Source organism: Uloborus diversus, chromosome 3 (assembly GCF_026930045.1).
Source record: "Uloborus diversus isolate 005 chromosome 3, Udiv.v.3.1, whole genome shotgun sequence".
Lineage (NCBI taxonomy): Eukaryota > Metazoa > Arthropoda > Arachnida > Araneae > Uloboridae > Uloborus > Uloborus diversus.
Window position 1 is genome coordinate 25,639,248 of NC_072733.1, and position 72,089 is coordinate 25,711,336.

The 72,089-nt window shown below is 33.0% G+C and overlaps 1 protein-coding gene across 1 annotated transcript; it reads left to right on the top strand.

Annotated features, from left to right (window-relative positions):
- Positions 1-1,498: 1,498 nt before the first annotated feature.
- LOC129218047 (mitochondrial sodium/calcium exchanger protein-like) lies at positions 1,499-38,797 on the top strand. The gene is made up of 16 exons (XM_054852227.1): positions 1,499-1,967; positions 4,782-4,934; positions 11,400-11,452; positions 11,658-11,715; positions 16,775-16,877; positions 18,504-18,671; positions 20,054-20,146; positions 21,359-21,448; positions 21,975-22,094; positions 23,911-24,116; positions 28,355-28,487; positions 32,855-33,054; positions 34,994-35,069; positions 35,171-35,251; positions 36,984-37,051; positions 38,222-38,797. Exons 1-16 carry the CDS (start codon positions 1,842-1,844, stop codon positions 38,399-38,401), a joined length of 1,908 nt encoding a protein of 635 aa, XP_054708202.1. The 5' UTR covers positions 1,499-1,841; the 3' UTR covers positions 38,402-38,797.
- The last annotated feature ends 33,292 nt before the right edge of the window (positions 38,798-72,089 follow it).

Below are 72,089 nucleotides of genomic sequence, written 5' to 3' on the forward strand. Positions count from 1 at the left end.
CTCCTCTTTTTTTTTTTTTGACCTCGCGATATTCTCATTGCTTTAATTCTCATCAATAAAAGTTGGAGACAATAAGATTTTAATGACCTGTGCTCCTCCTGAAAACCAAATCCTGCATTCGCCACTGCTAAAAAGCAATAATTTTGAAAGTGTTGAAATGCATGTTTAACATTATAGTGACCATCTTTTTACTATTTCTACAATCATTGTATGTTACCTCCATTACGCAAAAATAAAATATTTCAATCACATTGAGTTATTATGTAAAATATGCGCATACGCACATATATATCAAGGGGACACATAAGGGGTCGCTGGTTGTTTATTTTGTGAAAAAGGGGTCGCAACGTGAAAAAGGTTGGGAACCACTGAATCTAAGTATTACAGTAAAAATGAATACTTCATGACAAATTTTAACTTTTACTTTGATTGAAATAAAAATCTAAGCTGTACTGTTGAAATGCAAAACTCATAATATGCTTGTTAAAAGTTGATTTTTTATTAGAGTTAAAAACCTGAGAATCACTGTCAAAATGAGAAATCCCTGTTTCCGGATGACTGTTAAATCAAGTATAGAGCAAAAAAAAAAAAAAAAAAAAAATCGAGTCATTAAAAACAAAATTCAAAAATTGACGCATTTTCTTAATTTTGCGTTTTAGTTTCAGAATAATAAGATTGTAAACATGACTTTCAAAATAAAATTCATAATTTGCCTAATATTTGACATTTAGTTGAAATGAAAGAACCGAAGCGTAAGGAAAAAATTTGCTTAATTTTGGTTTTTAGTTTTGGTGGAATAAAAATACATTTAGTAATGCCAAATTGAAAAACTCATACGTTTTTTGATTTCGTATTTTGATTCGAAGAATATGAGAAAAAGATCAAGATCACTCGCCATTAAAAAAACGAAAAAAAAAGTGACAGTTAAAGATATGAGGCCACCATAGATAGATCGCCACCCGATCGCCGCTTTTCCCAATTCCACCTATACTATTCAAATTCCACCTATACTATCAAACGTTTGTGTCATTTATATTAACCTTGATTTAAAATGCCATTTTTTATGTTTTAGAAGCAATTTAAAAGGTGTTTTGCTTAGTTAGATTTTCAGTTTACAAAAAAGTGGTGACTAGAAAAAAAAGTGACAACTAATATTTTTACTTCTACTCAGCACTGGCGATTAGAAAAATTTCCCACTCTTGATCTTCAATATTTAAACCCTAGCAATCTTGTCAAAGTGAGAAATTAAAAGAAGTGAGAGAAAGATAACCTGTAGAGATATCAAAATGTAAAAATAAAATAAATTCGCGATGCTTCTTCAAACTTCGGCACCTTGGGCTGCCTTTTTGCATGATAATCGCTATTTGTCAAGCTCATGAACGAATAAAATTGCGTCAGATCATTTCGAGCGCATGGTGACGATAAGACGTAGAAACTTTCGTAGAAGAATAGGTGGGAGGGGCATAATATATGGTGAGATATATAAGTTCGAATCGCACAGCACTCTGCCATACCACAAATCTATCCTCATGTGATGCATTCATCCAACGCGTGTTGGACAACCCCTACGAAGAACAAGCACTTAGTACGCAGGTATAGACGACGGTCGAACTTGAGACATAGGGAAACTCCTTTAGGATCTAAAAGCTTTTTTTTATTTCTAAGGCAAAGAATACGATCTCAATTTAGTTACAACAAAATATCGTCTCTCGATCGGAGAACTGATAGATTCCTGAAGACGTTTGATACTGAACATTTTCGCTGAAAAGAGAACTTCTCTCGATTAGAGAATTGATAGATTTTTTGAAAACGTTTGATAGTGAACATTTTCGCTGAAAAGAATGGATGGTCTGTGGATATTTGGAGATTCATTTACTTCGTACAGTAATACGGAAACTGCGAACGAATGTACTCTTGATGGAACAGCCTGGCTTGATACGAACAACACGTATTTTAATGCAACAGAGGTAATGATTGTTTTCAATGTTTTTTTGGTAGGACTTAAGATAAGTTCACCTCCAGTGGATATGCACCAGAAGGGGATAACTTCTTCGAAAAATAAAATTAATAATAAGACATTTTGCTAGCTAAGGTGCCCCCCCTCTCTAAAAAAATAAGGAGTTAATTATTAGGGGGCCACTTAGCTATGGAGGAAGTCCTGTTATCCCTTAGTTTTTGAAGACGTTATCCGCTTCTGTCGTAGTATCCACTATAGGTGCACTTACTATGATTCAAATTTCTTAAACAGTCCAAGCTGCGATGAAAATGAAATCGTATTAAAAGTATGTGCCATTACGTATTTCATAAATTTGATAATGAGCAGATATTAAAATAATAAAATGAGGATCATATTGGAAGATAAATTTCCACTTTGCCTTATTTAGCAAAGAAAATGTAGGATATTTTATTAAAACGTAGATGACAGTTCAGTGCAGAAAGCGAAAAAAATTACAAAATCTTAGGCGCCAGATAAATTATTTCTGAGAGTTAACAGAAACGTAAATACCACATAAATTCTGAATGATACTTGTTCGGAAAGCATTAGTCACCGAGGCCATCTTTTTGTCACTCGGGTGACCTAGCATCCTTGGTTTATCGGACCCTGATTATAAACATCAAAGCGTAATAGCATACTGTTATTTATTTGACAAAATATATGTTATCAATTATCGTGAAATTGCGTACTTTTGGCTTTTTGGCTTTTGGCTTACTTGGCTTTTGGCTTACTTTTGACTTTTTGGCTTTTGGTTTACTTGGCTTTTGGCTTACTTTTGGCTTTTTGGCTTACTTGGCTTTTTGTAAAGTCCTGAAGAGTATGTGAGGTAAAATGATTTCAGAATGAAAAAAATATAGATTTAATTTGCACTTTTCGTAAAATAGCATACCTTGAACAATCCCCCCCCCCTTTGATTTAGAACCAGATTAATATTTATAACTTGACTTCTAGACTTAGTAAAAACTTGCTGTTACTTAAGTATGTTTTGAATAGTTTTTTAAAGTGCTTTAATCAATAAAAAAACTTGGAAAATTTTTGACGGTACAGATTGTCCATTAAGGTATTTTTTTATTTTTACGTATTTATAATTATTTTCAACTGTTTTTCAATCATATGTTCAGAAATTAATTTAGGTGCAAGGGTTCAAACATAACTAACTTATATCGATGAAGTACAATGTGTTAAACTGAAAACTTTTGCCTATGCACCAACTCTACCCATTAATCAACGTCATTAGGCTCAAATTTGTAGATAAAATGCTTTTATGCAATTCAGAGATATTGTTTCAGAAATTTTGCTAGCACAGCTCTTTCTCTTATGCTATAAAAAGCCTCTTTGTATGCAAGTTCGACATCGAATCTGTCGATAAAAACAATGAGTTTGTTTCTATGAGTAACTAATTTCGGGAGTTTGGAAATATGTTATAAATAATTAAAAGTTTGGCGCGCGTTCGTAGGATTTTCGGAAATAATAATATTTTTTGGAAACCTTTTGCGCTCTCTTACTTTATACTATCCTCATGTGACTAGATATTTCCTTAGTCTTAGTACACGTCTGCGAAGGAAAGCTGTTCCTCCCGTTGGCGTTGGTGCCAAAAATTGACGCCAAAGGATAAAAATAGCCAAACCCCCAATCATCAAAATGTTCTCCATACATTCAACTTGCAATGAAAATTTTTGATTTTATAAGTTCTCATCAATATGCTGTCAAATATTAGATTTATGCAAGATAATGTAATTGTTGCCACCCAAAGCAATTTTCTACACTAGATAACCTAATTTGAAACGTTTCATAAGTTTTTTGATTTTAAAAACCGTTTTTTCCTTTATACTTAAAAAATTATGAAGATCCAGTTTAGATGTTTAATTTTGATTCGCTTATGTTTTTCATGATTTTCTTAAGAATAGTAAAGCATCAACTAAAATTTTCAATCAATGTAACGTTATGAAAGCTTACCTCTTATTGTTTCATCATGTGTATAAGCTTAATCAAAATTTTTATATCATTAACTACAGTTATTTACATTTCACACTAATCAATAAAAATGTTAATTTAATAATCTATAATAACTAAAACTAAAGATCAGCAATATTGCTTAAATTAACTTTTTACTACACCCAATCAAATAAGGGTTTTATTTTAATCATTATGGTGTTTTGAAACGCTAAGTTCAAGTACTAAAACTTTTCTTTTGCGTGGATAATGAGGTCGAGAGGAGGACTTATCGCATTGATAAAAGTCTTCTTGTAACCTATAGTTACAAGGAGTAAGTAAAAAGTTAGATACTAGAAGAAAGTATAGTTTGAAATTTAGAGTCACAACGTTGAACTCCGAAATTAAAAAATTAAAGGGTTTCTTTTTAAAAAAATTTACTTGTATTCGCTGTAACTTGCGATCCGCTATCTACTTACTTGCAGAATAAAAAACAAGTTAAAAAAAGTTCATTTACAATATAAAACAAAATGAAGTATAAGCAGCGTTTCTCTGTTTATTTGTAGACAGAACAAATGAATAATCGAATAAATAAGAAAAAAAATCATCAACCACATCCAACCATAAGAAGCTTGTAAACGTTTGATACTCGGAGGCATTTATTATTACGAGGAAGGAAGGTTCTAATTGGGGTTTCATATGTTCAAAAAGATTCATTACTTTGCAAGAGTTTACAGTCAAAAATAAAAAATAGTCATTGCATCCCAAATAAAGTTACTCATACATAACTTACAAAATATATTTTTTCTTAACCATTTCTAAACTGATGTTTTTCTTCATCATTTCTTTTCAGTGTTTGGATGTAAACAAGGTTGCGACAGAATGTCGCTGCAATTTCGTGACGAATGTAAGCGACTGCAACCCCACTATGGGTTACATAGATTACACACAGCACATGTACTGTCTTTATGGCCCAGATGGAGTAACAGCAGTTGTAGGAATGAGCGTAAGTTTTATTTTAAAACAAATATTTCTTCTTTTTGTTCAGACCATATAAGGAGAGTCTTCTTAAATTTTTCGAAATCGTTTTGATGGAAACATATTGAAGAAAATTGCAGACTCTGGTAGGCTGGATCTCGAGTAGTACCAGTAAAATGGGATTGGTTCTGAGCTATTTGCACTAATTTCAGCCAGAATAACTTAAGAATGCAATTTAGAAGACTTAAAAAATGTTTTGCACTTGTTTTACGACATGGTAATGCAATTTAGAAGACTCATTATTATTATTATTTTTTTTTCCACTTGTTTTACGATATGGGGCAACCTTTTTCAAATGTTTCTAAATCGTTGCGGTGGAAACATACACTAAAAGAAAAATTGCAAATTCTTCTCAGCCCGCGCCGAGTGTTAGTGAAATATATTTAGCTCACTACGGTTCGGAACTATTTACACCTATTTGAGTCCGACTGCTTACTGAACAGTTTGTAAGAATCATTAATATTATTTAATATTCCATCAATTTTCACGTGATTTATTTATTTTGTGATTGTTTTAGTAAAAAATATTTTAGAGTTTCGAATTCGTAACACCACTGTTGTATGTCTGAATAAACTAGAAATTATTACAGTTAGACATGCATTATAAACCCAAAAGTGTCCAGTCAATATCAAAAATTCACATTTTTTTCGAATTTTTCGAGAAATAATGGACCTAATGTTCTGTACCTTTTGTCATATAAAGGATATAATTCGAGTCGTACTTTCCAGTAAAAATTAAATCACGCATGAGTTTTGGGGTCAAACAACAAATTGAAGAATTAAATTTTTTTTATCCGCCTTCATCGTAAAAGGCTGCGAATAAACGGTTATTTCTCCAAAGTAGTTTCATTACAATGTACAACCGGTTTACGAGTTTTTATAAAAATGTTCAATACATTCACGAAGATATCAGCATTTCCTTCAAAAATACGAATTTCTTTTCCCATAACATGTAGAGTTTTCCGTCAAATTTTACGAAACTTTTAGAAACTTTACAGCATACAAAAGAAACATTGTACTGAAATTTCGAATAAAGATATTGAAAATTTTTAAAAATCTGTGCGTTGAAAGAAATTAATTTTTGACTACGCACTCGCAAAAGATTGCAATTTTTAACTTTTAGGATTTCCTAGCCAAGTATGTGTGGTAACTTACAAAAACACCAGTTGAATATCATAAAACTTAAAACGATACTAGGATCTAATGAGCTGTATTTCAATAATTCTTGGATAGGCTATGAATCTTAATGGATTGTTCGCAAATTGGCAATACTTGCTCGCTATCTTTCTGTGTCACTACGTTGTGATTATTGATAAAACCAAATTATTTGTGTACTACTTCATATGGTTCAACGCATATCTGAGAACCATTAAAGTACAGTTCACCGATATCTTTCTAAATTTTTAACTAAATTGCTTTCTAAGCTATCTCGTACACCTAGTTGCGAAATATTGAAAGTTATGATTTGCCATCGCATGAGCAGTAAAACACTAATTGCTTTAAATACTCATATTTTACCAAAATTTCAATTTTTTCAGTATAATGTTTCTCACGTATTCTGTCAAGTTTTCTAACAGTTTGTTTAAGCTTTGTTTGTTAAGTGGGAAAACTCTGCCTCTTATAAGTAAAAAAAAGCTTCGAAGAAATTTGGTATTTTTAAAAGAAATGCCTATACCATCATAGATATAAGTGACACTTAAACAAAATTTCCAATACTTGAGCACAGGAAGAAAATAAATTTGTAAAGATCTCTCCTCATTTTCAGTTTTTTACGAAGCAGGATAATCAACACACCTTTCTACCGTTTTCAGTTTTCTGTTGGTCCTCTTAATGTATGCATTATTGAATGTTTACTGTGAACTGAGGCAAACCTTTTATGCGACACAAGTTAAAGAGCATGGGTCAGATTTTTTGGAAATCTAAAATTTTTCAAGAAATTAGAACAAATACATTTTCAGAAGTGTGAGGATACTTTTGGGCACACAGCGTGTAAATGTTTAACCTGCAGGACCTCTATTTTCGCAATCATTTGACCTATCAAGACGTTTACTCCCCCCCACAAGGTATCGCTTAACACGTCACATCAATAGTTCACTACCAACGTTCCGCTTGAGCGATGCAACGTTTCCATCCTCAGGCCTTGGTTTCCTAGGAGCGAACACGCCAATCGTCGGCGTTGCTCCTCGGCCGAGGCGAAAACTTGATTCTTCTGCGCAGGCACGCCCGAGCTAAATCGACGTCGTGAAGAACACGCCGGAATGCACTTGACTTTGATTTTAGCGTCACGGCGAGGAGCGACGTCAAAGATCGGCGATTTGCTTCTAGGAAACCAAGGCTTCATTGGCCAAGCGTCACTTAAAGCGCTCCGATTAATATGGTAGCCCCAGTGTTGTGTATTCATAATTTAAAAACGGAACAATCTAGTTCAACTTTAAGTGTATAATTTTCACAATATTCGAAGCATGGCATTTGACCTTCGTGTACAGGCGTCAACTGCTGTTTTGTGTTCTTGGATTGGACAGATTTATTGATGTAAACAAAGTGGGAATCATGGTTCTGTGCATGACAATTCAAATGATACCGTCGTTCTTTTTTATTTATTGATCTGCTTTTTTCATTAGGAGTAATGGAAAGGGAAAGAGAATAATACCTTGCTGGATAATACATGAGAGGGTAGGGTAAAATATTTCTGAGTGTACTATTTCGTAGGGGTCTGGTGTTTTCCGTATCGTTAAAAGTGAAATATGATTAATGGTCGTATTCACCACCCAATTCAAACATCTTTTATACATCCGATCCAACCTTCAATGCCGTTTTCTAAATCATAAAGCTTCGTTTGGTGGGACTATTACCTGATGGAGGTTTGAACCGGCTGGTGAATACGATTATTAAAGGGATATAGAGCTTCATGATGATTTCGTTATAGGACAAAATCTGACTTAGGTTAACCTACTTTCATCGAGTATTCTAAAAAGTTATAAATATAGATAAAAATATTACATGCCTGTGATGACCTAGTGTTGCCTAGGCAAAAGTGATCCAATCATAGTTGTCACGATTTGAAGTTTTAATAATTGAGTAATTCTGTAGGTATATTTCAACTAAAGAAGAAATTTTGAAGCTAACTTTCTACTGATTTCTTGCAGAATTTTGTAAAGGCATCACATATTTTTTTTTCTGCGAAAATGTCAGAGTTTTGAGCCGAATTAGCATCATTTGCGGGAAATATAAGTCTACTTCTAATTTAAACAATCTGTAGAAAGTTAGCTAATTCCTGCAAATTTTCCAGATACCCGTAGAAAAGCTGCAAAATCACTCCATTATTGAAACCTCAAATCTTGACATCCCTATGTTTGGACCACTTTTGTTTGGACAACCCTATACTGTTGTATTTGTACTAGGCTAATCTACCTTTTGATCTTATAACTTATTGGGAAACTCGATGGACATCTTATGTCGTTCATTGACCATTTCCTTTCAAGTTTAGTTTTCGTTTGGAGAATTTGCTGCATTCCAGATGGCTATTGTAGGGGTGTGAAATATTTCAGGAGGCGTTTTGCAGTTTTGAGACCTGTGGTGGGATATATTAGATTAATTTCGTTAGCCGAATATTTGTATGGAAATTCTATTATGTACAGATTGTTATTACTTTATTTTGTTCCCTTTAAAACTACATCTGCATGGGATTAGTTCCTTTGTTTTCGTCAGCAAAGCATTTACTTTTTTGTGCATAGTTAAAATTTAGTGTTTTGCATACACAGTTGGCTCTCTATTTAACGACTTTCAAAGGACCACAAAATATCGTCCTTAAGTAGAAAGTGTCCTTAAATAGAATGTTTCTAAAACTACAGTGGAGCATCTGGGACCGTGAAAAGTCGTCTTTAAATAGAGAAAATAATTAGTGTCGATAAACAGAGAGCCTACTGTATTTCATTCGTTCCAATTAATGTACTTTAATAAAAGTTAGTTAGCTGTTCCTCATTTGCGCAACTTATGAAAATGTGGAAAGATGGGAATAATAATTTTATGTGAATTTATTTTGTAAAATTTGGCTGAAATGCTGGAAATGCGTGGGTCGATGGTCAAATGGCCACTCTCCATTTTCGTGCGTTCAATCCCATGCCTGCTTCGCTCTGGGCGAAAAGAGTTACGTGCTTATTTTAAACCGTTTTGGGAGTTTTGGTGACACATTCATATTATTTTTTTATTTATCAGTTAAAATATGCCTTTACAATGCGAATGTAATATGTATATACAAGGAAGTCATGTTGCGCCAACATCGGATTTTGCTTTCACTTTTTGATTTAGAAAACGTGTTGTGAAAATGTACGAGTAAAAATACTAATAATTAACGTTTTTGAAACAAAATTGTGACATAAGTATCCCGAGTTTAGGACTTGATCCAAATTGTCAGGTAAGAAGACCAAGTGGTTAAAGTTTAAGTTATTGGAAAATGTCAAACGTTTGGTATCTGTTGTTTTGGAGCTTCTTGTTCTTTCTATTTGTCTTTTTCTCTCAGTTGATTTCAGTCAGTCTTTTTTTATATGCGAAGTAAGTTGTCAGCGATGAAGATCTAGATTTTCCCGCCTCTATTAGATTTCTGCTTTTTTTCGAGATGATATTTTGTGGGACACTTGGAAGCACAATTCGGATGTTACCCAGATACCCAGGATATACCCAGTTTTCCATAATACCCGACAGTGAGAAAATGAACCTTTAAATTTATGGAAAAGTATTGTGAGCTGAAAAATGACATCAGTATAACAAACTGCAATGCCTTTGGTGTATTATATAATGTTAAATATCAATATCACAGGTTAATTCACATGGGTACTAGTAGGTTAAAGTGCTTGGACACTTACCTGCAGGAATTTTTCAAAACTGCAAAACATTCTTTGACCTCGACTGACAGCAGCAAGCGGTCAACTCTCACTGCATTGTGTCATTGACTCTTTTATTCGTAGTTTGTGCTATTCCCACGTGACAGTAGCACCAAATTGAGTTAGAACATTGGTATTTCATATTTCCCGATTGTCCCACATTACCCTCCTTTCCGCTATATAAAACAGAAATTTAATGCAGTCGCACTGAATGGAAGAAATATTTCATTAATTTACAGTGCAAAAGAAAAATTTTTCTCAGTCCTGATAAATGTTTCTTTGATTTTTTCCTAGTTTTTCTCAAGAAAACTTTAAAAATATACAGCGTAGATACTGCCCATGATTTTCCATCGCCAAGTTTTACGTGTCAGTGAACTTTGTAACACAGTAATTACCTTGTGGTGAAGAATTTAGGGTAAAGATATAAAATATCTTTAAAAATTATCAGAGTTTTATCTTGAAAGGCTTGGTGAATTCAGCTTTATTACACTCCTTTTTATGTATGATAAGGTCTAGATTCCTCTTCCATAAAAACAAGAATTTGATTTTGAGTTATAATTGAGCTTACTTCCTAGTGTATTAACGTCATTTTTGCACAACGTTATCATTTTTCTTCTAATTTAAAAAATCAAACGTTATTCTTTTTTTGTTTATTAATTTGATAGAAAATTATTTCATAAATGGAAAGGGTGGAGGGGGAGGGGATAACATGAATATAAATGAAAAATTAAATTCCTTTCAGTAAATAATAATTTCTCATCAAGAGAAATTATACATTCCATAACCAAAAATATCTTTAAACAAATGATTTTAAAAAACTTTTATTTTGTTCACAAACTAAGAACACTATTATCAATTTAGCACTGGACATAAATTGAGACAGTCCGATGCGTTTTCTAAATTATATTTCGGTGGCCAATGTTTGACCTATTTCGCAGGTACCTTCTTTTTTTCTAATTTGACTTTATTGCAGTAAAAATGAACTTCTATAGCGCAATGCTACGATTATGGATTAAACATTAATATTTAAGCGTGTTTTAATGACAAAAAAAAAAAAAAAAAGGCTCACATAATGGGAGAAAACCCTTTACAAATTGTAATTGAGTTCACGGAAAATGACCCCTTTTTTTTCTCTTTTTGAATTGAACTTAGTTTAAACTGTGTACATTTTAAAGCTTTTGTTTTTGAACTTGACTTTTAAACTTGATTCTGCAATGCCTTTTCTAGCGTTGTCCCGTCTGGTGGTGGAAGGAGGAGGGGGTTTAAGAAGTGGGGTTTCTTTAATTTATGTAAGATTTTTATTTAAGAATAGGTATGCTTTTTTTTTTTTGAGATTTCAGGTGCATTAATTTTTAAATTTAAACTAAGCATAACTTAATCTTTAAATAAACTACCTAATTTAAATTAAAAATTAATAAAAAGTTGAATTTATTATTGTTATTTTTTCCGTTTTCACACAAAACCACAATGTTTAGATTTTTCATACATAAATGATAGTGATAATATTGAAGATTTCGTTCAAAAATTTTTATGCCGAAATATTTTGTTTAACAGGTGGTGTGGCTTCTTTTACTCTTTGTCGGTTTAGGAATCACAGCAAATGATTTGTAAGTACTTAAAATATTTATTATTTTTTAATGCATTTAATATGTTTTCAGACATAACTTGATTGACTTTATGTTTTCAGACATAACTTGATTGACTTTGTATTTTAAAAATCATTGAATTGCATTATACAACTAAACGTGACTTTCATTGCCCATTTTGTCTGAAGTTATATTTTTTTCATTTATATATTTCTTTATTTTGCAGTTTATGTCCATCACTGTTCATTATATCTAAGACTCTAAGAATGTCTCAAAATGTTGCTGTATCCTTTGATACTTATTGATCATTTATATCTATTATTTTTTACCAAAACATATTTAGATCGCTTTTATAAATTTTTACCTATACCCTCTTTACTGCAAAAGAAACTATCGATTTGGTTTTTCCTTTTAGAGAAAATGCCGGCATTCCATGTTAATTTGAAAAATAAACTTTTATTGAATGAAAAATGTATAGATATGTATGCATGCTTGCGAAAGATAAACATTATTATTTGAATTTGAAGCATCGATTGTTTCTTTTTCTTTAGTTAGTGTCAGTATTCTATAAGGATTTAAACAATATTTGATGCTATCTATTTGACGGAATGAAAAGTTTTTACATTTAATGTTGGACAGATGAAATGTTTTTCTCGAATCTTGTGCATGGATCTTTGTCTTCTAGGAAAAACGCCAGCATTCGGTGGGAATTAGGAATTTTTTTGATGCCATTAATGGATTGAAGGACAAGTTTAATGTTCCTGATAACGGAACATTATTACTCAATCTTAAATATGTTTTTGACGTTGATTTACCTAAAATCAATCCGCTAACATTTGGAACAAAATATTTGCAAACATCACGAAAGATTTGGCAGTCACCACCTTGCATAATACAAATTATTTAATAAATAAATAAGTAGATTGATAAATAAATAAAAAAAAAGAAAAAAAAAGAAAAAATGATAATAAATAAACAAACAAATAATAATAAAATAAATAAAATAAAGTATATATTGTGCAAAGCATTTATTTATGTTTAGCATTTATTACTCACTTTATTACATTATTTACAGAATTATTGTCTGATTAAATCAATAGTCATTCATAGGAGAAAAAAATATCGGAAATATTAATTTTAATAAAGAGGTAAGTAATAACAATCTCATTGAATTTTATTAAGACAATTTCACAAGGGGGCTTACAAAGCCTACGAATTGGAGGAACTTGAAACAAAGGTAAGATGTTTTCATCAGCAAATAATTAAAAAAGGAACAAAATTCTACCTTCAAACTTTAATAAAAAAAATCTGGTATTTTAACCATGCTGATTTAATGCTAATCTTGCTTAGGTAATTTTCTAATAATAGTTGTAACAAAAACCGTTAGGGTTCAACTGAAATATTAGTTTTTGTCTCAATGGTACTTTTTTAATTCCTTATTTCAGAAATTCATTATTTTAATCATTAAATATTTAATGAAAATCCCTGAATATATTTTACTTTATGTAAACAGGGAAATGAAATAATGTTTCGAATTTTTCTTTAACCCTTTACTTTAAAACAGGGGCTATCATCCTTCCGGGAACTCCTTTAAGTGGTTAAATGCTCATTTAAACACGTAAGTTTCTTTTGGAATGCAGAAATAGCGCTTTGAGCACATGCATTTATTTTTTGTAGTGCAAAAATTTTCAAGTAATCGACACGAAAGTACTTGTTTTCACTTTCGTCGCGTGTCAAATCAGGCGTTTAGTATCAAAAGTAGCTGAATCCGTTAACATATTTTTTGATTTCATAATTTAATACTATTCGTGGATAAGCTACAAAGCGGTATGGAATATATCCGGATCAATCAGGTGATTCCAAGTTTACGCGCGGAACGATTTAGACGAAATTTTCCATAAAATTTCATGTACGGGTCATTCTCCAGAAAATGTAACTTTTGAGAGAAATTTTTTTTTAACTTCAAAACCTTTTGTTTTCTTTTCTTTTCATCCTTACATGACAGTGTTACCTACTAGAAGAACCATAAACCATGGTCCAGCTAAATTCCAATTATTTTACTCATAATTAAAAAAAAAATAAAAATAATGACTTGTTCACGAAAGTAAAAAAAAAAAAAAAAAAAAAAAAAAAACTTTAACTGTTTGAAAATCGAGGCCAATTTAATATCAAAGTAGTAATTTTGTTAATTGGTGCAAACAATGAGCTATTTTAATGATTAGTGTGAATCAAATATTAAGCTCTCTAAATTAAAGCACCGCTTAATTTTTAGTCATCGTTTTAGTTCAAATGTGTGTTAAAAAATAGTATAATATAAATGTATTTCCAAATTAGTAAATTTGAGAATATACTGGCAATTTATAATTTTGGTGAACTGCCTAAAATTGATGTATTCCACCTCCATTATTTATTTTCACCTCAGAAGTAATGACTTTGATTTGGTTTGTCACGGAGGTGAGGAATTTTCCATTAATATAAGCCTAAGATATATTTTTCAGGGAAATATTATTTTTTCTTCGTTGCTACAATTTGCACATGTTAGGCATAGGAAAACATGTTTCTTTCTTTTTTTACATTAATTTACATCCGTGAAATTCAAGTTAAGTTCACGGAGGTGAGAATTTACAATAACCACTCTTTGTTTTTAAAACAAAATCTATCTTCTTGTTTTTCAACAAAAATCTCACAACTTCTTTAAGGCGGAAAATAAACATGTGGGCTCCCTTGTGTCACGGAAAATAAAGTGTGATCTTATTACTGCCATCTGTTAATGAGAAATGACATTTTGTGTTAATGTAACGGAGGCGAGAATTTATTGTGTGACATAATTCCTTATTCTACTAAACCGAACTAAAACACAGTATTAAAAAAATAATAATACTTACACAATTAGTATTTGAGACGCTTGTGAAAGAAACTATCAATAAATAAATATATACTTTTAATTAAGCAAGTTATTAAGAAACATAAATAGTCACACTAGGTGTGTGACAGGCCACGGAGGTGAGAATTCGCATGTTGTGAACCAAAAAATATTAAAATTAAAATTATTATTAAAAACTTGTTGGCAGGTTTACATAGATATATTTTTGATGACATTAAAAAGCATTGTTAAACGAATTGTTTCTTAACGTTTTACTGTAAAAGGCATGTGACAGAAAAATGTTTGAACTTTTTGAAGAATGATTCCATACATACAAGGGTTGAAAGTTAAAATTTTTTTGACGTCGTTAAAGTACTTGATTCGTGTAATTTGTTAAGCAACACTTTTTTTTGTCAAACTTCTTTTTTAATTGTTTTTTTTAATGAAATTTACTTGTCACGTGTGGGGTACTCTTTTGTACATCAGCTTTAGCGGGCTTAATTCTCACAATATATCTTTCGAATATGTTGCTGCAAATTTGTTAAATATATACTTTGCTTTCCCACTAATTATATTTTATTGTAAGTTTCAAAAGGAAGCAAACAGTGAACCATTCAGCAGAAAATCAGACATTTTATCTCACACGTGACACCTTCATATTTCCCGGCAAAAGTAATATTTAAAAAATGTTAGAAACGAAGATCCCCTCCCCCCCACCATGAAACCACACAATCACGTATGATGATTTCTAAGGCAAAATAAATAAATAAATAAATAAATAAATAATAATAAATAAAAAGAAAATAAAAAAAATAAATATAAAAATAAATAAAAATAAAAATACAAAATAAATAAAATAAAAATAAAAAATACAAAATAAATAAAATGAAAAAATAAATAAAATAAAAAATGTCTATTACACGTTTTGAAATTAAATGTAGATGTCACGTGCGGGACTAATTGTCTGTTTTATTTTGTAGAATGGTCCTTACTCGAAAATGAGTTTTTTTTTTTTTTTTTTGAAGAAAGAAAAAAAAGCGCAATTCGTTAATGTTTTTTTTTTTTTTTTTTTTTTTTTTGTCTCCTGTAAAATTAAAAAAAAAAAAAAGAAAAAAGGATTGACATTCTTTTGATACTAAACATCTCAAATATTGTTTTTCCAAGTACAGATGGGGGACAAAATAATTGAACACCTGTGAAATAAGGAAAAATCTTTATTAATAGGGGGTTGGACCCCCCCTTTGATTGAAGAACAGATTGAATGCGACGGGGGATAGATGCATAAAGGTCATGGTCAACATTTAAAGGAATATTATGCCATTCCTCCTGCAGAATGGTCTAATTCCGAAAGTCCGGATGGAGGTGGAAATCGGGAGCGAAGTTTGGACTCTAAATATCCCCATAAATGTTCAATAATATTTAAGTCCGGAGACTGAGGGGGCAAGGCGAGATGTTCAACTTCACTGTCATGCTCTTCGAACCATTCTTGGATACATCTGGCAGTGTGTATGGGGGCGTTGTGGTCTTGAAAAAGCTCTCCAGGGAACACAGTATGGACACACGGATGGACATGATCCTCTAGAATGCTCAGATAGTGTTTAGATTTGACACGCCCATGCAGAATAACAAGTGGCCCAAGACCACGCCAAGATATCGCACCCCATACAATAATTGAGCCACCCCCATGCTTCACAGTCGGCAAGAGGCATTCAGGATTAAAGGCTTCTGAGGGCGTTCGCCAGGCATAAACGCGCCCGGTAGTCTGAAATAGGGTAAATGATGATTCATCTGACCATATTACCTGTTGCCACATCTGTGGGGACCAAACTTTGTGGTCTCTGCATCATTGGCGTTGCTTGAAAGCATTAGTTGCTGTCACCAAGGGTTTTCGAATTGCCACTCTGCTATAAATGTTCGCAGCATGAAGTTCCCTTTTGACAGTTTTTGTTGAAACGGGGTCCTGGAGATGGCTGTTCATTTCAGATGTTATTTCGAATAAGGATTGCTTGCGCTTTCGGGCTACTATGCGCTTCAAAGCTCTTCTATCCCTATCAGCAAGCTTTGACTTTCGGCCACTGTGGTGCTTTGAAGACGTCGTCTTACCTTCTTTCGTGTATGCTGTCATGACCTCTGACACCGTAAAAGCTTTGCTGTTTCCGTAACCGATGCTCCACTTAAACGCGCCCCAACAATCATTCCTCTTTGGAACTCTGTAAGGTCTGACATCTCAACTTATTACAGAAATTTAGAACCAAGCACGCAGCATGTGTGACTACTGTTGAGACACTGATAGGTTCCTCTTCACGCTCACCAGGTGGCAGACTTCTGTTGCAGGTGGCGTGGCTCTACTATAGGTGTGAAATACGGCATACTTTTTCATAGGTGTTCATATTATTTTGCCCCCATCTGTATTTGTTTTCATATATTGTTTTATTACAACTCATTTGTGCATAAAATATATTTACTTAACAAAAAATCAGGGTGTGACATTACTAGCTTTCGGTAACGGTTCTCCAGATATTTTCTCTGCAATAGCTGGTATCAACCAAGGCAAAACGGAAATGGTCATTGGAGGCCTGATTGGTAAGTTCATTTCTGACTGCATTGATATTAACTACTAAGTTAAAGTAATTAGAAGATTTGACATTTGTTAGAACATAGATTCGCTTAATGAGAGTGAACAAGACAGTTAAGTAAGGTGACCAGATTCGAAGCTCAAATTTCGGGATACACACTCAATCCACTAACAGATAAAGAGTAAATCAAAAAGAAGTATCTTCAGCATAAAACAAAAATAATAATTTGAAACCCTTTTCAATTACTTTGACGAAGAAGTCGAAGATTTATCTAAATCATGAATATTTTTTAGATCATCTTTTCCTTTTTTATCTTTAAAAAGACAGATTAACTTTCATCAAAATTTCGTTTCGTGATTAACGCATCCTTTAAAATATCCAGTTTAGTGTATAATAAGTAATCTAAAAACTTTTCTTAATGCTAAATATTCGCTCAGTTGCAACATTAGTATCAGTAGTTAGTAGCACTAATGTTTTTAAGGACAGATCAAGATAAATACCCGGAATTCGAGACCAAAAATCAAGTTGTAAAAATCCGAAACAGGGACTGAAAATTCATGACTGCTCCGATAAATTCGGGACGTGGTCTGGTCCCCTTACTTTAAGAAAAGTCTCTTAAAGGGTACAGTTTGATTAATTTTGTCGAACTGAAACTGATAGATTTCTTTTGTAATATTTGTCGTAGATGCATCCTAAATTATATATTAAAGCCAATACTTGCTAAAATAAGTTATTTTGAAGTGGATCATCGCCTATGGATTACTTTTATCTTTGTGCATATATGCACTAGCGCATGCTCCTATAAATAAAAGATTAGATACAAACTTAGTTATGTACTTAATCTTTGCGCGGTGTTTAATTTTAAGTAAATATAATTAGAACATCACAGTACAAAAATACTAAAAGGAAATAATGCTCGCATAGTGCGAATCAAGTATCTTTTAAATTTGTTGTTTTATAGGGTAGCGGCACCAGTAACAGACAAGGGTCCAGTTATAGACAATCGTAAGTTTGGTTTTAAATAATAAGAACTTTAGGCGAGCAAAACTGATTTTACTGTTGCTCATGAATACGGTGCAAGCATCTAGTGTTCTAATAGTGATTTTTATAAGCCAGATATTTAAGGGGCAGTGATGGAAGGTTATAAACAGCTACCAAAAAAAAAAAGAACTTTTGTACATTTTGTAGAGAAAAGGGGAATTCTGTCCATTACTCATCCTTTCCTCATCCCATCTGTTACTGGGTATCATCAGAATTGTCGGTGTCTGTTACTGGGGTTCGGACTTTTTTTCGAAATTGAGCAAGTAAAAGTTAAATTAACTCATTCAGAGGATCCAGAAGCAGCCAAACGTTAGATAAGATGTCTTAGCATGAGAGAAAAATAGTTTAAAAAGTCTAAATACATTAAAAGGCTCAGAAAATTGAGTTATCTTGAGAGCGATGTCTTAAGCATGTCTGTTACTCGTGCCGTCACCCTATGTGCTTTATTCATTTAGTACTTTCTAAAATTATTGTATGAATTGTTAAAGATCATAAATTTATCAAAAATGAAGAAACATTATAAAAATTTTCTTAAAAGAAATCGTTATTTCCCATATATTTCAATTTCGTTTTCTTTGTATTTTCTTAATAGGCGGAGGAATATTTGTTACAACTGTTGTCGCTGGATCAATCTTTTTAACCCAAAACTTTAAAATGATGAAACGTCCTTTCTTGAGAGATGTCATATTTTACATGGCAGCTGCTTCCATTGCATTTTATTTGTTTTTCAATGGGCGCATTACTCTGATATTTGCCATAAGTGAGTAATTTTTCATTGTAATTATTACATATTTACTTTTTTTAAAAGAAGATTTCAAACTATTGTTTGCACAATAATAAATTATCAGTTATTTTTTCTCTATAAATTACTTTAATATTATTGGCACGAGCAAAAAGCTTTTATGCGAAACTATGTTTAAAATGTAAAGCTCAGTAACTTAGCACTTTAAGAATGAACGATTCGGAAAATAAAATAAATCTTGGCTAGAAGCTCTTGAACTGGAAGGAGAAATATCTGTTAAAAAGTTTAAAACGGTTCGGCATCAAAAAAAAAAAAAAAAAAAAAAAAAAAACTTATATAGGTTCAGGAAAAGAAAAAAAAAACTTATATAGGTTTTAAACTTATATAGGTTAACTCAGTCAAATTAGAATTGTTTTTTATCTTTAGCAAATGTGTGTGTTCCCGACTCAAAAATACTTTTCATTCAGACTTTTTTCCTTTTGATTAATTTTGGGGCTTCTGAGTGGTTTTTGAAAAACTTTTTGGAGGCTGTGTTCTTTTTGTTTCAATAACTGACCTCAATTATAACTGAAAAAATAACCAGTTTAACAAAACCCTGTCAAACAGTAAACTTTTGAATCAAATCATTTTTACTTGAAATATTTACAACTGTACATTCGAAAAAATTGCAGCTTTTATTAATTATGAGTTTTAGAGTTGTTTTTAGGAAACTCAACTTTATACATATTAAGGATGCCTAAAGTGCCTGCATCGTTGCACATTTACATTCATTGTTATAATATTTTCGGCTATCGTCGCAGTAATGGAAAAGACTGATTAAATCTAGCTAAGTTTAGTGATTTCCCTACTGCATATAAAAACTTTGTTTGAAATTCTCCAACTGTTCTCCATTAGTAGAATTTCTTGAACTGGAACTACATAAAATGTTTTATTAAAAGTTACAGGAAAAACGCCATTGTTTTAAAATTTTCTAAATGCCAAGTTAATTCTGACCTGACGTCACAAGTTATTAAAGATATGATGTGTTAATACTTCTTAGAAGACCAGTATTTTTGAATTAGCTATCAGTAACCCTTGATGAAATCATCCGGAAAGCTATCTTAAAGCTACAAATACTCAAAGAAGGTTATTAGGTTGAAAGTTTTGTACGTTAAGGAGTTTGTATTCATCTCACTTTTTAATCAGAAATTGATCATATTTTCTTTAATGACATTACTCATGATTTGATTGCACTCGTTAAGAAGTGACGTCAGTATACTTCATTGATCTGTATTGTTTTCCGGTTAAGAAAAACCATCATCAGCACTGTTTTCCGTATTATGAATGTCTGTGTAAGCTTTTTGAAAATAATTACATTTTTAATATTGTTAATACTGTGTTTTTCTATTTTCATATTTTAGTCTGTGTTCTCTTATATGTTATGTACATTGTGGTGGTCATCGTCAGCAGATTGATTCATCAGAAACACCTTCAATACAACGAAAAAGCCGCAGGTATTTCATACATTACATTTTATTACCATTGAGTCATCCACTAACTAATCATTGTTGAAATATAATTTTTTCCATCAAAATGTAGAAATATTTTTTTATGTTTTCAAATATAAATGTAAAAATATTTAAATATCTGGTGAGATCTGCATCTAAACCATGATATATGTGCATTTCATTTTACAAATAGCAACTTCTTTAGCGTCTTCAATATATTTCTTATAGGGTGTATGTACAAACTTGAAATTGACAAAAATGTTGGGATTTTTTTATATTTAAAATGTTTTATTATCCTTTTGTTTTCAAACAGCACTAATATTTTAATATAAAAAAGGCTGTTGTTATGGTGCTACTGTATGGTATTATCTGTTTCCAAGATTTTAAACTCAATTTCATAAGTATTATGATTTTTGCAATATGTTGATTTGTTCCAAACATGGTAACCCAACAGCGATTTAACATATCATCATTATTTTGATACTATTATAAGCTGTGTAGTACAGCAAACGTTTTATGTCTCAATTAAAACTACTAACTGTAAAAAAAAGTTAAATAAAATTTTCAACTTTAAAAATTCACAGAGAATCTTTATCTTAAAGAAAGACCCTCTGTAACATTTTTATTGAAGCAGACAACGGGAAGTATGATGGTATGATGAATAATTTTCAACCAAAACCGTGTATGGTAGGCAACTTAGTTATTATGCTATCGTGTTTCAAACCCACTGTCTAATACCTCACTAGAGCTTAATTTGATTGTTATGATTATTAATTACTGAATTATGATTTTTTCGCTGAAATATTTTTAAACTTACATCAGTGGTTTTATACAAAACATAGAATATTTAAAATGCAAAAGAGACAGAAAAAAAAGGTGTGTATAGATATACTTTAACCGTTTTATAGAATTTTCTGGAATTAAATACATATCTAGATTTAAAAGTGTAATGTGCTGTTTTTCTTGCTATTAAAAGAGCCAGCCGTTTAGATTATATTCCTTTCCTATACACAAAGCAAACCCTTGTAGATTCACGCAGTGGCGAGCTTTGTGTGCTTGTCTTTGGGAATACCAACAGGATTGCACGATTTCAAGAATAAGCAGGTAAAACTGAAAAAAGTGGTCATTTGCAAAAATATTCTCTTTTTGGAAAAATTTATTAATTATATTAAATAAAATTCTTTCAGCGTTAAAAAAAATCTTTATATTCCTCTTTAGAAGCGGCAAATGTTGAAAAAGGGCTGAAAATCAAAGGGACAAATGCAGGAAACTACGATAATCCTGAAGCATACGGAGTTGTTTTAACTGGTAAGTGCACGAATGGTTTCATAATATTCTCGTCTTATCTACTTTTTCAAAACAAATATACTTATGATAATATTTGAAATTTCTAGTTTGAAGTTTGAATTTGAATTTAAAAATTTATTCTTACATTCGTACAGTTAACTGCACTCCTTATAGGGATTATCTAAAGCGCAGTTTACACATATCTATCATATAACAACTGCAAATCGCAATCAATCAACGAACAAAGTTATTAATCAATCAAGTTTCATGCTTTGTGAACTTTTTTGACCAATCAACGCAATTTGATCGGTTTATAGCTTTGTTGGTTCACGGTTTGCGATTATCGCCTGTTAAAATAGTCACTCGTTTGGGTAATTTAAAAGTAATAAATAACTATGGCTTTAAAACAGATGATACATAATTGGCAAATAAATACATTCCAGTTTGAGAAAAAATAAGAAAAATAAATCCAATGGAAATATTAGCTTATAAAATGTTTTAATTTTGAAATATTACTGCATGAAGTATATATTTGTATTCTTTTTAGCATTTTTCAAATACAATTGGGAACATGATAGGAGAAGGAGCACTGTACATCATCATACTTATGACAATGAAGTTTTCTCCATTTCTTTACCAAACATAGATGAAGAGTTGCCACCACCAAGTAAGTAAAAAAAATATGTATGGTGATGAGTGAAAGATAGTATTCTTTCTAAAATTTTAAACGGAAAAATTACAAGTGTACTGAAGAGGGTTATTTATCAGCAGTAGCGTAACTGCGGGATCTGTCGCCCCTGGCGAACTTAAGAAATTGCGCCCCCCCCCGCTGTTTCACCTCGATAGGAAGTCACCAGAGGTCACCGTGACCTCCCATTTTGGGGGGGGGGCATGGACTTATTTATTCAACAAACTAGGAGACAGTAAGATAGATAAATACCTTTGTGCTGAACAGTAAAGTAAGACAAACAACGTTAGAAAAAGCAAATTTGCTAATAACAGCAGACACGTGTTTCGGCGTTACAGGGAACACCTTTTTCAATGCAAAAAATAATGAGCTTATGGATGAAAAGACATCCGACAAAAGCCAAGAGCAGACAAGCATTCAGCTTAAAAGATAAAAACAGCAGATTAGCCAAACACCAATGACAAAGTTATAAACCGATCAGGAACCAATAGGAATGCAAACAAAGGTCAAGAGCTTTCTCTTAGGTACGAAACCCAGAAAGAAAGAATTCAATTGGACAAAGATTAAGCCGACGCTTAAACAAAAAGAAAAGAAAATGTCAGTAACCGTGAACCACAAGAAAGGAAAAGCTGAATGGAAAACCATGAAATAAAATAAACAGAAACAAAAAATATTCGAAAAAAGGAAAAATAAAGATAAATAGAAGAAATTTGGGAGGGGGGGGGGATGTCAACAAGACAAAAAAGGTAAAAATAAACAAAGGAAGATAGATAAAGGGGAAAGGACAGCATTAAAGATATGGGAGTCAAATGTTGGAAAAATATGGAACTGCACTAAGATCGTTAACTAAGTTAGAACTGTTCCTCAAAATATGAAAGGATTTCCAAAAATCAAGATCTGATGAATTGGGGCATTTTTGGATAATCTGATAAGAGTTAAAATCAAAAGAGTGATTCGAATCCCAACAATGTTGAGCAATACTAGACTTATTTAATTGTTGTTTTTTCATAATTTTGATGCTCTTTCAAGCGAATTTTTAAAGCACGCCGAGTCTGTCAGCTTGAATTTTACAGAGCTAAAATCCGAAAGACGAAATTTTTTTATGGCATGTAAAACTTTAAAAGTTTCGGGGGGGGGGAAGTCTGGCCTCCTGCCCAAAGTTTAAAGAGTATTTAAACAAGGATTTTAGCAACAGTAAAAAAAAAAAATGTCGATTCTTTTTAAACAATCAATAAATTACCTGTTTAAGTTCTTGAGATCCATATAAATGAATACATAATATATTTAATTCATTAAATGTTTTTATGATTGGAAATTCACTTGAAATCGTAGATGCAAATTTGAAACAGATTTTAGTTATTGTTGGTTATAAATTTAATTCATACCCAATCACCACCTACTACACCAACTAGTAAGCTATCTTTTAAATAACTTCGATAACTCTGCCGTGGGAAGGAAAAGTGTAGTACCTGCAGAAATGAGTTTTTAAGATAGTCGAAGAAACGCGCTTTGGGTTCCATATTAACAATAGGGAAATGTTGGTTTTTTACGTTTTTCTCGTGCTTTATTTTCAGCGGAAAGCACACAAGCAAGCTTGCACAATAAAGCTAAAGTACAAAGATTACAAAAATGCAAAAAAGTTGAAAAATTTAAAATTTGCAGGTATTGCCCTTTACCTCCCCTATTGCTTGCTTCTCAAACCTATGAAATATAAGTTAGAAAGGTACACAAATGGGCACTTAAAATCATTAGAGGTAGAAAAAGTGCAACTAAATTTTAAAATTTTTTTCTACAGGTTATGAAGAAACTAACATAAAGGCTTTGGAAGCTTTTAGAGGAAGCTGTGTATCCACCACGTTCAGCAAATCTTCGATAGATGAAAAGGTTCCAATTCCAGAACCAGTGAACCAATGGTGGGATTTCGTTGAAAAAGTTTGTCCAGTTAACTTGGCAGAATGGCATAAACAAACATGGAGGGAAAGGATAATCGACATTGTGAAGGTAATCAATTGACTTCATCTTGAGTTACACAATATTTTAAGAACGTAAACGAAATATACGAAACATTAGAACGATTTATCAAGTTCATGCTTTATAACAGCCAATATACACCAATTATTTATTTATTTATTTCAATGTACAAACATGACGTTTTTATTGCACTAAGAGAGGAAATGATCTTAAGCCCTGATTTCCTAAAAGCGAATCACCGATCTTCGACGTCGCTCCTCGCCATGACGCTGAAATCAAAGTCAAGTGGATTCCGGCGTGGCCATTCACGACGTCGATTTAGCTCGGGCGCGCATGCGCAGAAGAATCAAGTTTTCGCCTCGGCGAGGAGTGACGCCGACGATCAGCGTGTTCGCTCCTAGGAAACCAAGCTTTGGTGGGGCCGAACAAGCGACGCGAGTCTCACAGAAAAGACTGCTTTTACCGCTCGGCCACTAAGGACGGTTTTCGCATCGCTAATAAGAGTTTACGTGCTCTATGCCAATTCTGATATTAACGCATGCGCGTTGAATTCTACTGAAACCATAGTGTAAGGTTCCTCCAAAAGTTTGAGTTTTTAAAACAATGATGCTACACAATTCGGAATTCGTCTAACATTACACCCATTAGTACTGGTAAATCAACACTTTTTTTTAACAGTGAAATGCTTCGGTAGGCAAATGATAAAAGTTTTGATTTTTTTTAAAATCAGGGTTGCCTGTGGTTCTCATTGTGGCAACCCAGGTGCGAGGTTCGAAAAAAGAAAATAACATACCAAGCGATATTTTCTTTCTCTTCGCTAGATGTGGTGTTTACATGAAATAAAACAGAAGTTTTTCATGTATTTACATTAAGAAATGTGAATTATATTTTGACTCACGGAATTGATAGTAAAATAGCTAATATCTTTACTTAAATATAAAATCAACACTGCAAAAAAGCACAAACTTATAAACAATATCAAAACGCGTGTTTTGGGATTACGAGGAACACATTTTTCAAGGCATAGTATGCGAGTTTATAGATGTAGATAACAGCGAAAATTCCGTGAAGGAAAACAACTATTTTTCAGATTCGCGAAATGAATAGTAACTTGGGGATAAAAATTCAAACACATGTATTTGAATTTCAAATCAGCAACGTAATGGAGAACTAGTTTGCTGAACAATGCAGACTTAAGTGTTGGGGTTACAAGGAACCTCATTTCAAGGCAAAAATACGTGAAGATATAGATTTACAGAATCAAGTCAGCTTCAAATTTTAAAGATAAATAAACCAGATTTTTAGGAAACAGACTCTGTTTAAAGGCTCATACATTACGTTATTCGTTCAAAAATAGTTTTCTGTAGTACTAATTAAGAATAGAAGTTTATAAGTCAAGCGAATTCTCAAAGCTCTATTTATGCACGTTTTATTAGTATTATTAACTAACTAGAAATTAGCCCGTCAAATTATGACGGGTGAAAAATGCTTCTACATTTGAACGAAGCAATTGTCTGTTAGGTGATACTTTGATAGTTGAAATTTGAACCCAAACTCCAGTGGATAAACCCTTAACTCCATTAGATAGCCTTCATTGTTGACCACTTTTTCGTTTCTTCATTCTCCTAAAGTGACAGTCTTACCAGTAAAACAGTTAAGATACCGGATCCAGTTCTGCCTCGTCAAAATAAAGCATTTTCCTTCATGTCAAACATTACCAAAAAATATTATCAAATTATCATGCCGTGGAGCGAGTTTCATTGTTGATGACGTCAGGAGCGTTACTCGATCATTCACTATTATGTATATATGAGGATGATGATTTTACTTTTCAGTCAAGTGTGTTTTCGTTTTTTTTTTTTGATGCAAGCTCCATCGAATTTCTCTCCCATTAATCGAGCGTTTCAGGATCTCTTTCATCAAATATGACTTACGCCCGTATTCATCTGACGATTCGACCCTCGGTCAAATAACCAAGCCGCCGGTAAAAGTCTTCTCAACTACTAATGAGAAGGTTTCAATGTCATGTTTAGATGTCTGACTGAGTGTCAAAAAAACCTGGCGGAGCTTTGAGCTTGGCGGAGTTATTTTGACCGCAGAAAAACAAATTACAGTCTACTCCCGATTATCCGTTAGATGAGATGGATATGGCGACCACGGATCAGTGAATTTCGTGAATAACCCGCAAAACAGGTAAAAAACGATACTAGTGGGTGCAATAGTTTAAAAAAATCAATAACAATCGCATACAGTTGAATTTTAACTATAAATGATAACAGAGTGTGTGGATCGCTGATTGACTGAAATAGATTAATGTCGGTTACACAAAAGCGCATAGAGGAGGGGATTTTTTTCAAGCGAATCAGATCTGGCCGCTAACTTACGCGCATAAGTAGTGCAGTTCTGAAGATCAATAAGAAGTGTAGATCTAAAGCAGTAATTAGTGTGCATCTAAAAATTCAGGTTTCAACTGAAAACCAGTAAATAGTTTAGAGCTAAAAATGAGGTTGAAGAAAGAAATAGGAATGACTAAAATTGATTTTTTACTTGCTAAGTAAAAATGGGGCGCATTTATCTACATTCAGTTAATCCTCGCTTTTTTACTTCCTTTTATAAACGAGCTGATGTGTGCATCACATGACTTCCTTTTACTCCAATTTAATGTCATTTCCCTATTGTTGGCAATTTTAATGTGATTCAATAGCTTACTCTCTAAATATCACCAACAGTGGCCGAATCAAAACCAGATTTAAAAAAAAAACGCCAAATTTGTCGTCAAGTTAGTGACAAAACATGGCGACCAAAAGACTGGCGATATATCGCCAAGTTTCCGCCAAATTATAACACCGCTTGAGTTTACATCGAAATTAACAATGATTTCCCCCCAAAAAAGGGCAAACGACCCCTTTAGAAACACCCGAATGCAACCAAAAGGGGAGGTGCACAACTGGACCCTACCAGGAGTCTACGTACCAAATTTCAACTTTCTAGGACTTACCGTTCTTGAGTTATGCGAGATACATACACCCATACACACATACGCGCATACATACGTACATAGAGACGTCACGAGAAAACTCGTTGTAATTAACTCGGGGATCGTCAAAATGGATATTTCGGGTGTCTGTACGTTCCTAGGCATATATCCACGTGTGGTGGAGTCATTCGGGGGTGAGCAAAATAGAAATAAGGCCGATTTTTGAGTGAAAATTTTTTCGCGAATACAATACTTCCTTTTTTGTAAAAGGAAGTAAAAAGGAAGTATTGTATTGGCGAAAAAATTTTCACTCAAAAATCGGCCTTAATTTCCATTTTTCTCACCCCCGAATGAATGTTGAGTTTTTTTTTCGACCCGAACACACGTGGATATATGCCTAGGAACCTACAGACAACCGAAATATTCATTTTGACGACCCCCGAGTTAATTACAACGAATTTTCTCGTGACGTCCGTATGTACGTATGTATGTACGTATGTGCGTATGTGTGTATGTTGAAATTTGGTACGTAGACTCCTAGTGGAGCCTAGTTGTGACCTTCCCTTTTGGTTGCATTCGGATGTTCCTAAGGGGGTTTTCCCACCCTTTGGGGGGGGGGGGGAAATCATTGTTAATTTCGATGTAAACTCAAGTGGGGTTATAATTTGTCGGACACTTGGCGATATATCGCCAGTCTTTTGGTCGCCAAGTTTTGTCGCTAGCTTAGCGACAAATTTGGCGATTTTTTTTTTTTTTTAAATTTGGTTTTAAATTGGCCACTGTTGGTGATATTTAGAGAGTAAACTATTGAATCACATTAAAATTGCCAATAATGGGGAAATGACAGTAAATTGGAGTAAAAGGAAGTCATGTGATGCACACATCAACTCGTTTAAAAAAATGTTTGAAATATCGCGGAAAATCGGGTGTTTACTGTTCTACATCTACATTAGAAATGTCGTCAAATTGACTTTTTTGTTGACAGTATGAGAACAAAGATCTGGTACAGGAAGTTGCTATTTTGGTACGAAAGCAGCAAAAACCGTCTTCACAGAACACCAAGACACGTGACATTTTGTACTTCACAATATTGCTCCATCATATTTAGTTTCCGCACAAATGTAGATATTAACTACGGACTTACTGACGTTTAAAGTAAACATTTCAAGTAATCTAGCCACCAGTCCTTGAGAGATTTGTGTAATGGATGGCAAACATTAAAAGATATTTTTATCCATGCATTTATTGTCTTCATAGTCGTTATAATAATACATTATTTTCTCTGGTATAGGGCCCTATCATGATCTTTCTTGTACTCACAACACCACTAGTAGACTATAAAAGTCCTAGGGACAACTGGTGCCGTGTTCTAAACTCTCTTCACATGGTGACAGGTCCAGTTTTCATTATTTTTGCAGTTGGAGGTAAGACGTTAAAAACATTTTCTAGTTACATAATACATATTGATGCAATGGCTAGCGATTTGTTATCTTGAAAGTTAAAGCAAATCAGTGTGTCAAGAGAGAGAGAGAGAGAGAGAGAAGTCGCCCAGAGCAGCATTTACGAGATAGTTCCACCTTACTCTCCTCCCTACTAAAAAAATATGTTCTTAATACACAGGATAAACCTTGGGAATTTGGGAAAAATTAGGTGCTTTGAAAAATCTATTATAGGGAAGATTATTGCACAGTTTTGAATTTTGAATATGATTTCTGTCTCATTCTCACCGGAAAAATATAATTTTGCTTTAAACTTAAAATAAAACGTATATTTAAAATGATTTTTTTAAAACTTTTTTATAAAAATTTTGGTATCGTAGAATTTGCCTCTTTTCAGATATGCCACCCAAAGTGTGGTGGCGTAGGGGGTAGGGGTACCTCTGGAGTCGGTCTTGGTATTGGTAAGAGAAAATATTTTATGTTGCTGTAATCAGTAAAAAGAACAAAAATATGCTTCAGGAAATTTTTGACGAAGCATGATTATTTCGCTTGTTTGGGAATAAACGATAACACTGGCAGTTTTACTCATTAAAAATTCAAAATTTTCTGCTCAAATTTGTTAGTTACTCAAAATGAAAAATTTTCGTTGCAATGTTATGTACTTGTTTGAGATTGGGATACATCGATTGTAGAAGAAAGTCTAGCTTATGAGCTAAAAAACTACATAAGTAAGAGCTGCACTCAGGCCCGTCATTTCGGAATTGTCCGAAGGGTACATGTACTCAATACAGATTATGCCAAAAAAAAAAAAAAAAAAAACACGGCCACTGCTCTGTAAATACATTAATTTCTTTAAACCCGAAGAGGGGGGGGGGGGTGCTCTTCTGACTCTCCTAAGCGATAGACCTCAGTTGATAAGCCCTAGTGGCGCAAATGAAAAATAGATTTTTTTTTTTTGGGGGGGGGCACTTCACAAAAATGTTTTGTCATCTGATGGAAGGGGTTTCTGATGAAATTATTAGATATTTAAGTCTTAAAGACACGACTATAGGTCGTATTTTTTGACGTTGTAAGGGAAGTATCTCAGGGACTGTCCATGATCGTTTTTTGAAAAATAGATGGAAATCGATTCCCCTCTTCCTCCCTCCAATTTTTTGATACTGATGTTTCAAAAAAGCAATTTTTGCCAAACTTTGAACATGTTATGGGAAGGGGGCTTTGAAGTTCTCTCATTCAAAAACTTTTTGAAATCGGAATCCTAAAAACTTCGGTAATATTGAATGATATCGCTTTAGTTTAAGGGGTTGGGGCACTGTCCTTACGATCCCCTTTGGTTACGCTACTGACGGACCCACTGCAATTTTTAGAACAACTTGTTGCATCGGCCCGAAATTGTTTCTCACAATAACAAACGAGTTTAACCATTGAAATTTGGAGATCATTTCGGAATTCAGATTTTGGTCTTTAATAATGTATCATCATATATTTCGAACAACATCAGCAAAAAAAAAAAAAAAAAAAAAAAAAAAAAAAAAAAAAAAAAAAAAAAAAAAAAATTACATAATGCTTTTTTTTAGAATCCTTTTTAGTTGGTTGTGTACTTCGCTTCATACCTTACATTTATGCTATGTTCGAGCCACTCATTTTATTCAACATTTTGTAACCTGTGTTCAAGGGCGCCCTTATAGGAGGTCACGGGAAGTCCCTGTGACCCCTCAAAAATTGCTTTATTTGATAAATTTCTGCCCATGAGATTCCTTTTTTTTAATTTATTTTTTTTTAACGATGCCAATTGTTCCTTCTCATTAAGTGTTATGTATGTATGATATGTGTGCATGCTCGTATTTTATCTTTCGATAAAATTGGAATTTTATTCAGAAAATTGAGTTTTACCGTTCCCACAAATTGTAGGTGCCCCTGCCTGCCTCTGAGTGATTTCTCTTTGAAACTTAGATGCATATGATGCTAGAGAAAAGAAAAAAGTATTACCTTATTGACGTTCAAGTATTACTCTTTCAAAAATTTTAAGTTTTTGAGAAAGGATTTTTTATGGAAAACAGAAAATCTTTAACAATAATTCCTAACAGAAGTATAATCGCACTCACAACGCTCTGCAAAATAAGACAGCATATCTCAATTGCTGAATAATCGAGATATTTTTGCTTTGTTTTTTGAATAAAATTCTCTTGCTCCAAAATTAAATTTCTTACAGCTTATAGTAAATTTTAATCAATACGCTACAACCTATAACAAATAGCAAAATGAGTTTACTCACTCAATAAATACCGTTACTTCATTCTTTTGTGCTGCCATCTATTGTTCGTTATGAAAGAATTCTGCTAACCAGTACACAAAATTCTGCGAAAAGTAACAGATGGTTTCGATCGATGAGGCTAAGTTCAGTTTCTGCCACAAACATGTGCTGACTGAAGGGGTTTTTAATGAAATTTTATTGAATATTTTCATTGAAATAAACGTGCGTGTCAATACACAAGTTGAAGTTGACAGATTTGACGAAAACGAATTTGTTCTTATTAGTAATTGCGCGATTTTTTTGTTCTGAATTAATGCGAGGAATGTCAAAGATCATAAAAATTTTACTGTGCAGTTCATTTTTTTCCCCTATCGATCTCTTGCTAGAGAAATGTATTCCGAATCCCTGATACATGAGCATAGTTTAAATTAGGGATCGAATTTTAAAAATGCAAAGTAAATAAAAATCAAACAAAAATAAAACGCATAAATAAACAAAAGCAAAAAATAATTTAAGGATTATTTCTTTCATTTCTTCCCAAAACCATTACATTTAAAAATTAATCATTTTCATAATTACCAACTTTGACGTCATAAGAACCTTCATAACATTAATTGCAGTTGGACAGGTCAGTGGCGTAGCCATGGGGGGGATAGGGGAGTCAGAACCCCCCCCCCCTCTGAGCCCCAAAAAATCATTTTTCAGTCGAACCTGAAGGGTTCTGTTTGTGAACTAAAAGATTTTTATTTAATATAATAGTTTTTATGACGGTAAAAAGCTTATGTCTTCCTGTTTTGCGCAACATTTTTTCTCTTGAAGACAGGGCTTTCTTTCTTGTGACGGCAGTATTGATCAAGGTATTTTCAAAGAAGAAATTCGTTTATAATGTGCTTTGTTGTTTAATTGATAAAAAGTATATATATATATATATATATATATATATATATATATATGTGTGTGTGTGTGTGTGTGTGTGTGTGTGTGTGTGTGTGTGTGTGTGTGTGTATAAACTTGAGGGTATGGCTTTCCTTTAAACTTCAGAAAAATTCCCCCCCCCCCCCCCCAACAAAGGATTTTTTCTCGCTACGCCACTGGGACAGGTGATCTAGCACAGATTAAATAGTGATAAATTTGTATCAATGTCATAAACATTCTATTGATATCATTCCCTAAATTATTTGCAAAAGTATCAACATTAGTTTTAATTTCAATCGTGTTTTAGAATGAAATATAAGATATTAACTAATTAAATCAGTTTGTTTGCTCATTATCTTAAGTTCAAATATTAGGCTTATTGCAAAACTAAGGAATAAGTACTGGAGACATTTACAGTAAAGTCGTAGATCGTAGATTAAGTAACGACACGTCTGCCATCTTGGGGCTTAATGCCGCTTTCTTTCTATATCTGCTATAAAAAAGTAGCGCGTTTTCCTTTATGGTTAGGGGGCTTCTTGATATTGGATTAACATAGAGTTAATAAGAAACCAAAATCAAGAAGCAAAATATTTTGCCTCACCATAATAGACATAGGGAGAAATCATTGTTTAACCACAAGATGGGGGGCGTGTCGCTACTTATTCTACGATTCAAGGCTTTAATTTACAGTATTTTTGATCCCTCAAGAATGATAGTCTCCTAAAAAGGGAAATAATTCTCTAAAGCACCCCCGGCCTTAAAAAAGTTCAATGAGATAATGTGCGTCATGACCCCCTCCCATAGTGGGCCTTTAGCTTACTCATTTGCCCTACATTCTTCAAATCTCATCCTTCCAACCAATAAATACTTGTCTTTACTCTCTTGTTACATTTTTATTCAAGGGTAAGAAAGGGCAGAACTTGCAGAATCAAAAAGAGGGACAATTCTTTCATATAATAAAAACAATTTGAAGCTAATTTTACCAAGTCTAATCCTTTATTATGTAAATCTAGCTTTAGACTTTATGCTGCTCATTGAGTAAAAAGCAAAAGTTCTCTTCTAAAAGGAACCCCAACACATTCCGGAAATAAATTGCATTCTGCATCATGTTAATAATGCATATTTGTACTATGACCATTTGTTCATTTTATTTACTTAATTGCTTCTTCAAACATTTTTCTAGCTGGGGGAAACATGATCGGAGGAGTAATGCCTTTGGGTGCTATAGTTGCTATTGTGGGCGCTGTTCTTGCTGCTGTAATCTTCGTTATGACAAACCCAGATACCGTTCCAAGATTCCACACAGCATATGCGTATGTTGGTTTTGGTGTTGCAGTTGTCTGGATTTACTGCATCGCAAATGAAATTGTTGTATTGCTTCAGGTATAGTTCCTTTTTTTTTTTTTTTTTTTGAGCAATCACGATTGCTTATTGCTTTCATTTTACTGTTTTTGGCGTCTTATCATTTTATTTTCCCACCGCCACTCTCCGCACCATCACCGTCGACCGACTCCTCACGATACTGCTCCTATAGCAAAAGCCGTCTCCAGGTTGCATTCCCGTACCTACACACTCGCGCATACAGACACAACTACACACACACGCACACACACACACAAACAAACACATACACACACATACACCTACGCACACAAACACATACACACATGCATACATACAGACACCTACACATACACACAAACAAAAACATACACACACACATATATACAACTACCCACACATTCATGCCTGCACACAGACACAAACATATATGCCTACACACACATACGCATACCCCCCCCCACACACACATTCATACACACAACTACCCACACACTTATGCCAGCACACAGAAACAAACACACATGCCTACACACACATACCCCCTACACGCAAACACACATACCCCACACACAAACACACACGCCTACATACACACACGCGTGATTGCGAAAAACATAATTTGAATTCAAGATGTCAAAATTCAATTTTGTTTTTAGAAACGAATATTTTAGGTTGTCAATTTAGGTTCATCAAAATCACCTTCATTTTAAGGAACCTATACGATATTTCTCGTTTCACTGCAATACTTACCTTGCATTTTTGAAAGATTTTAAACAATATATACCACAAATCCAAATTGTAGCCAACTTTTTAATGATATTAATATATAAACTGTTATTTAAATAAAGTTATGGAATCAACAAGATAACACCTATTGTAAGACAATAGAAAATATAGATCAGGTTTAGAGTTTCCGTTATAATGCATTATTCGTTTATATATGAATAATGCTCTGCAGGGTGAAAGAGAGAGAGAAAGTTTTTGACCAGTGAACTGACATTCCAGCGAAACTTTATTTTTCGAATTCGTAATATCGCTAAAAACGGTAGCGTTAGGTTCAAATGAAAAATGGTATAGCAACCCAGCGTGTCAGAGCAGCGTACAAAAATAGAATTTTTTAGCGATCTCCTTTGTGGAATCATACAGAAGTAAGTTATTGCAGTCAATGCAGCTAGCGAAACTTTGAAAACCTCATTAAAAATTGCGAAATTGACGCTTGTCGGAATTCCGTACATATGTGAAAGACAATCGTTCTGAAACAACATATTAACATCATGTGGCAGACTACCGATTTTCAATCGTATTTAAAAAATTAACGCCATGGTGAACACGTGACTGAAATTAACTGAAAGTAAAAACTGGAGCTTAAAAAATAAGTAAATAAATAAATAAATAAATAAAAATAAAATAAAATAAAAGAAAAAATTTAAACTTTAAAAAAAAAATCTTTACTCAAAATATTATTTTATTTTAATGCGTATAAACTGTTAGTCAGTATATATTTTTCATTAATAAAAGTCAAAGAGGAATTGTTTTTACAATAAAGTTAGAGGAATAAAATCTCGAAACATTATATAAAAAACAGCAGCTATCTTTTGAGAAATATTTTGTTTAATATATTTTTTCTCATATCTCTTTGTTTAAAGAATAAATCCCGAAGGATTCAATAAGCTCAAGAAACGTTACTGTCAAAATCAGTAATGAAAGTCTTTTTAGCTTACGAATATTACAAAGGAAAACCCAGCTTTTCCCAATTGAATTGGTATTGTAGTACTCGATTTTCTTACGAGTTGCATCTCTCAATTACCGTTCTTTTTAATTATTCATTTATTCTATTATTATTTTGAACCATAAGCTCGTTATTATTTTTTTTGCTGATTATCATTTTTTTTTTGATTAAATGTACAACTTATTGAACAAATATTTTTTTTTGTCTCTTACTTTTATAAAAATGTTTACCTCTTTTTTTTTTTTGCAGGCGGTTGGAATCGTTTTCCACTTAAGTGAAAGCATTCTAGGGCTTACAATTTTGGCGTGGGGTAATTGTTTGCTGGGTAAGTTGTAAGAAATTGTTTACAGTTAAGAATGTTTGTGAATTGAATGTTATGTGGTGTGTACAGAATATTTTAAATATTTTACATGTATTTATTTGCAGACTTTTTGTCCAATGTGGCCGTGGCGAGAAAAGGATTTCCAAGAATGGGTATAGCAGCTTGTTTTGGTGCTCCGTTTTTAAGTATCCTTTTCATGTGGTTTACTTTATGGGATGTTTTGTACTCTAAAAAGAGGTTCTCAATTTACGAAAAAAACGAAATTTCATATCAAAGGGCAATGCAATTCCATATTTTCTTTTGAAAAAGCGCTTAATAATTACATTGCCGTTGATGTAGGTCCAGAGAAAGTTAAATAAAAAAAAAAATGTAAGTGACTTTCTAAGAGCTTTGCTTGTTTAGCTGGAATCTGATTTCTTTTACATGAACCAAAACAGAAACAACAAATCTATGTTATAAATAAAAAAGAACTTTAAAATATCGTGTAAAATAAGAGATAGAAAGGTTAACTTTGATCAAAAAATAAAGAAGTGATGAAATAAATAGGAGAGTGTGGGACACAATGAGACGAAAATTATAAAATTCAAGATATTTGGAAACTTTGATTGTATAAGAAAGTTTTTAAGGTGGATTTGTAAAGCAGCCTAAGTATACAAACTTTTTGAGACGCAAAAAATTTCATTACTTTTTCAAGTTTTTGAGAAAATATAAAAAAAAGGAAACGTAAAATTTTATCCCACGATACCCCACGCATGGAGGGCATATATATATATATATATATATATATATATATATATATATATATATATATATATATATATATATATATATATATATATATATATATATATATATATATATATATAATAACAAAACAAACAAATAAAAAAACTTTATGAATAAAAAAATCAAAGAAAGAGAATTTTTTTAAGGGAATAATAATAAAAAAAAAGTTACAAATTTCTCCACCTGAGGACTTTTTAATGAAATACATTACTTCCCAATCATGAAACGACAATCTATGTGAGTTTTAGATTTGGAGACACTTGAAACGTCTCATAAATTGTAATAATCCTAGAACTTTACTTGATCTGAACTGCAGCACATCACAGCATGTTCGTGGCACTTCAAAGAACTTACTGCGGTCAACTGTAGAAGATGCTATCTCGCGATTCCAGAAGGTAGACGAAAATAATAGCCATCACGTTGAAAGATTTGTTTTAAAACCATTGTAAATGTACAATAAATGTGTAACTCACAAAAATGCGTCCTCTGGGGACGAAATTTTGAGCTATTTGTTTTATTCAAATTCCCATCCTTTTATTATAGTACGCAAAATTTCGTTAATTTCTGAGCAATAGTTTCGCCGCTAAACAACATTAGTGTAGGGTCGTTTAGTTATGAACACTCTGTATAGATAATTCACTTTCAAGCAAAAAAAAAGAGAGAAACTTTCGCTACACTTTGAGTATTAGCTTTGAAAGCATGCATTTGACTTAACAATTAGTACATCATAGCTGTATTTAACTTGATTATGTTCTTAACGGGTAAGTACGTAAAAGCGTCTTCGTCGATTTTGTTTATCAGAATGCTAGCTATTACCATGTGTTTGCATTAATAAAAAAGAAAATGTCTTATAGCAGAAAATATTTGTCGAAAAAAACTTTTTTTTGTGTGCTGAGAAAAAAGAAAAAGAGAAAGAAATCTCTTTATTCCTAAGTATAAATAAACGTTTTATGGTGTGACAATTTAATATGTGCAAGGTTTTTTCACTATGAGAAACGAAGTGAAACGCTATAGCCAACAAAATGAAAAATATAACTACTAATATTGAGAAAAGTGTTGCATTTATTTTATTGCATTAATCAAAAACTTTCAGAATTTCTGAGAAAATAATAATCCTTAACATCATGTTAGCTCTTCTTTTGGGTATTGGTGTTCCTTGCATGATTAACTTAATAGAAGATGACGGTGCAGGAATGTCTGTAAGTATTTTTCTCTTTAGCGCTCATTATAAAGTTTTACGATGCATTTTTCACTAAAATAAATTTTAATTTTGAATAATAATACCGGGTAATTGCCTGCAGCTACCTTTCATTTTCTCTTGTAAAAATAGTGTAGCAATAAATTGCATAATTAAGAAGCTTTACGGAGAATTACAAAAGATATGAAAATTTTGAGCTTTGAAATAAATTCTCTGCGAAGGAAAACTTGTTTTGCATGGCATTTTGAGTAAAATAATTAAACCATTTTCACGCTGAAATTACCCTTTTGTTTTAAATACTTAAGCTCCCAATGCAGTAGCCGAGATGCTTAATCCCTAAAGCTTAGTGAGTAATTTTTTTACTGAAACATTGAAGACATAAAATATGCATACTTTAAGTTTGTACTTAAGGTATAGATTAAAAATGCATAGGTATTTAAATCAGATGCTTACTCTAAATAAAAAATACTGCAAGAAATTAGCCTCAGAACTTTTTCAGCATTCATTTCAGTTGCTAACTTTCAAGCAGTATAAACTGATTGAAACTACAACAGTTAAATTTTTTTTTACCATAATTTGTCTTTAATAAAAAGCGGTTTTTGTCTAGATTTTTGCGCATCTTAGTGTGACGTTTTTGGGAGTACAGGTATCATGCTACTTAGCAATGAAAAAAATATACAAAGTTTTCATTTTCTTACAATTTTGTCATCGATCTTATTTCAGTTTTATTTTACAAACGTACGTATAGGTTTTCACATGAAATAAAGATTTTTTACCTCTGTTACACTGTAAAAAGAAACTACATTAACTACTAGAAAATCTTGAAATGAGCTTTTGTCCAATTTTGAATTTCTTACTTAAGAAACATTTTTTAAGGCACAGAAAAAAATTTACACTTTTGTAACACACACACACACGCACAAAGTAAAAAATAAATCATTAAGTTTTTTGCAAAACGTTCCGTTCAGTATAATAAGAAAAGTGAACGTTAACTGCGCAAAAAGTTTCAAATGTGCATTTATAATAGATTTTGAGGAAAAGTATATCACAAACACCAATTTAACATTGTTGGTATAGTAGACTGCAACTACCGTTAACGAATTTTCATACAGTATTATATCCAAAATATGAACTAGTAAGATACACTGAATATATTTCTTTCTATTTTCAGCTGATATACTCACCACTGACGACCATCTTGTTTTCTGCACTAGCAATAAGTCTGATATCTACTTTAACAATGATGATAGTGTGCAAATTCCAAACAAAGAAGTGGTACGGAGTGTTTCTCATTTGCCTGTATCTTGCTTTCTTGTTAACGGCATTGTTGAAAGAATCGGGAGCAGTTTAAATCGAACTCGCTCAAAGTAACTGATGATCGTTCAATTATAGTGCAAATAGAGAAGTATATGTAGTTATGAGAGATTTATGAAAGTTTTATGTTTGCAAGTTCTTTCTTTGAATTCCAAGTATTACGATTTAAAGGGAAGATGAAAGACATCACATTAAATGAGGATATATCTATTACAATAATTTTTTAACGGGAGAAAACGCCCGAAAGCTTGAAAATGTGATACGATTTTAAGTTATGCGTGGTTAATAAAAGAAGGTTTCGTTTCTTATTTGAAATTCGTATTTTTAACGTCATTTTCAAATAAAAGCTCAAACTAGGTTTCGACTGTTACATTATTTTGGAGCGGGTTGTTTTCTCCTAATGTTGTACAAAGATCTGTTTTTAATAAAAACAAATTTTATTTAACTTGGTTTCTTTGTTTTGTTTATTTTTGTTGCAAATGATTTTGAAGTTTGAAGTAACTCCTAAGCCCCGCATTTCTTTGGGAAAACGTAAAACAATACAGTTATGATACAATTATAATTCTAAATTTGTAAAAAATAACTAAGATTTTCAGCGAGTTAAAAAAAAAATCCCTCCAAATTGGTGTTGAAATAAGAGATGTCATACAGTAGAAAATGTTTATAGAAACGTATACTTTGTGCGATTAATAATTAATAAGGATGATTAATAATTAATAAGAGATAATTTGTGCATTCTCGAATAAGTGAATAATCTTCTCTTGAGACCTAACCGATATCAAAGCTTCATTATCAAATAATTTTTTTTCTTGTGAAAATTAAAAAAAAAAAAAAACCGTTATTGTTGTAGTAGTCATTCCTTCAGTGTTTAATAAAGACAACAAGGTCCATAAGTTCGCTGACTCTAAGAAAGTCCAGCATAAGAGGGTTATCAGAATAACAACCCCTCCTAGAAAGTCGCATTCAATCAAAAATATGCTCATTGCAAGCCTTGATAACTACCCTGTGATCGATGCTCAAGTGTAAGAATTTTTAAGTTAAAAAGGGGATTACGAACTTACACTACTGCTTATTAATTTCAATTACACCCCTTGCTTTTCAGTTTTTCCTAGAAATACGATATAAATCAACTTTCAAACGAGCGGTTATTAGGAAGTATAACCAGGTAGAAAAGTGAAGAAATCGCCTGTCATCCTTCACACGACCGTCAACTGTGGCTGGTATGCCAGGCACATGTGCCGCTACCATTCTCATCCCGATAAGTGTAATCAACGTTTTAGTTGATCATACTCATCATGACATTGCTAAACGTTTACTCTTCACCCGAGTAAACTAGTTGAGCGCTACTCGGTTCAGTTTTAACAGCGTCAAGGAGCTGATACTTGAATAAATTCGGCTTATTAGAAGAAAAGTTGATTTAACAATTATTATTTGCCTCGTGTCAAGACAACGAAAAACGCCTCTCAACTAAGTTTCCCGAAAATTGATTTCATTAACTGCCTTGTGTGTAGGGGGTCTTAATCAAAGAATAGGAAAAGAAAAAAAAAGACATTTCACTACATACTTTCGCGTACATAACAGAATTGTGTCCAAAATCTTCTCTTTATCTATTTAACAACTTAGTGAGTTGTTACTTGGATAAAGTAACTAAGTAACATCACTGCCGCACTCACCCAGGGCATTCTACTGGTTTGTTTGTCGATGATTTGGGATCCAACTGCACTTAAGCCACGCCATTATGGTTTTACTAGTAATATTTATGTTTAAGATACATATGTCCAGATGTTCCCAATACAATTCAGTCTGAATTCATCGATGACTAAACCAGATTTCGGAGCTTTTGTTAACGTTGCTTGGATTGAACTTACATTTTATAAATTCTGTCTCGAGGCGCTGTTATATTGTGAAATAGAATGGACGAGTACCAGAGGGAATATGATGTCGCACAATAATGGTCTGGTATATCTTGGAATAAATGATCCGATTTTTTTTTAAATCACCAACTTCACCACCATTAAACCTTTCTCAAACCATCATAGAACGCTCTCCAGGGGATAAGATGCGCGGACTCACAGCAAAACGAATAAGACGATGCCTTCTTAAACCATACTTTCGAGTTTTGATTCGTCTGTAAAATATTGGATCTCTGTTTTCAATTCAGAATTTGTTTGAAAATTACATAACAGGAAATCTTCTCTTAATATACTGATATTATCTGTAGATGTATGTTGTGCGGTACTACTCAACCTAAACTACGTTTTCAAAGTCTATAGCGTCTGACAGATATCGGATACTAGAGTTGTCTTTTTACTCCCATATTCACCGGAAAATTCGAATCTCAATTATCCTGCTCATGGCTACCTGCATGGCTACCTGCACCGATCACAGGTAGCCATGGCTTGCCGAATCGCTTGTCGAAGGATTCTTCATACAATAAGAAAATTCAGATCTGCGGTTTTTGTGTCTTACCTAAAGTCGAATATTCTAGTGAATACACACGTTAAACATTTAAAACCCGCTGAGAAATTTCAATTTGTCATTCGCGACTCGTTACACATTTAAGATTACATTTTTAATAGAATACAATGATAAAATCAGGGACGGATACAAGGAAAGAACGATGGGGGCGGTCGCCCCACTCTTACGACCCTCCACCAATAAATTTTCGATATTGTTCGAAAGTTCAAAAGATGCAATTAGGCGAGTTGTAATGTTGTTGGGAGAAGGAAGATTCGGGGCTCTTCGCTGAAAATGTTTTGAAATTGAAGTCCGAAAACTTTGTCGTCATTTTTGTAAACCTGTATACATTACAGATAACAAAAAGTATGAAATAAATATCAATAACCTATCCCTTGAAAAAGTTCTGGATCCGTCCTTGCAAGAAACTAGAAATTTGAAATTGAAACATCCTTTTAAAAATCGGTCGAAATAACGTAAACTTAACAAACAAGTGATTCGTAAATTTTACTAGTTGGGGGATAAACATTTTACTTCGTAGAAATATCTCTTGAAACATATAAAACATTTCAACATAAAAGTTATCCAGTTCCACCAAATACCCTTACAATGTGTTAACATAGCAATAGAAAATTCTTGAGGGAGGAGTAGAAAATGCTTATTAGCGACATGAATGGGAAGTGTCGTTGACGTTTCGATGCTATTTATGCCGCTTTGAGTATTTCTCTAGCAACGAATTATTCATCTGTATAACGTTTCAACTGGAGATGAAAGGATATTCAGAATTCCTTCCAAAACACTCAAGCGTTGATTTCGAGAATATTTTCCTTTATTTTCAAAATGTATCCTGTGATATCTAAAAATTAGAACTAGGAGGAAGCTAAAAATTGGTACTATAGAAGGCATCTATATGTGTATGACAATATAAAGGATTTTATTGAACATTTTAAAGGAGATTTTTCAATTTAAATATTAAGATTTTTTCGCATTCCCTCTTTAAGAGTTAAATTGGGAATATACATTATCACTTACTAATATTAATGCACCACCTTTTTTTTTTCCAAAAAAGTTCATCATAAGCACATAGGGGGCCGTGGTAGCCCGATCGGTAGAGTGTCGGGTTCGGGGTCGGAGGGTCCTGGGTTCGAACCTCGATGGTCGAAGACCCACCGTGTCATTAAAGGGGACTGGGCGACGTTAAATATGCTCGTGGTCTCAATGTCCTCCAAGTGAAACGATACCTCTGGGGGTGCTAGCACCAGGTAGCTATTAGCTTCTGGACTAGTTCTAAATTCTCATTAACTGTTCGATCCGGTGATGGTGCTGCCATCTATCGGTATGTAAAATAATGGAGGCAAGGCACTTAGTATGCAGTCCTCGACATAAATACAGTTGTAGTCAGTTGTGACTCTGAATAGGAATAGGAATAAGCACATAGAAACGGTACATTTGCTCACGTACCATCCTTCTTGTGGTTTACAAGTATTAACACAGACGAGCTGTCCCTCAACTTAAAATGGCATAACCTGTACGCACATTCCGACGCCGAGACCTGATGATGACTCAGGAGAGCGCTTTGTACAGCAAATATTTGTTGCTGAAAGTTTGATCCTCTTTCACGAAGTTTATTGAGGACTTCTGTTATTGCTATTTGGATTTGCGTTAGTTCAGATTTTGCTATGTACTTAGCAATATTCATTATCACACCGTCTGCTTGTACAACAGGCTGTATATCAATATTCGCTCGCCACCGAAAAAGTAGTCTCATGTTATAATTATTAATCATTATTGCAGCTTCATCCTTGCTTTAATTTGTAAAGCCTATTATCGTTCCTTCTGGCTTGTTAATCATCAAGTATTTATGTAGCATTTGTTACAATTCTTGCAAATCCGAATCTACACGTATTGGAATCGCTTTGATGTATTATGCAGTGGTGTGGGGGTGGGATTGTAATCGGCAGACTAATTGACCTAATTCGTCATCTGTCGGGAATCTAACAAATAACCACGCTGTCTATCAATTCAATTCATGTGAGTGAATTCAAATTCGGTATATCATTACACTAGATGAGCATATGAACATGTGGACTTCCTCTAAGTTGAAACTAAATCCGGCACCAAAAATCTTCTACAGACGACCTGAGATAGGACCATTGGATTGAGTTTCCAATTACAAATATTTTCCATTTCTATCAGTGAAGCAACATGAAAAAAAACGAGTGAAACCATTGCGTGAGCACTACAGAATTCAGAAACAAGTATCTCCATTTGAAATGCAAGAAATGGTAAATTAAATTATGATGTTACTATATAAAACTGGTAGCCGACTTAGATTATAAAAGATTACTCTTACTTAATAAGACTATAATATTAATCAGCATCTAAAGTCTTTCTTACTGTTTGGTGTTTTTCTGTTGTATGGTTACAGTTTTTAATATATTTATTTAAAAACCTCGCTGAAAAGAGAAGAGATTGAAATCGGTTAGAATCAGGATTTATAAGGTAAAAAAGAATTTTAATATTGTTGAAGTCAAATAAAATGTAGCCTACGTTACCCGGGTCACAACTACAAAACAAATGACACCTTTTTTAAAAATCAAAATCGGATGAATAATTTAGGCGCTACGGTGGAACAACCGTAAATACAAACATACATAGACGGCTAAAATCATTACCCTTCCTTTTGGCTTTGCCGTAGAAGGGTAAAAATAAGGTATTTCTTTTCGCATACTCGTCATGGGACTGCGTTTCAACATCTAAGACATGGAACCCTGTCTTGTCCTTTTTTCGATTGGTTTTCAAACAATAGATGCAAGCACAATTTTCTACTTCGTGAACTGAATCGTTCATTAATTTCCTTTTTACTGAGTGTACTAACTTTTTCCCTGTCGCAGGTTTTTGTTTCATACTTTTTTCTTTGATGTCTTCTATTTATGCTTCAATAGAAACTTGTAAATGTTAAAGTAATTTCTCCTTTTTGTTTTGTTCTGCCCATTTTTTTTTCTTTGTAGCTTCTAGCTGCTCTTGTCTGAGGGCTTCTTTAATCGGAGTATCAGCTAGGATTCTGAGCATCCTTAGTTTTTTTTCCTTTCCTGGCTCTTGAGCATTGGTTCAACTTTTTTTCAAATGGTCTCAGTTGGGGTAGTACACATGTGATGATATGGAACGCCTACTGGGAAAAATACTTGGATTATCGATAAGCCTTTTCATTATTTTGACATCTAACGTGGTTCTGTTAGTGTTTTGAACTTAATGTCTTACTATCTTTAAAATAAAGAAAATGCATTACAGGCTGAATAGTGTATAAAGTTAAAGCTGGACAATCATGAAGACAAAACTATATGATTGATTGTAAGCTATATGATACGAATCTTTTACTTAATTTAAAATGAATTGTGATTTTCAAAACTAAATAACCTGAAAATACTAAAGATTTGAAACAGTAGTGAGCGAAAAAAGCGTCCGAGACCCGTTTAGAATTAAGACAGAGTAGTAACAGACAGTAAGAACGTGCATAAATGTGCCCCGATGAAAATGCGTAAACGTGCCCCGTCGGCAAGTTTGGATTTATTTTTAACGTGCAAAAAAATTTAATAATTTTTCTGTCCATACAAATATATTTATCAAAATAGGATAAAATTCTGCTGTTTTTCATATATTTATTTGTTTTTTACAAAGTATTATTCCTTCACAATAAGCTTTAAAACGTTCAACACAAAATTTACTCGGCTTGGTAGAAAACAGATTTTTCTATCAGCATGCTAAACCGAAACTCGACTAATGCTCAAAAACTTGTGAGAATATTTGCTAGGGAGCAGTATCAATCTGGTATGACTGTTGACTCTCCAGTTATAACTCGTTTCGTTCGTCGACTCGTAAACGTGCCCCGGTCTACCCTACTTTTAAAAAACATCTTAAACATTAAATTTTGCCACAAAATTTTTTCATAATTTTCACCTTCAGAAATAATAAAGCTTAAATATATTTGCACATTTTCAAAGGCCCAACTTTTATCTTTTCAGCTATGCATAAATAAATGAGTTTTATATTTCAGATATCCGGGAAAAATAAACAAATTGAAATGCCACTGCCAAACACTATTGAAATGCCAGTTCTTTGTGTTGCTATAAAAGAAAGTAGAGACATATTATACTAATGGCTGGATTTTTCTCTTCCTCGGTACACATTGAAATTTCAGCGTACATTTTTCGAAAATGCAATTCCTTTTAATCTAGAGACATAATTATACTTCTCATTACGTGGTGCTAGATAAAATGATGGAAAGTATTACGGCGGAAAGAGCTACACAATTTTTATAGAACGTCGTTACAGTTTTGAGAAACTTAAGGCTTTTCCCCCTTAATCTTATATCTGGGAAGTATATTTTAAATCAGACTTATCTCAAAAACGAGGCAGAAAAGGTTTGATGATGTAACGTTGCTCAATTTTAAATTAGAATCACAGCGAAAGATTCTATGTGAAGTTCTAATGAAAAAGCTGTTAAGGGATCGGTTTGAGATTTAAGATAAATAAGAAGTATAAAAGAAAGCTACTTTCAAAACCAATCACGGGCCCTTTCACGGAAAACGGTTAGTTATTTTGCCCCACACGTGACGCACATTTCATTAAAAGTAATATTTTAAAAGGGTCATGAACACATTTTTGCTGTTTAAGAAATCACAAAAGTATGTGTGACTTGTTAAGCAAACGAGCTGATGTGTGCATCACATGACTTCCTTTTACTCCAATTTAATGTCATTTCCACATTATTGACAATTTAAATGTGATTCAATTGTTTACTCTCTAAATATCACCAACAGTGGCCAAATTGAAACCAAATTAAAAAAAAAATTATTTGTCACCAAGTTGGCGATAAAACTTGGCGACCAAAAGACAGGCGTTATATAGCCAAGTGTCCGACAAGTTATAACACATCTTGAGTTTATATCGAAATTTACAATGATTTCCCCTCAAAAAAGGGCGATAGACCCCCTTAGGAATATCCGAATGCAACTAAAAAAGAAGGTGCACAACTAGACCCCACTAGGAGTCTATGTACCAAATTTCAACTTTCTAGAACATACCGTTTTTGAGTTATGCGAGATACATACACACATACACACATACAAACATACGCACATACGCACATACATACGGACGTCACGAGACAATTCGTTGTAATTAACTCGGGGGTCGCCAAAATGGATATTTCTGGTGTCTGTACGTTTCTAGGCATATATCTACGTGTGGTCGGGTCGGAAAAAAAAAACTCAACATTCATTCGGAGGTGAGAAAAATGGAAATTAAGGCCGATTTTTGAGTGAAAATATTTTCGCGAATACAATGCTTCCTTTTTTTGTAAAAGGAAGTAAAAAATCATCATTACGTTTCAAAATTATTTCTTTTTTATGAAATGTAGGAATCGTCACGTGCGTTTCAAAATGAACGTTTTCAGTGGCATGTCCACGTACATAATTTTTTTTTCAACGGTTTAAATTATTATCTTTCGACAAATGAGATATGTTTCCTTTGCGTTGGACTCTTAGCTTTCAAAACCTACATCTGTTTTTGTCATTGCTATATTAATTGGAGTAAAAATATTATGTAATGAAGATTGAAAAGTTTCTTAGGTGTTTATTTTATGCCTGGATAAACTCAATAATTACGTATGGTATTTGTGCATGGGGTGGTGATTATGAAACAAATCTTACCAATTTAAATAGAACTTATGCTAAAAATTTGAAAATAATTTATGGATCTAAACGTGAATTTATTAAAAACGATACTATTTTACAAGGATCAAAGAAAATTTATTATATCACTAGCCGCCTGCGGCGACCAGCTGGTCCGCCTTTTTACGCCATTTAACTTTTTACGCCAGGGATGCCGCCTTCGGCAGCTGCTTAAACAATTTAGCGACGACATTAATCAATGTTTATCTCTATAAATCAGTATTATCATTCGTTTTTTTACGCCAATGTTGCCGCCTTCGGCGGCTGCTTAAATAAATTTCGTGGCGGTGTCAATCAATCTATATCTATCTATATCATTAATAATTTGAATAAAATATTTTCTAGATCAGTCTCCAGTTTCGTCGTTTGGAATATTTTTAAAGAAGAGGGAGGGGAGACACAAACGACGTACTCTTCATGCAAATTTTGTCGAAAAATAACAAAAAGCACTTCCACTTTTATGTGAAAGCATTGTTTTTTCAAAGTCATGGTGTATGTGGGGGAGGGAGGGGGGCATTGACATCCAATGTGCAAGCAGCCACCTACGGCGGCTGTTTGGCTAACTTGTCATTTACTTCAAGTTTGCCGCCTTCGGCGGTTGTTTAAATAAATTTGGCAGCAGTATTAATCAATCCATCTCTATCTTTTTTTTTGTGCCATTCACATTTTTACGCCAAGATTGCCGCCTTCGGCGGCTATCTACATTTACAAATTATCTCAACATTTTCTTATCCATCTCTATTTATTTTGACCTCCTCACCCATTTCCTAATAAAAACAAAGAACACTCAAAAAACCGCTTTTTTTTATTTAAGTAGAGCAAAAAAAAAAAAAAAAAAGCTCAAATTCCCCGTAGTGTGCAAAAAGTAGCGTTTGACAAAGATAAAAAAAAATCTCGCTGTTTTTATTGAATTAATGCGCACGACTATGAAATGTAACGTATTATAGATACAGCGAAAGGTCCAGCTTGGGGGGGGGGGGGGATGGAGAAAAAAAATAAATGCAATCCCTAAATAAAACAAAAAAAAAAAAAAAAAGGAAAGAAAAAAAGCAAGCACTGCCGAAAAAACACGTGGTCATCACGTCAGAAAATGTAGAAGTAAGCTATATAGTAAAAAAAAAAGATTAACATGGCTTGCAATTAAGATTCCATCGTAAATATCGAATCGAAACCCAAGTAGTGACGTCACAGGCATAAAAGATTGAAGAACGCTTTTTTCGACTGATGCGTGAAAGGACATGATGTGTTCAGCATTAAAAAAATTGTAAAAAAAAAACTATTGCGTATTTTTAAGAACTTTTTTCTTTTGAAGAGGGCGAAATGTTTTTACTATTACCAACTTAAATTTCAGAAATGAGGCTTTGATACTTCTCGCAGGATGATATTAAAAAAAAATAAAACCCAGAAAAACATGCAAATTAAAGGTTTTTTCAAAAATTCATAAAAAATTCAAAAATTGCTCTATCTTCAAAATTTTTTTGTTCATCATATTTAAAGTTAAATTTCCGACACTATAGTACCAAAAATATTTGTCTGGCGCGATTGGTTCGGCGTCTGTGACCTTAAGAGTACTAAAAAGTGCTAAAAATCACATAAAACATTAAATAACTTTTTTTCGAATTAAAATATCAAAAATCGAAGCCCGAGGTGTACAACTTCAGCAAAAACTACACCTGTATACCAAATTTCATCTTTACCGTTTTACCGGGATGCGCGCCACACACACACACACACAAACATCTTATTTTATTATATGTATAGATTGAAATATATGCACAGAGAATATTGTATTTTTTACATAACAACAATATTTGGTTTGAAATTAATGAAAAATAATATAATACATACTCGAATTTTAGGTAAGCAATGTAAAGTTATAAAACCAAATAAAACGATTATTAAAAAGCAATTCTCTTTCTTGGCACCGCGGCTGTTTAATGAACTTACGGAAGATGTTAGGAAGAACTTCAAAAAATATAAACAAGGGGTCAATAAATATATACAAAAGAAAAAAAAAAAAACATTCTATCAATAATAAACTTTTCGCTGATGATAAAATATACTGACTTGCCAACCGGGGGGAATTTTGTATTGTGTTTTTAAATATATAAAATGTTTGCGAGTTATTATGTTGTTTTTGTTCTGGAGTCAAACAATAAAACTATTGTTCATATATATATATATATATTAGGGTGTTCATTATTTATATGGGAAATTTTTTTTCTCGGAATTCAGCAAGTGACGCTCCCTAGTTTTGTGACACTTTAATAAAAATTAACGTGTGCAAAATTTGAACTCTACCGGTCAATAATTCCTTTCTGATTCAAAGAACCCCGAAAATTTGAATGGTCTCCGACTGTTGATCCTTCTTATTCTACCCTTCTTCCTTCCTTATTTTTAAAATTACCAATGTAATTTCAAACTATTAACTTCAAAACAGAAAGTACCCGGAGTGGCTAGTTCATTTAAAAGAATACATTTACTTAAAAATAACATAAAACATATTTTCAGGACGAATTTTTTACCGAAATTGAATTCTGTAATGATACATTACTGTTTGTGCTTTACATTAGCTGTGTATATTTAGACATAGCAAGGGATACATAGAAAAACCAATCGATTGTTAGGTCCCCTTATGTGTTAAGAGAAACACGTCCTAAAATATAAATAAGGTAAAGTCAACAATTATGAATTTACTTTGCTCCTAAATTCATTAACAAGTTTCATTGGCAATTTCTGGATATTCCGTTTTTAGAGTGAGAATGAGTCCGTTTCTATTGGGTCCTTGAAAGTCATTTTAATAGAACCGTCATTTAAAAATTCTCCACAGAGAGAGGGGGGAGGGAGTAAGAATACATATTACCGTGAAAAGCAACAAAACATACACAAATGTATTTTTACAGTATGTTCCGGAAATCTAGGAGGGGGTAATCAACCCCTTACTCTAAGCCTTATATAATGGGCCTGCATTTTAAATTTATCTTCAACTGTATTATTTGTGTTTAAACTTTTGATTGGCTAATGAACTATTGGTTTTTGATTTCGAGTTACTGAGATTCTTGAGGTTCTGTTGGTTTTTCATCCGATGATTGAAAATCAGAAGCTTCATTTCGCGCTCCTATGTTTTTCCGAACACAGAACAGCGAATATCATGTGTCTCTCATTAACTTCAAACCCACTGAGAATTGAGCTTACTTTCTTTTAATTAGGGGAAAGTAGCCTGTTTGATTTGCTATAACTATTATTGACAGTGTGCCAATCTAAGAATTTCAACTTTTTCATCCCAAACATCAATGAGCTTGTCCAAGTTGCTTGGTCGTTTAGCTGTTGTTATCGATTATACACAATTCTTAAAGTAGGATAGTTACGGGGTATTTCCGTTTTATGCATAAAATGTATCAAAACGACTTGCATTCAAATGAAATGAGCAGCATTAAAATGAAACTTACGGCTTTTTTTTTTTAAATCACAAAACGTTTTTTTTTTTTTTTTTTTTTTGTTGCTTCGTTTCCCCCACCCCTCAAGTGAAAATTCTGGCATGTTAAATCTATCCCCCTCCCCCCTTTCACTGATTCACCACCCCGGTGAACATTTTTGCTGCTCCAGTGTGGGAATAAAAAATATTTTGCATTCAAAAGCAGAATAGAAGGATCAACAGTCGGGGCCCATTCGAATTTTACAGGGTTTCTTGACTGGTCAAAAAGGAATGGGCCCCGACTGATGATCCTTCTATTCTGCTTTTGATTTATGATTTGCCTTATCTGTGTACGGTTATAAAACTATTTCAAAGGTGTAGTTATTCAGTAGTACTTAATAACATTCTAAACTACTGGATTTATACATTTTTCTTTTTAGTTTTTTTGGTTTTTACGCAGTCGGGTTTTTTGTTTTTGTTTAATAATTTTTTTATTTGACACTTTTTAGTTAATTTTCACTGACTTAGTTATTATGATTATAAGACGGTACATTTCGCAACCATGTCATTTCATTGAGAGAGTTAGTATCGTGAGGTTTATTAAGTAACTTGCCTAACTCGGCTTAAAGCTACATGGACTTGACCTTCGGCAAAAATGCACGAACTTAAGTCAACCACAGCACAGCTATATAAACAGCCTACATGATGACGCGAAAACGGAAACGTCGTCAGTCAAGTCTTTCTCGCAAAACTAAAAAAGCCTCTTTAGAAAGCACACGTCGCGAAACTCAGTCCCTAGAATCAAGGCAAAAACAAATGCAACATGTTAGAAATGAAAATCGAATTAGTAGACTCTCTTTCTTCTGGTGCTTATTGCACGGGTTTATTTTGATAAGGACTACAATATGAGTGTCTTGCCTTCGTTACACATAATATATTTTTTATTACAGTACAGAATACATATAAAGAACACACGAAAGAATTTACATCAGAAAGAGGGGAAAGTACATCCGGAGCGAGGGTGTCTTGACCCACCGCCTCAAGTGTTAGAAGCAATCGCTTAGACCACTCGGCCAATGAGACCCAATTAGTATTTCTATTTCTATTTCTATTCAAGAGTCACAACTGACTTCAACTGTATTTATGTCGAGGTCTGCATACTAGTGCCTTGCCTCCATTATTTTATATACCGATAGATGGCAGCACCATCACCGGATCGAACAGTTAATGAGAATTTAGAACTAGTCCAAGAGCTAGTAGCTACCTGGTACTAGCACCCCCAGAGGTATCGTTTCACTTGGAGGACATTGAGACCACGAGCATATTTAACGTCGCCCAGTCCCCTTTAATGACGACGGTGGGTCTTCGACCAGCGGGGATCGACCCAATTAGTAGACTTAGTAAACAAAAAATTTCAGGCAGCGAAAACTATCTGTGTCGCACGCTACCTGCGTGCGACACAGTGTGCAACATCCAACGTGCGCCGATCCCAAACTGACAAAATATGGCAACTGGTTGTTGATGTTGTGAATTTTGATTACTGTCATGCGTTTAGTGACACTCCCAAGGTTAAGACAAATCGATTGACGTAAGAATTACCAAAATTGGCCAAGGCGTTTAGCCTGCAGAATGCTACACATCCTTTGCGTCGCGCATGCACAATCGGGTAAAAAATCATGCAGTGAAAAGTACCTGTATTTGTAACACACTGTTAAAAATTTCACTGAAAAAATGGTTAAATAACAGTTTATTTTATTGTCATTTTACCGTATTCAGCCTCAACAGTCAAATAACCATAAAAAAGATGATTTTCAAACCATTAATCGAAAGAAAAACAGTATTTTCACCGTATTTTGCGAAAGTGGTTATTTCACCGTAAAGTTGAGCCAATCGGATCGACTGACAGCCAATAGGAATTCAGCGCGCGCAACGCCATCTTATGCGGATCCGGAAATGGAAAAGCGAGGGTGATGGGTGATGATAGCAAGCAAGGCGGCCTGTATTGGAAAGGTAAATACATTTTTCATTTATTAGATTTTTAGTTAGTTATTTGTTGTGTACTTAATTTTATCCCTACTAACACTTATTTTAAGAGCTAAAACGCACTTATAACATATAAATGAGTGCCACTGCACCTATTCTTTTCTTACTTTAGATTATACATATACGTAAGCAATGTTCAATGTTGAATGCATTTACAGTAGTAAATTTGAAACTTTGACTCTTCGCTCTCTATTTCCCTGAGTGTGAGTTTATTATCCCTTCCAGGGAAAATACTGTTAAAGTTGCAAAAAACAATTATCTTTTAGGAATTGTACCATATTTTGCGAAATACTGAGTATTTGGCCGAGAATTACAATCGTATACGGTTGAAAATTGTCTTCCATATTGCATGTAGTATGATATGTGTCGAATTTGGTTAGTTTATCTGCAATTCTGCACAAATTTAAATTCCTTTATTTATTTTAAAATCTACTGCTTCAGATGTATGATTTTACAGCGTACAATCATGGTAATGTTATGTAAAAAAATCTTGCAGGAAACCAAATGTTTCTGCACCATGACTATTATTAAACTTTGATCACTGTGATTAATTAAATTAGATTGCTTTTTAGCAGTATTTATTATATTGTAAATCAACTTTTAGATATTTGAAGTATGAAAAATCAGTAATAAGCTGACTTTCATATTTATGACCACTTAATATCATGATGTCTTATTTTTTTACTTTTTCTGTTTTATGTATAAATGAGTAAGTAAGAGTAAGGTTAATGTAATGTGTCGTAAGATTTAAGAAATAATTTATTAGGTAACGGATAAACTAAACCCCCCCCCCACTTATACGAATTTAAAAAATCCTCCCGGAACCAAATACTTCCACTTAGACGCAAGTGTTCAAGTTCCCAGCTTAATCGAATAATATTGTTTAGCTTTCCCAATATTTTTGCAGAGACAATTTTTGAATAAATTAAGTAAGAACTAGGGTTTAAGCCGAGTTCAAAACTTTTTTAGCAAAAAAGCTAAAATGTGAAAAAAAAAAAAGCTTTAGCGAAATGCTAAAACATCCAAAGTTAATGAATATCTTTCCATAAGGCAAATTATGGGGAAGGTATTTCTTTCTAAATGCCTCAATGCGTTTCACCTGCAATTGCAAATTAAATTCCAAATTTAATTTGAAATGAAAAAAAATTTAGAATTAATGCAACTGCAAGCAGAAACACTGGTAAGTACAATTATTGACGTAAAATATAAATTCATATTTTTTTTGGCCAACAATGGGGGGGGGGGCATTTATATTTTGTCAAAACATTTCCACTAACTCTAATTTCTTTTGTCGTTCCCATTGCAAAAACCAACGCAGTTATAAGTTAATAACACTGAAAAATATTTACCCTTTTAAGATGAGTATAAATTGATAAATACATCCTAACCCCTTTTTGTGGTTGATAGGGACCACATTAAAAAACTCGCATAAAAGAGTTCATTCGTTTTATAAATACTTCCCAATCTCAAGCTTCACAAATTTTCATATTATGACATATTATTTATGTAATTGCTTACTCATTTTGTGTGTAATGGATTACTGAGAGTATATCCTCAGAAAAATATGTAGGAACATCACTGATCCAAATAACAATCAACAGCAAACAGAAGAGCAATTACGTCAAATGTATTTCATTTTAGCAGTAATTGCTTTTAAGCATGTTCAAATTACGAGGCTCTGTTGTTTTTAAGTAATTGGCCGAACAGAATATTCGGCTTGTCTGCAGGCAGGGCCGCCAAGAGTTAAAGGGGGGCCCCTTGTCAGTTTGGTTGATGGGCCCCCATTCCCCCATACTTTATGAAAAAGTAAGTGTACAAAACTAAATACTTATAATTAATGTCCTATAATTTTCAAAATCTCATGACTCTGAGCAATGCCATGAGAGCTGTGTATGCACAGTTAAAAAAGTAATTAAAAAAAAGGAATTATTAAAAATCAGTTTTGCTATCTAATTTTTCTTTTGTATTTGTATTACAAACAGATGAAGCATTTTAAAATTATGAAAATTATGCCTATGTTTTTAATCCTTATGTAACTTACTAGTGTTTTTCTTTTCATCTAATAGACATACACTGTTATAACTAGAGGTTCCAGACGAGTGAATATATTCCCCCTAAGGTGAAAGCATGGTGACCAAGGGTGCCATATTGGCCAGGAAGTAAAGCAGAGGTGCGAAAGTAGCAGACAGTCGTAGACAGGGGTGCCAAAACAGCAAGCAATCGCTAAATGACTTGCTGGCGCATGCGCTTCCGGCATACATTCACCATTCAACCACTTCAATATGGCGGACGAATGATAGGTTGCACTACGCGTGGCTTCTACGTCTTTCACATTGAATGAAGTACACTATTGGATTAAATCTCAACTTTTGTAGGATAATTCTTTAAAATAACAAGTAAGTACAGCTTTTGACCACTTTGTAGCTTTTAGGGCTTTCAAACATAGTTAAAAGTACGTTTAATGCTTTTCAGTTACCGTTAGTCCGTTACGATACCGTAATACCGTTAGTTGTTTATTTTCAGGTTATCGTTACCTATCGTGAAAATTCCATCATTCACACAAAACGCTACTAAATGTATCTATCATTATTTTCTTGAATACTCGATAAGCAACATTTAATCACCGAAATAGTAACCGCAATGATATTTTCAATAACCAACAAGTGATAACCTAAATAAAAATGATTCTTGTGCTTCGTGTAGCGAGTGCAAAAAATAAAAAAGAAATCTCTCTCCGTCTATCTTTTTCTTTTGCTTTTTCGTTCAAGTGTTTGAATCATTTCCTGTTAGCGGTTATTCGATAGTGTTAGGAGTTTCTTTAAATTTTTAACTGTCGAAAAATTTTATGCGCATTTTATTTTATTGTTATTTTGATTGAAATGTTGAACCTTTGAGAAACGATTTTGTTTTATCGTAACTTTAATATCCCAGAATATTTTTGGCTGTTCATGTAAATAGTTCATAAGTACACCTACACTTTACTTTCGGTGCGGTTATTTCTCACAAATGATCATTAACTTAACTATGGTTATTCAAATAATTACTCGTCTTTAACTTTAAATATATTTGTGACAACTCTTTGATACCAAATAAAGTCTGTAGATATTTATTGTTTTATTCATCTTTAATATTACTTTGTAAAACAAAAAAAAAAAAAAAAAAAAAAAAACTCATCAGTACGCAGAATTTTTTCACAAGTTTTTTTACCGCCCCGAGAGTTATTATAATTATTATTATTTATTTTATTTATTTTTAAGAAAAGGATAAAAATTTCACAGGTCCGCAATGTTTTTCATTTGTTTTTACCGACCCGTGGGTCAAAAGAGGTTGAGAAACACTGATGTAGAGAACGATCAGATGAATTAAAGCAATGAGCATTTCTTAACTATGTTGAAAACTCTGAAATATGGTCAAATGCTGTAATTACAAGTTTTAATCATTTCCAGTACTGAATTCATGCAATGTGAAAAGTGTGCAAAACGTAGACTATCATGAATCAAAACAAAACTATTAAAAAAAGAAAAATACACAACTGTATTCAAAAACGCACACAATACGGGGGAGGGGGGGAGGATCTACAGTAAGGGTGCCATTTCTCTCTCCGAAGGTTCATTCTTTTCACCCCGGCTGCCTACTTTTTGAAAGGTGCCTGTTTTTCACCCTAGTTAGAGGTGAAATTTCGGCTCCGTACTGGTGAACAAGCGTTTCACCCCTGAAAGGTGCCGAATGCAACCTGTAGTTTTAACAGTGTACATAGTAAGATCTGGAGAATTTGTGGACAGTTGATGGCATTGCAGTCAACACATCAATTAGAATGGACAGTCACAGATACTTGTATGATACATTTGCAAACTTTGAGGTACTAAGTATTTTCATTTTTGATTTATTTTTTGTTTCCAAATAGTCTATTTCTGGATATCTGTTTGACAATCTTGTAAATGCCTAAAAAATTACTATTATTACTCTTTGAATTAAAATATTGAAAAGTTAATATCCAAGTATTTCTTTGTAATATATTATTAATCACCTATTTAATTAATTTTTGAAATTATATATTTTTAAACACTTAATATTACGAAGTTTTTTCTGGTTACTGTTTCACATTTAAATGAGTTTGATAGTAGGGTTGATGTAATGTGCCGTAAAATTTAGGCAAAATTTTAATTTAACATCTGAGGACATTACAAGAAAATTACTTTGAATTTGATAATAGTAGTTAGGCTATGGTTTTTGAGTGCTATAACTTTCCTGCATTCCATAAAGAAAGATGTGTTTGTTTACCAATTGTCAGATATTTACATTTGTTTGCTATTTGATAGTAGAATACTAAAATAATTAGCCGAATCAAATATCTGGTTTATCTGCCGAATAGGCAGTATACTGCGCATCAACTGAGTACAGTAAAATGTTATTTTAAAATTTTTATGAACACTTAATGTTATGAGTTATTTTTCTGGTTATTGTTTTGTTTTTAAATTATTTAGTAATTTTCAGTAAGTTACTGCCCTAGAGCCAGACCTAAGGCAGAAATACATAAAATACACCACCAGCCCATTCCATTCGAGGGCTGCAGTTTCGTGCTTATTAGCACTCATTAGGAAGAGACTGCGCTGGAGGTGGAAAACAACTTAAGGGAGCCAAGAGTGCCAAACAAATTGGTAACTCATATAGAAGAAGTGTTTGACACTCTTGGCTTCCTTAAGAGGTTTTCCACCTCCAGCTCAGTCACTTCCTATTCCGGGCTGAAGAGTGCTCTTCAGCACGAAACTGCAGTCCTCGAATGGAATGACTGAGCTATCGGTGTATTTTATAGATTTAGTAATAGAGTAAGTTTCAGGAGCATGCACAGGGGGGGGGGGAGAGAAAAACACCTGTTAGCCTGAGCATGAAGGGTGCCTGAGATTTTTAAAATGAGAGATGAAATATGTGTAGAGGACATAGGAGTAAACAATATGGAAGAGGGCCAGTAAAAAATATTTGTGACGGGCCCCAAAATTTCTGGGCACGTCCTTGGTAAGGTTAATGAGGTGTGTGATAAGATTTAAGAAAAATTAAAAAAGCAATAAAACTTCAGCTAAGTATTTTCTCTTGCATTAAATTTACTTTCAGTGTGATAATACTACTATTAATAAGAATTTGACAACTATAATTTTCATTCATTGTTTCAAAAAATATATTTTTGGTCTCCATTTGTCAAATATTAAATTTTTTCAGTATTCCGTTGCTGAATATTAAAGTACATTCGACCAAACTGAATCTTCGGTGCATCCGTAATTTGAATTATGTCTGTGACAAAGCAAATTTAACTCTAACCAGGAGTTTGCAATTTTTTTTTTTTTTTGCATTAAAAAGTTTAACAGTTATTTTTACATTTTAAAAAAAAATCATTCAAGGTAAAACTAAAAATAATTCTTCAATTGAATAGGCTAACTCTTTAGGATATTATATAAATCTAATAACATAAATCTAATAACATTCTATCCAAGTAGCAATTTTTTTTCTGTAGTGATTAATGTTACTTTTATATATTGTTGCGAATAATGCCAAAAATTTGAATATGTAAAATCAGTTTTAAAAATTCAAAATCCAAGTTTTAAAACCATTGGGGAAAAGTTGGATCATTGTTTAAATGTTGTTTTCAAAAATGTCGGGGTTGGGGGGGGGGGGGGGGCGGGTGAGAGAGAGCTTTTTTCAATGGCTTTAAAACTTGGTAACAAAGTTAAGGATCTGAAATGAAATTACTTTATAAATTATTCGAGATTTTTCTTTCGTTGTCATTTGAAGTTATTGGGCATTTTATAGAATATCCTTGTGGACTTAAAAGAGGAATTAATGGTGTCAGTTACAGTTGTATACTCTTCAAACAAAGGACAAAAAAGGTTGTCGGAAGGTTAGTATTTAAGTTTCACAAAGTGGGGGCTTTATTTTTTTAGCAGAATAAAAGATCTGTGCATAGGATTTTTTTTTTTATTGAATAGTTAAGAGGGAATTTTATTACCTTTTATTTATTCTATTTAGTATATTTTCCAATTTTTAAAATTATTTTTTGCAAGCAAGGTGAAAAATAAAGTGTGAGGCTTTATTATTTTTCTCAGAAAAGAAGTGCATAGCAAACTTTTTTTTTTGTATATACAGTTGAACTCGGTTAATATGAAGTATCAAAAAGCAATGAATTCGTTTGTATTAGCAGTTATTCGTAACTACTGTGAATAAGCGATTCTGTGGAAAAAAAAAACACGAAGAAATGCTACTCTACATTCAAAAAATATTGCTGCACGAATTGTACATTTAGCACATTCATTTATAAGAAATGGGATATTTATTTCTGAATGTATTTGGAAAATATTGAAAAAGGAAGATGATATCGAAAATCACGGAATAGGTTGTAATCCGCAATGGAAGACGAACAATTTTATCTCCGTATAAATTGCAATTTCCGCGGGTCAACAAATGTACGGACTGTATTTTCTATGCAAAATAATCTATATTTTCTTCTTGATACACGATGGGACTTCTACTACCAAACGAAGTGATGAATAATTTCTAGAAAAGGATACTACAGTATTCAACCACAAACGTTTTTAGTAAGAGGTCAGGAATTTTTGTTCGTCTTAGCCGAGACTTGCAATTGCGCATTATGCGTGAAATTTTCATTGTAATTAGATAGCGAACCAAACTTAACGAACAAAACGTTCGTTTTTGCCGTGATTTCATATTAAGAGAGTTAAACTGTACATATAATGAATGTACTTTATTTGATTAGCTTTAATGTGCTACTACGAGGGTTCGCCGATATATATCACGATATATGTCCGATATTTAAATGCAACTGAATTTTTTAATAATGCTGCAGATGTATTTTAACTTGTAAGTTATGCCTTAAGAAAGCATATTTAATTTGCTACGTTCTTCCTAACGAACCAGTATGTTCTATTGTGTATTGAGGTAAATATTGGAAAAGATGAAAAGTGATTTTGCTGTTGCATTTAATTTAATGTTAACAGAAACTGATTTTGCAGTTTCAGAATACCATAATATTAGGCTTGTGTTTTACATGGCTAATTTTAATCTATGTTTCAGGTGCTTTGTGGAAATAAATCCAATGCCTGGGTCCAAGACATAAAAGATGATTTTTATTATTTGTAAATGTTGCGATTTGTAATACATTTGTTATGTTGTATATATGTATTTGTAAATTATTTTGTATTGCTCAAATTCGAAAATAAACAAGATCTCCATGTAAGGTTTCTTATTTTTTCTGTGTTTAAAATATTTTCAATAATAGAGAGCTTGGATTAAATTGTCATTTGGAGGTAAAAATCAGTACCAGCAAATTTTGCATTATTGTCATCTACTGTTCTTAGGTTTTTTTTTTTGTACAAGCTTGCTTATTTGGTTGGAACTCGAAAAATAAAGCTCGAGTAAAATGTAAAATTTCAGCATTTCCCTAATGCTGGTATGGAATCCAAAACTTATTTTTTCACATAGCTCAAAAAATCATTTCTGCAGGTATACGTTCCCATAGTAGTACATTCAAATGCATATGCAATTGCAGATTCTTGCTTCTTTTTTTTTTTTCATGTTAGTGCACTTGAATGCATAAATGTTTATTGCTGGGTTTTTTACTTGATTTTAGGTCCTTTTTTATCTTTGAAAAAAATTTTAAGAAGTAATTTTTGTTTCGCCATGTCTCATAGAAGCCGACCTTGAAGAACCATTGCTTACCATTTTTTGTGTGAATGATTGGTTAAATATGTATCTCCTTATAAAAACTGAAAGATCGAATCGTTTTGGTTCAGAAGTAACAAGTTTTCTGAGCATTTTTTTTAAATATTGCATGTTTTTTTCATTTTTGCTGCATATTTTCGTATTTTTAGTGCATATTTCAATCACTTTTTATTGAATATAACCACAGCTCTAATTATACATAAAAAAATAATGATAATCAATCTTGTACATTGTGTAACAACATGTAAGTACTGTGTAGTGTATCTATTGGGTTTTTACTTATTGATTTAAAAAAAATGAAGTCAATTAAAATATTTTCTCTATTAATGCCTTTATTTTTAATATTCCGTAACTGTTACAGTTGAAATGGTAAGCCTTAATTCTAAAAGGAAATTCTCTCTCTTGAATTAATTTCTTACCTGTATTTATAATTTAGAGACTAAAGAGATCCATTCATTTAATTAACGTACTATAAAACCTGACCAAATGGGTTAAATTACTGTGAATACTAGTAATTAGGTGCCTATGCACATTTTAAATGGTTACAAAAAGTGTTTCATTAAGAGTTTTTCCACGTGCTAATCGTATGGTTACAATACCGTAAAGTGGTATAATTACGGTATATAAACATACTAGTTCTATATGGTAACAAAACCGTAAAATTTTACGTTTTGGTATCTTTACGGCTTTTTTGACGTACTAATGGAATATGGTTACAAAACCGTAAAATGTTGTATTTACGGTTTTTCACCGTAGTAGTGGAATATGGTTACAAAACCGTAAATTGTTGCATTTACGGTTTTTCACCGTACTAGCTGTATACGGTTAGAAACCGTAAAATTACATGTTTACGGTTTTTTAACCATTTTAGTTGAAAACGGTTTTGAACCCGTAAATGTGAAGTATCAACCCTAACCGTAAACTTTACGGTTAATCAGACGGACACCCTGCTGCCGGTTATTTCACCGTAATTTTAAGATGAAATTTCTAACAGTGCACGTAGGTAGCGTACGACACAATGTGCGACACCCAGCGTGTGCCGATCCCAAACTGACAAAATATGGCTACTGGTTTTTGAAATGGTACTTTTGATTACTGTCATGCGTTTAGTGACACTCCCAAGGTTGAGACAAATCGATTGACGTAAGAATTACCAAAATTGACCAAGGCATTTAGCCTGTAGAACGCCACATAGAAAGGGACATACATACATAGACTGATAAACACATTTTCCTCCTTTGCGTCGCGCACACGCAGTCGGGTAAAAAATCTAATAATAAAATATGCACATAGCACTACTACAGTTGACTTTGTATGTCCCGCACGTGAAGCAAGCAAATAATTAAATTGGAAGTAACAAAGTTATTTCATAGAAATAATGCTGTGTCAGGAATAGCTTTTTATCAAATGTAAGGATTAAAAAAATTGTTTACTCCTGTAAATTAAAATATTTAGAACAATAACATAATGTTAGTGAAATTATAGAGTCGGATCGTCCCGTAAGTGACGCTGGAATGGCCCCTTGAATTCTTATATATCTTGAAATAAAGAAAAATGTTAATTTTCTATATGAATTGAAAATTAGAGTACCGAGAGGAAACGAAAAATGTTAACTCTTAAGTAGGGGAGACTGGGGGTACTTGATCTCTGGGGATACATGATCCCATAGCTAAAAATGTTCCAAAATCATTAAATAGATTTGAAACCTGAGAATTATGTTAAAGTTATACTTGTACATAAAATCTGGCAACACTTTGTTTTTTTTTTTTTTTCAGACATTTCGTTTTAGCTCAAGAAATGATTGTCTAAACGTGTCAAGGGAAACTTTTTTTTAGGAAAGCATTCTGAAGTTTACATTATCCAATATATACAACTTTAAAAACATACTGAAGTGTAATGTTAAAGTATAGACAATATTTTATAATTGAGACATACTTTTAGTAAATTGCCACTGATTGTTAATAATATAACAAGTATATTTGTAAAAACCTCATATTAGGGATACTTGATCCATTCGTTTAGAAGGATACATGATCCCATTGATCAAGTATCCATATGACAATATAAACACAATGAAAACAATACAACTGTTGCTTACTTAGTTGACATTAACTCTAAACATTCAAAAGCATATTAACATAATAAAATTTGTCATAGTATGAGTGATAGATTCATATAATCACTGCAGTAAATATGATGCTAAACAATAAAGATATCAGTTCGCACTTGTAACCCACATAACACCTCAAACATCTAAACATAAACTAACTCTACTGATAAAGTATGTTCTGATCACCCAAATGAGCTTGAACAAGCTGAAATAGATGTCGAATCCTTGTTTGAATGAAAAAAAAAAATGATTTTGCTATCGCTAGTGTGGGCAGGATTAAACACAGTTGCTAAGCACAAACATTTATTGATAGTTACACATCACAATTACACATAGATGAAAACTGCAGACTACTCTGATCTACATACTACAGCCATCACTACATATACATGAAGAGACATCTCCGCGCTTCATGAAGCGCAAAGGTTTCTGGGAGGAGATATGACGCAATATTGACATACGCATTTAGAATAGAAATAAGGATTGAATCCTAACAATCCCCCCACTCAATGCTTATTTTATATAATTATAACATTTCAACAGCCCGCCCCCCCCCCTTTTTTTTGAATACTTACCTGAATGAGCCAGCATTTCTAAAGCTAGATAAAGAGAAAAGATTGCTAATGAAATTAACTTGTTAAATTAATTAATTTGCAGAAATTATTATGTTTAACATTACTAAGGGCTTTAGTTAACATATCTGCAGGCATTTCTTCAGATTTTATATAATTAATTTCTATTTGGTTGTTCTCGTACACTTCTCTGACATAATGGTGACGGATGTCTATATGTTTTGTACGAGAGTGATAAACAGGATTACGCACCAGTTTCTGTGCAGATTGACTACCACAGCTAATTACTGTTGGCGACTTAATTGTTGTCCGGAGACAGTTCATTGAAGAAGTTTCTTAAATATATAGCCTCTTTAGCTGCTTCCGACAAGGCCATATATTCTGCCTCGGTAGTAGACAGTGCAACGGTCCTCTGTTTCCTTGAGTCCCATGATATGGCACCACCTGCATATTTGAAGATAAATCCTGTGTAGGATTTCCTGTCGGTCACATTTGATGCCCAGTCAGCATCCACAAAAGCTGTTAATGCTTCTCTATCACGCTTGAATATTATGCCCCGATCTTGTGAGCCTTTCAAGTATCTTAGAATTCTTTTTGCAGCTATCCAATGAGCTTTTCCGGGGTTATTGTTAAATTGACTTAGATAGTTGACAGCAAATGTTATGTCCGGTCTTGTTCCTACGGAGATATACATTAAAGATCCTATTAATGATCGATATGGTACATTTTCCATTTCAAATAGTTCTTTATCATTTTCGGGACACATTTCATTTGTTAGTTTAACACTATTGTCCATAGGTGTTGATACTGGTTTGCAATCTTGCATGTTAAATTTTTGTAAAACATCTTGAATGTATTTCTTCTGAGACAAGATGATACTATCATTGTTTTGAATGAATTCAATTCCCAAACAATAATGCAAGGTTCCCAAGTCTTTCATTTTGAACGACTTTGACAAATTGTCCCTAATGACTTCATATTCCTCCTTCCTTTTTGTGAGAACGATTAAGTCATCGACATAAACAATAATTATTGCTTCAAAAGGCGATTTTGACTTATATACACATTTGTCAGAATTAAGAGGTTTGAATCCCATTTGTTTTAACTTTTCGTCCAATTTTGTGTACCACTGCCTTCCCGATTGCTTTAGACCGTAAAGAGATCGTTTCAATAAACAGACTTTGTCATCATTGAGATTGTCTTCGAAGCCTTCTGGTATTTCCATATATATTTCTTCTTTTAGGTCTCCATTAACATAAGCCATAATGAAATCTAATTGATATGCTTTAAATCCGTTTTGAATACCATATGCAATTACAGTTCTGATGGAACTTAGTCTGGCAACTGGCGAAAAATTTTGTTCGTAATCAATCAAATACCGCTGCGAGCATCCTTTCGCTGTTAAACGTGCTTTCAGTTTTTCGATGCTTCCGTCGTGATTATATTTTGTTTTCAATACCCATTTACAACCAATTACCTTTTTATTTTTCGGTCTTGAAACAATTTCCCATGCATTTTCTTTTACTAGCGCATTATATTCTTTTTTCATCGCCGCTCTCCACTCATTTCTAATAACACCATTCATTGCTTCGGCAACGCTTGGATTATATTCTACATTTTCATTAGCATAAGAAGTAGCTTCATCTTGAACTTTCATTTTATATTCCTTTCTGGGTCTACCACGGCTGCCTGTTTTTATTTTTCTTGGTCTCCCAGGCGCTCGTACTAAGGTTGGAATGGTATCCGATTCAGAATCTGAGTTATTGCTGTTATCGCTTCTCCCCTCATCACATGACGTATCGTCTGCTTCTGCTTGAATTTTTTGATTCGGATCGCGTGGGTGTGATGTATCTGTTTCTTTGGATTCAGTAGAGCTTAATTCCTCATTATCTACTTTTGGGTTTTCCAAAGCAATAAAGAACTCAGCTTCAGTGTTAGATGAAGTATCTCGTTCATATTCATCGATAAATCGCACATCCCGGCTTGTAACTATCTTTCTCGTGTTCGGATTCCACAGCCTATATGCTTTAGATTCGGTAGAATATCCAATGAAAATGTGTTCTTGTGACCTTGGGTCAAATTTTCCTTTTAGTCGTTTATCGAACGAATGCTTTCTGGCCAAAGATTTTGAAGTATGACACAGTTGGCTTTCTGCCATAAAATAGTTCGTAGGGAGTTTTTGTTTCGTTTAAGCCCTTCGTTGGACAACGATTGCGTAAATAAACTGCACAATTAATTGCTTCAGCCCAAAACTCTTGTGGGAGATGGGATTGCATGAGTAAGCACCTGGCCATCTCAACTAGTGTTCGATTTTGGCGCTCACTTTTGCCATTTTGCTGTGGTGTTAAAACAGCGGAATATTCTCTACGAATACCACATTCCGTAAGAAATTTTTCAAATTCTTTACCGCAATACTCGAGACCATTATCCGTACGGAGGGTTTTAATTTTCTTCTCTAAACGATTCTCAACAGATGCCTTATATTTAATAAATGCATCTTTCGCTTCGTCTTTGGTTTTTAGAAAATATACCTTTACGTAACACGATTTATTGTCTATAAATGTGATAAAATATCGAGATCCTCCGAGTGAGGGAACTTTCATTGGTCCACAGACGTCACTATGGATTAGATCTAATAGACATTGACTCTGAAATTTGGATTCTTTAGGGAAAGGTTTCACAGTTTGTTTACACTGGATACAAACTTTACAGTCTTTCAAAGAATGTTTATCATCAAAATTTAAATTGTGAACCATATTATCAGATTTTAATTTCTTTAAATCCACTTCATTTAAGTGACCAAACTTAAGATGCCAGTTTTGAAAATCACTCACCATTGATGCAGTCTCTATCCTTGGCTTGATGAAATACAAATCACCTTTACGTGTTGCTGTTTGGAGTAGAGTTCCATCCGCGTTAAATATTTTGGCACTTTGTTCAGTGAAAACAACAGAGCGGTTGTTTGATGTTGCTTTTGATGTAGATATAAGATTGCATTTGAGTTCAGGAACACATAAAACATTTTCTAAGCGAATTGTTTTTAGTCCCTTCGGATCTTCCAAAACAATGCGAACTGATCCAACTCCTACTACTTCAGCACTTTTATCTACTGCGAGCTTTATCGAGGTGTTTGTACATTTTTGAAATTCGCAAAATAAATGTTCATCCCGGGCCATATGAGAAGTCGCACCTGAGTCCAAGCACCACAATTCAGGGTCGTAATGGGCTGCACTTAGGCAAATGGGTAAATTTTCCAAGCTGTCAGAAACTTTCGCCATCATAGTTCCTTCTTGTTTGTTTCTTCTATCGGCTAATTTCTTTCGGCATTCAGAAGCTTTATGTCCAACTTTCAAACAATAATTGCACTTGAAATTGCGAAAAGTACTGTTCTGGTTAGTATGTTTATTGTAGTTAGGCTTCCATTTCTCTGCGTTTGGTTTCGGGTTTGAGTTAGTCTTTTTAACAGAACTAAAGTATGCTTTCTGAGAATCAAGACTAATTTTACCTTTTCTAGCTTCCCATTCCTCCAATAACTTTATTTTCAGTGCATCCGGTTTTGGGAGTTCATCTCGAGATTCGATTGCGCATCGGAAATTTTCGAAAGTATCTGGAATGCTATACAGAAGAAGTATTGATAGAAGGTCATCAGCGATTTTTATGTCCATTTCACGGAGTTTATCCACTACGTCATAGAATATGTTCAAGTGTTCAGACATATTTTCAGTCTCACTCATTTTTCGGAAGAGCAGTTGTTTTAGCAACGTGGCCTTCTTTGCTGGTCCTTTTGATTCGTATACTTCTTTCAATTTGAGCCAAACTTCGTTTGAAGTAGCACAATGCTTTACGTGACACAGTTCATTGGGATTTATGGATAAAATTATATCAGCTCTAGCTTTTTGATCAGCCTTTATCCATTTGGATAGCTCTTCTAATTCTGCATCAGTAGCTCCTTCAGCTGGTATGGCTTGTTTTCCAGTAACATAATCCCAGTGATCATTTTTGATTAAAACGGCTTCGATCTGAAGTTTCCAAGTGTCATAGTTTTCTTTTCCGAGTTTTTCGATTGATGTGAGCTGCGCCATCGTTAATGTTCGTTTCAAGCGTTTTCCGCTTCTCAGCCTACGCAGTAATGAACACGGAAGTTCTTGCGAAAAATCAGCGCAAGCTTTCGTTGTAGGCTTAGTGATGTGAGATCGCTATTTAATCACAACTGTATTTTAGTGTCGCAGTTTTAGATGCATATTCTGGGCCCATAACCATTGTGGGCAGGATTAAACGCAGTTGCTAAGCACAAACATTTATTGATAGTTACACATCCAGGGGTCTGTCCAGGATTTTTCACAGGGTCCGTTTTATGTGAAAAATCAAATAATTTTGTGAAAAATAAATTAATTTTGTGAAAAATCAAATAATTTCGCAAAAAAAAAATGTTAAAACGAAATTTTAGAATTTAGAGATGGCACAAACTGCATCAATTAAACTTAAAGTTGAGTATGTTCTTCTTCTATGTCGATAAAATCATTCTGGAGTGTTTTTCTGATATTTGGCGGGGGGGGGGGGGCATCGCTCTCTCAAGTATCAATAATTATCTACCATTCCACATTATGTTAAATTATACTAGAAATATTTCTGTACAGTATTTAAAATAATTGTAACAAAAAATAAATAAATAAAATAAAATTCAGAATAGGGTTCAGCATTTAACGTTTTGACCCAAGACACTCTTAAAAAGCACAGAATTTCGTTTAAAACTTGTAAATTCCGTGATTTTAACAAAAATAAAAAGATATTTTAATTGTTTACCTCTTAACAAAGCGTAATTATCATCAAAAATTCGAAAAATCGGATTCCCATAGCGGATGAAAAGAGATCGCAATTCTCAAAGTGAAGGCATCAAAAGTATAAAAAACGGCTTGTAAAAGAAATTTTTTTGATAAAATTATTTTAAAATTGCATTTTAAAGTACTATGATAAACATTTCATTAATATTTGTAGACACATTCGAAAAAAAAAATTAAACCATCTATTCAGCATTTTAATTTTTGACTCGTAACAGAAAATAGAATTTTGCTTTAAAAACTTGAAATGAGAGTTCTAACAGAAATAAAGAGACTTTTCTTTTATTTGCATCCCAATGAAGCGAAGTTAGCTTGAAAAAAGAACAAAATATGATTCTCATATCGGATGTTAAAAGATTGCATTTTTCAAAATGTAGACATCTAAAGAAAAAAAAACGGTAATTAAAAAAAAATATTTAAAGTTAATTATCCTTGTTAACATCGAAAAATCAAAACCCATATAATTTTCTCCCAAAATAACAATTAAACATCGCACCGTAAAAACGCAAATATTGACAAGCTGGTAAAATGATGAGAATATTTTCTAATCAAGTCAGTAAAGGTTCAACGCCAGACGCTAAGTGGTGAGAATTTTGAAGTTGGTAACCCTATCTGAAGCGATCATATTTTTTCCTCACCCTTACTATCCCTTTGCAGTTTTAAGTTCATTTCGCAGATATATATTATTATTGTTCATTAAATCATGAGCGGGGAGAAAAGTGCTTACCAATGCCTTTTCAGAAAAGTTTACAACAACACCGCTGCTAATTAGTTGAGATAAAACAAACAACCATTATATTTATTTGGCAGTAGCAATTATTTATCGCTTGCAGGAGCATCGCAAGAGTGCCGATTTTTTTCTTTCAAAATTAGCCGATTTTGTATAAGCTGATCCCTCTAATTTGACTTCAAAAAAGGTTCCAAAAATTATTGATTTATACACAGAAATATGCATTGTTTTGCTTTCAGATTTGCTCTTTCAATTAACAATTTGTGAAAGATCCCATCTTGTTTATCAGAATTTTGTGAAGGGTCCGCTTTGTTTGATCGGGATTTTGTGAAAGGTCCGTTTTGTTTGATCGGGATTTTGTGAAAGGTCCGTTTTGGTTGATCGGATTTTTGTGAAGGGTCCGTTAACGGACCCAAATATCCTCTGGCCAGGCCCCTGACATCACAATTACACATAGATGAAAACTGCAGACTACTCTGATCTACATACTACAGCCATCACTACATACCGCGCTTGATGAAGCGCAAAGGTTTCTGGGAGGAGATATGACGCAATATTGACATGCGCATTTAGAATAGAAAAAAGGATTGAATCCTAACAGCTAGATTTACATCAAAAAAGTTAGCTGCCCATTATGTAGACCCATTAGCGGATAGAATGCTAAGTTGCTAAGTTGGATTTCTAGAGTTTGAAATAAGTTTTCTAATGCGAAAAGGTAACATGCTTAATCAATCTACTTTTCCTGAAAAATTGATAAAAGTGTAGTAAATGAGAATAAATGTGTTAATTTGCACGCATCCAGATGGGTTGAGCTGAACTTTAAGAACAACAACAAACGAATTGTTCGCATTTGACTTTTCAGGTTTTGAAAATATATGCTAGGCTTTCTATTCGTTTCTATAAGTATGCTGATACTTACATTTTTCATCCCTCCATTTTAAAATTAATTCAATTGATAAAACTCTTAATTTTACTAAAAAAGCAACAAAGTTGATGTTTGTTCTTGTCGTCCTTTTTCTTTTTTTATTTGTTGTAATATGAGTTTCATTACTCTACTTCAAAAAAATTGTTAGTTTTATTTATAAAATATATTGTTCACAACTGTATTAGAGAATAAGTTACTGATCAAAACCATCATAAGTTCCTTTAAGTTGTGTGCATTATTTTTACAAATGTCCTAGTGGAATTTAAAGCAATGTTATTTTGTGTTCACTTTATTATAATATAATAAAAAATGTTAGAACTAGTGTAATTTTTTAGAAACATTATGTAGAAAACTAAAATCCATACATAAAGCTGATCTAGCGAAAAGTTTATGTATTTTCACGGTGGGAGCAAGTATCCCACCGTAACTTGTTAATTTTCAGCCAAGAAAAAAAAATTGAAATTTAAAGTGGGGATTAAGTATCCCCAGTCTCCCTTAAGTATACTTAAAAATTAAGCAACTACATCTATAAATCTGTTGGCTTGAGCAGAGAGCAGCAAAAGGATTTTTTACCAACGCATTTCTGCCACGCGTCCCCACATTTTTCAAGATTGATAACCCTTCTACCCCATAAGTCATAAAACGTGGTATGTTAGTATAGGAACAACGGTTTCTTCCGCGAGTTTTTCTTTGAAATTTATTAGCGCTTTATGGTAATTGCTTAAAACCAAAAATTCAACTTTTCACAGTTTGAGACAGACCTATGGTACGCGCAAGTATTTTTAAGCGGAACTCATTGTTGGTTGCACAAGCAAAAAAAAAAATAAAATAAATAAATAAATAACTAAATAAATAAAAAATAAAAAAATAAACAATTACTTACTTTGTTTACTCATGATCTGTCATCTTTGTCCAAATAATAGAGAAAATGAGAACATAGTACTTAAAAGTTTAAAAAATACTTCTAAATGTTAAAAATACTGTTAAAACTTAAAAGTACTGTTTTAAAGTCATTTTTATTAGCTGCAAAGTATTACAGATATTACAGTAAATTATCTTACACTGCTCAGAATGGTTTAGCTGTTTAGCTACAATTTCAATATTTCTGAAATGTTGAAAAATTTAAAACATTTTAAAAACCTTTAACATCTGCTCTCCTACTTCTCAAATGTTCTTATCTATTTTACAATTTCCAAAACTACTGAACAAGAGCGATTCAATCTTAAGAGTTAATTATTAGCCGGCGCTGAAAACTTTCCAGATAAGAGCAGTTTGTTAATAAAAGCATTAGCACAGAACGAGTTCAAGTTCTTCCAGCATTAACTGAATACGTAAGCGTAAATGCCTCATACTAATTTTTTATGTCTTCCGAATAGCATCGGTAACAAAACTAGCAAGCATTTGACTTACGGTTAGATAACCGAATTTGCTATTTTGCGAACTCCATTTGTTTGAAGTACTATTTGAAAAAAATATTAACAGAAACTCCCCAAGCTTGACTGAAATAAATATCTTGTAATGCAATTACAGTCATCTTTTCTGCATAGTAAGAGAATTACCAATTATGGGAAACTGGACCGTCAATTGAGGTTTAGTTCAATTATATCTAAAACTGAAGAAAGATAAAGTAAGTTTCCTATAAGTTATTTTTAAACATATATTTTGCTTTCAGTTGCTTAGATTTCTTTTGATTTCACTATACAAAACTTAAAAATCTCCATTGTATGTTAGGCAAGTATTCTGCACAAGAGCTAACTGTGTGGCTTTTTTTCTTTTTTTTATAACAGATTGAATAATCAATGTTAGACGACAGTTTTAGGCAGTTTAGGAAAAAAAAATCTGTGCTTGCTCATTTTTTTTTTGTAAAATAATGGCAAGATGTGTTTACATTAACTTAAAAAAAATTGTTATTATTTTGGTTTTGTAAAACATCCATAAAAAGTATTTACACTTCACATCAAATTAAGAAAAATCAGCACTTGCTCATTTTGTTTTAAAAAAGTAACCAGAAAAAATGTTAACATAAACTAAAAAATGAAAATGTCAGTAATTGCTCCATTTTGGTAAAGTAATCACAAAAAGTCAACCCTTTCTAGAGACAGTGACTTCATTTGAGGACACTAATTTTTTAACTTATTTTCCCAGTTAATTGTTGCAGCCACTAACTATGACCGCTGGTTTAAAAAAGTTATTGGTGTTAAAAAATTAACTGGAGTTCTCAAACAAAGCCTCAGTGCGTTAAAGGGTTAACTTCACGAGACCAACCCACAGAAAATGCAGTAAGACTTTGGTATCAGATTTTCCAACAAGCAAGACGTTAGTGTCAAGATGGATAAAGCAGCGACAGGGGACCGGTGAAAACGCGAAATTTTTAAATAATGTGACTATGGCTTAGTCATCGTCATAATAATTTTGTGAGATATGGAATAATAGAGAAATACAGAAGGTAAAATTCATTAGAAGGGTTCGGTCATATGAGCAATGTTTATTTGGTCGGATTTACTATATTCTGTTAGTTTCAAGGAATGAATGTAGAAGGGTATTGTTACCAATGAATGGGTAACAATATACTGATTACTTTCATTCATGTAGAGGATGAAGAACATATTCCTAAAATTCATTTTTGTATCGAGTAGGACATTTTGTAATTTCGCAAAGGTCTGAAAATAGTTTTTGTAACAACAAAAATGCAAAGTGTAAAAGTAATGTAGAGAAAAAAATTACAGATTAACGCTTAACATGCCAATTTATTACATTGAAATATGAATTTTATTTTTTATCAAAAACATCCTTTCATATACCTGAACTTAGGAGGAATCATATTTTGCTCTACAATAATATGCTAAGATTTTATACGTCTTTAGAAAGATTTGCTTTGTATGGAAAAATATTGTCTTTAAGAAATTTAGTCTTCAACCATTGAACGTTTTAAATACAGAATTTTTGTCTGGAAATAACTTTTTGCTTAATTTTGTCGGGCGTTGATTATTCGTAATGGTAATAATAGCTGTCATGAAGTGTCTGGATAAAAAGAGTCAACAAAAAAGTTCTGGAAAACATGTTTAAAAATAATAAAAACAGAAAGAATGGAAAATATTACTAAAACCAACATTATTGATCATACTGACTCAACCCCTCTATGTATACGTATGCCATTGAATTGCGCAATAAGTAA

What these genes read in the sequence shown, in the direction of transcription:
- LOC129218047 (XM_054852227.1), top strand. Translation starts at nt 1,842, where the DNA reads ATGGATGGTCTGTGGATATTTGGAGATTCATTTACTTCGTACAGTAAT. An exon ending in TGAAGAGTTGCCACCACCAA is followed by an intron (nt 22,095 to 23,910) that starts GTAAGTAAAAAA and finishes TTTTTTCTACAG; the next exon opens with GTTATGAAGAAACTAACATA. An exon ending in GGATAATCGACATTGTGAAG is followed by an intron (nt 24,117 to 28,354) that starts GTAATCAATTGA and finishes TCTCTGGTATAG; the next exon opens with GGCCCTATCATGATCTTTCT.